Below are 72,089 nucleotides of genomic sequence, written 5' to 3' on the forward strand. Positions count from 1 at the left end.
TTTATCATGCAGATTGGAGGGCGCGAATCAGTCATCTCCCAGGGCAAAACCTCCTTAACACCTGTACTGTTGTGCAGAGAAAGGTTGGCAGTGGCTCCATTATGCTCTGGGGAATATTCACGTGGGCATCCATGGGTCCTCTGGAGCCTGTGCAAGGTACTATGATGGCCAAGACGTATCGTACACTGGTTGCAGACCATGTACACCCCTTTGTAACCATCATATTTCCCAATGGCAGTGGCATTTTTCAACAAGATAACCCTCAGCAACACAAGGCCAGGAGTGTGATGGAGTTGTTCGAAGAACACAGATGTGAGTTCTAATTGATGCACTGGTCCCCCAACTCGCCAGATTTGTACTCAATGGATCACATCTGGGATGTCATCAGAGCTTATCGTCCCCCTCCCTAGAATTTATGGGAATTAGCTTGCTTGTGTGTGCAGATGTGGTGCCAAGACCACCCAGCGACCTACCATTGCTCCTATTGCTGTTATTCATGCCAAATATGGACAAACTGGCTGTTAGATAGATGGTCATAATGCTCTAGCTGATCGTTGTAAGTTTACTTTAAGTGTATCTGACATTTGTAAAGAGGCAGAAACATAACTCAATAGGAATTCAAAATTGGTTTCCTGATTCGAAAGTGATTTTCGAAGGTGTTTTCGTTCTCTTCCGATAGCTCTTTTAACGTTGTGTTTAATCCCCACTAATGATTTCTATCAGGAATCTATTTCCGTGTCGAGTATTTTTTGTGGGAGAGGGGAAAGAGAAGTTCTGTCTTGTCTTCATTGACTTTAACGTACATTACATTAATACTTGTTTCATATATCCTGAATACAACATTTCGTAATGATGTGGAACCTGTCAGTTTAACATAAGTTTTCATTACACAATTATTTTTTCTTTTTTTTCACAGTTACTAGTTCACATCTAAAAATTCGTCTATTGAGCAGGCTCTCCAGCTATCAGTGGTGTCACTGTGCTAAGAGAACTTCCAGTTCCACGTATGGAACTCTTACTGGCCTCCGAAGCGTTTAGTGCGGTGGATGTATGTGCAAGTTTTCGTTGCCTATGGAAACCCAGCTTTTATCCAGCGAACTCTATTCTCGGATTGGAAAATCTTTGGCGTTGCGGAGTCGATTTTCATCTTTGATAGGTATTGGGGAAGTGGTAGGCGCTACTGTATGCGTATTTTATGATGTGATTTGGTTATGCGTGCTTTACGTGTAATAGTGTAGCATTGTGCTGCATTTCTTATTAAGTTGGAGAACTGAGACGAGCATTATAGTAATTTGGATGGAAGGCAAGTAGTACGTGTATGTACGTTTGTTTATTCAAATACACATCGATTTGCATCGTAGTGAGGACTGAAAAGAACCGATGCTCTCTCGTGTTTGTTTTTGACAGGGGATTATGAATATTGAAGGAAAATTCATACAATGTCATAGTGTTCTTGCTGTTTCAGTACAGTCCAATTCGGAGAGCTTATGTTGTTTTTCAGGGTTTCGCATATGTCGCCATTACCGGTTAATACTGAATTAATGTATTGAGCGCATTTCCAAGATTCTTTCCTCGTCTTTGTTTTTTTTTTATATGTAATTAGTTTTCGGGTCTTGGCTGCATGCCATATCTTTTTTTTTCTTATGTTTCTTATTTAAGGCCTACATAACCTGACAAACATATCACTGAAGATCATTCCTGAATAGCAGTGTCTCCGTATGGAATAAAACCGCCTAAGCAGAGCTTCCCCGCAACTCAAAGATTGTTTTTAAGAGACACTTTCATTTTCAACGTTGGCCGTGTTATCTCACGCTTTATGTGCGTAACTCATACATCATTGCTTATAAGGAAAGAGCCTTTGTCTAATACCTGTTGTGGTTTAGTCCCTGCGATAACTGGATAGTGAGAGATGTGGCGGTATATAGACTTGGGAAAGTTACGCGATGACTGTTTTATTAAAGTTGAATTTTTTCTGACAACATTCTGAGCTAATTAAAATTTTAATGTTGTGACAGTACAGCTTTTCCATTACTTTTCTACATAACTTGATGTAGGCCTTAGTAGTTATGCCCCCAAGGACGGACTTAGTAAATAAGTAACAGTCATGCTTGTGGGTACGTTTTGACGTTTGTTAGACTTATGTATGCCATAGCAACATAAAAATGTCAATGGAATGTGTCACTTCATAATTTATATATATTATACAGTATGTCATCAGGTTATTCCCTCAATGGATGTACTTATGCTGATAAGGTGATGTCTTTTGGTCTGTTCTGAAACAAAATATTCAGAGCCATTCGAAACAGTTTTTTTGCTGTATCCAAATTCAGCTCTGATATGTAGTTTGATTAAATGGAAAGTGTGAAGGAAGGAAATTGACATTTAATATCTCATCAGAGTATTGTCATTAAACTGTAGATTCGCATTTAACATTCATATTTTCACTATTTGAAATACTGTCATTCTGTTCAGGTATCAGTTATATTTTATGTAATGAGATTTTTGTGGGCAGCTTACACTGAAAGCCAGAAAGCGAGCTGATGTTCCCAGTTATAGGGCAATAACGAGGATTGATTTTCGTCTAATGCCTTTGTTTTCAGACGCTTGGGAAAGGAGGTGGGTCACCTTTCAACCTTTCCAGTGTATCACAGGAATCTCAAGTTCGGTATAGTGGCAATGTTCACAGTATAATAGGTGAGAATGACTTGCTCTCCATTACTGATTTATTAGGAACATTGCTATCCAAATTATTTGGTTCATGCTGTGCAAAGCTAAAGCTGATTTTTGTTTTGAGCACTGTATTTTTGTTGCAGTAATTAAGGGTCATTACATGTTCACACACACACACACACACACACACACAGTCTCAGGCAACTGAAACAACGCTGTGTGTGTGTGTGTGTGTGTGTGTGTGTGTTTTGGCAAAGGCCTTAATGGCCAAAAACTTTATTCATGACAGTCTTTTTGTTGTGCCTATCTGTGACTCAGCATCTCTGCTCTATGTTGAGTAACAACTTTCCTCTTCATGTAAGTTATAACAAGGAAATTGAGTTCATTTGAAGTGTTTTTAAACAGCTTTCATGTGATATAAAACATAATTAGATGAAATTATATATTCATTCAATAAATAAGAACATTATTATTCAATTTTCTGAAGTTACAAAAAACTGTATTTTTAAAATTATCAAATTCTGTTTTCCTGTACATATTCTGAAAGTTTGGACTTGGGATGAACATAGGATCACTATCAAAAGTGATTTTATGTTAAATATAAGCTGGTGCTGTAAAACACCTTCAAAGATTAACTTATTTAAAATGTTAGGCCACTTTGTATCAGCTATGTGTTATTGTAAAACTAATAGAGGACATCAAAATAAAATAGAAGAGGTAGTAAAAAAAATTGCCTAATCAGTGTTGAATTATGAAGTAAAAGTTGCAGGCATTGAAAAATATCAGTACAGCTGGAAATCGGAGATAAACCGAAACTCAGTTATTTATTAGTTCTTGTTGATTATTTAGATGTCATATTTGTCCAGTTCATCCCGCCACCAGTCAATTAGTTTGTTGCATGTCAGCATTGTTGCATAGCATAATGTATATGTTCGCCTTGTAACAGTCTGAGGGTTCAGGATTGCCATTAGTTCCCTGCTACTTACTTAAAAAGTGTCTGCATGACTAAGGAATGTGAAATATCTGAAGTTCCATGTGTATGCAAGAGGCTAACAGTTATTAATTTTTCCAACTACAGAGCCTAACCTCAAGTGTCCATTAAATTCACTAGTTGCAGTATATCCTCTGATGTCATCAGACAATATTGGATCACTTCCAAATACACTTTAGTTATTATTTTTCCATGCTTCCAGGAATAAAGCTGTTAAGCTTTTGTGTCCCCCCAATTGTGCAACATTTCTCAAATCTCCCTGTGAGTTTCAATTCTTCATTTTGATAATGTTCCATAGTAGTATACTTTGGCGAACACACAAAGTTATTCGTGTGTCATGATTTGATTGGTGTACAGGTGTTGCAGACTTTCTCGGGCAACCAGTCCTTGACTGTTCCCAACACCACCAGCTCCTTTACTATGAGAGGTGGTTGACAAATGCCATTGAGCTTAAATTTGGAAATCATCTTCATGATGGTAAAAGTTGAAGTTCTTTCTATTTTTGTACGAAGATGCCCCTCCATCAGAGAAGTAATATATTTTATAAGATATTTTATTAAATTTTTTGGTCAGAAAGTCAGTCAAGTAGAACTGGAACAGATACATATCAACAGTGGCATGTGTGAGGCATTATGATACAACAACAAAGGCTTGTGAGCTCAAGTTTATCTCCATCTTCTTTAAGCTCATTTTCACTCTTTCAAGGATTTAATTCGTCAAAGAAAACAACCAATCTTGTGTCTGTGTGGTTGGAAAACTGAGGGAAATGATTAAACCACAGTCAGTTTTTTACATCCACAAGCACCATTCACATCTTTCACATTCCCCAGTCATGGAGACATTCTTTCCATAAACAGAACGGGTCTGAAGACAATCTTGAATTCTCAAACTGCTACCAAGTGAACATATACACCGCATTGAATAGGACTGGTATGACTCGACTAAATACATAACAAAAACTAGTAACTGACTGACTTTAGGCTTACCTCTAGTATTCAGCTGCACTGTTACTTTAAAAAAAGATTAGCAACTTTTACTTCTAATTCAACGCTGATAAGGGAAATATTTTTTTCTGGCTATCTGTTCAAAGTCCAAAATCCATGTCCACATTTAGCTAGACAATAACATATAGCTGATGAGAAGTAGGCCCCATATTTAAAATAAATTAATTTAATTTTTGAAGATATGTTACAGCACCAGCTTAAACATAAAATTACGTTTGATAGTGATCTCATGCTCATCACAAGCTGAAGCTTTCAGAATATGCAGGGGAAATGAGTATCTTTCACATATATTTTTTTAAGAATTTTAAAAATAGTTTTTGAAAATTCAGAAAATTCAATGAGGATATTTTTATAAAAATGAGTATATAATTTCAGCTAATTATGTTTCATACCATATGAAATCCCTTTAATAAAGCTTCCAAATGAGCTCAGTTTCAGCTTAACTGGAATGCAAGTTGTGAACAGATCAACATTGTTCCACATGCTGAAAATTTGTGGTTTTTTTCCCACCCATTACTCAGTAACTTTTCATCAGAGAAATGTGAAAAAATGTTTTGTGTTACTAGTTACGAATATTACATGCATACTTAATTTCAAATAAATCCAAAAGGGTCAGGTTGTAGTATTTGTTGATTTGAAATCAATTAACCCTTAACATTTATTGAGACAAGCAAGTGTTATCATCCAATTAAAAGATTCTGCATATAAATATACTATAAACCACTTGGAACAGTCTCTAAAAGCGTTGCTTCAACCTTAATGGTTGTACATAGGGCAGTTTTCAGAAAACCCATTGGGGTATATTCCAAAACTGGTGATACTTACCCCAGTAAAAAAGTTCATTTAAAGAAAAATACATTACAGTATTGAACGAGAATTTCATGGTATGAATAAGTGGTTTTCTTTTAGATTTGAACAACATGATGTAACCCCAGTAAAAAAGTTCATTTAAAGAAAAATACATTACAGTATTGAACGAGAATTTCATGGTACGAATAAGTGGTTTTCTTTTAGATTTGAACAACATGATGTAAGCTTACAGAAGGAAGTATACTAAACTGGAATTGAGTGGAAATTTAAAGCAGAAAAGATGTGTCTTTAGAAGTGCTGAGGATCCAAATGAGTCTGTCAAATTCTTTATTTTACAGATTAAAAAAAATGGACTCCTCCAGTTGATCTGAGGCCGAGCTTTCATAATCCAAAACCATCATCGAAGTGTAGACCAATAATAGGCCTACAACCTTTGTGGTTATATTATCCAAAGTTCAAATATGAACTGTGGACTAACAAACCAGTATCCCAGCTTTCATATGAATTGCAGAACAGTGGGGCTAAAGCACACAAAGTAGTTGGGATGCAAAGAATGCAACTTTAATTGATGTGTCAAGGCTTTAATTAGACAGCACAAACAGCTCACATTTTGAAAACCTGGAAATACCAGCTCATCTAGAGTAGCAGTTTTTACTGCAGCAAAATTATAGATTCTCCCTGCACCTGCCCACCCCACAATGATGAGAGGTATTCATTCAGTTGATTTTTTAAAGCACCAACTTGGATGAGACCGTAGTCTCAGTCATACTTAAAACACTCAGTGTTTGCTAAGTTGCCTAAAGTTGTATAGATAGAACATGGTTCATTGAAGTGTGAATAATTGTCAGTGGTTTGTGACATGAGTCCCCCTCCCCAGTATTTGTATTTCTCAGGGTGACTTTCTGTGTTATTTAAGGCACCTGAATGTTGTTTCGTCTTATTCAACAATCCCAGAAGCACATGTATGACCGGCACCTTGTTTCAAAAGTAATAATACGTACATGCAGGCAGTGTTGACGAAAAGAGCAAAGTTAATTGTCTGAGGAACATTACACTCTTGATACAATACTGTGTCCAAGGGAAAATAGTAGATTGTTAATAATGTAGTCTGTCTTCATTCTAGTTGCAGCTCTGGGTATAGGACTATCAGGATTATTTTGGAGAGGTCTAAATGAACTTAGCCAACTCTGTTTGCAGTTTTTATCATCAGGTGCTGCATTTTTTACCTACCCATAATGGCATTATTGGGTATTAAATCAATAAAATACATTTGGGGGATGAAAAATGTTTAAAGGTATCCCATCTATGGTATTATATTTATAAAATACTTTTGGCCAATACAAAAAAAGAGTTTAAAAGTATCCCAACTACTGTTGAAAAGTGTCATCATAGAGGTAATATTTAGCAGTTGTATGTTTCAACTGAACTGTTAATTTTGTTCAGTACTTTATTCCTAGCAACAATTTGTATTCTGAAATTTGTTGAAATGTGCCTTCCTCTCTCTTATTGTTTGACATATGGTAAATTGTATTTTTAATATATTGTGTTAAGGAATCTAGTTTTAAATCTGTCAGTAAACTAGTCTTTAATTGGAGTGGGCAGAGTCTAAACAGTAATACTGAAGGTACAAATACCACTGATCTGCATTGAGCCATGTTCTCATCAAAATGATGGACATAAATCACTCCCCAAAATCCAGTATACATAAAATTTGCACCATAACAAGAATTATTAGTTCTTATCATGACACATATGTTGACTATCCCATTTCAAAACCACACCGTCACCTTTAGATCGTGACTAAACCTTGGACAATGTTGTAGCGCAGTCTGTTGCCTCAATCTGCATTTCTAAAATAATATGGACACAGAATAGATATTGTCAGTGTTCTGTTCATGCTTGTACGATATCACACTCTACAAGATCTATATCTCACAGGTCACGTGGTATCATTAGATTCATTTGATCCTCCAAAACATTACTCTAGCCCATTTTTGTCCCATAGTTTTTAATTTCGCAATGACTATTTACTTTTTTTTCGTTTATCTCATTAGGATCATTTTAGGTGGGTAGTTAGTAGTAGAGCTAATCTCTTATTAAATGGGTGCCAAAATATAATGTATACAAGTAGCTATGGTGTTGGAGAAAGCTTAACGGAGGACAAATTCACAAAAATTTGCTGATAATGTCAGTTGTTGCTCTGGAGCAATGAACTGCAATACAGGAGATCATTACAATTCTCAAAAGCATTTTATCTTCTGGGTGGAGGTCTGAGTGAAGATGAATCTTTTAGCAAAGAAAATAGTCAAAATATTTCTTGTGTATGCTCTTCTGCAGCCTCAAAAATGTGTGAAATGCATGTTATTGTAATAGTAATCTTCCAGGGCTCCTCTTTTTATATTTTATTTACCGCTACTGTAAGTAAAAAGTACACTCAGAACCACTAGCTGTAAATAAAATATGAAGAAAAGCAATCTTGGAAAATTCCTCACAAACTGGAAAGTTTTCAGTAAGATAGCTGAACAGTTGTATTACTTATTGAAAGCTTTAGAAAATAGGTCTTCGTAAATTACTTGTGGTATGAATTGTGGGGACCAGAATTTATGAGCCAGTCAAAGAGAAAACTGTAATTATGTTCTCCTTCTAAATACTGTTATTTCATACACATTTCTTACATCAACTTTCCTTATAATTCTAATTTATGTGTGATTAAGGTAAAGCATTTTGAAACTTGGGGTTTTAAGGGATTAACATGTTTGTCTATGAAATCTTGTTAAAGCTTCAAAGAAAATGCAGTTAAAACTCCTTTGTTACAGGTTACATGTGTGTTGGAAGCATTTAATAAGTATGGATTGCGCAATTAAACTTGAACAGTCATCTAGTAGTGAAAGCACTTCAGTGGTCCCAAAAAGTGATGAAATCTCACTGAGCAATGAGCCTAGCACATCCCTGAAAGAAACTGAAACAACTGATGACACAAATAATCTAAATGAAGGTCAACAGGCAACTGAAAAGAGTGAAACTGACACATGTGCACAAAATGCGAATGCCACAAATGAGAGTAGTACAGAGTCATGCACAAATAATTTGAATGGTGACCAGAATGAGAACAGTCTCACTGGAAAGCCTGTTAAGAGTGAAAGCTCATGTTCATCTAATGTCATCTGTAATGTAGAAGCTGATGTCCTCCCTGTTGTTGATTCCAAGGCTGATTACAGAAGCAAGTGCAGTTTATCAGAAGATTCTGAGGATGATTCGAGTAGTTGGGAAGATGAGGATTCAGACAGCAGCACAAGCAATAGTGATGATAGTGATAGTAGTAGCAGCAGCAGCTCAGTTTCAAGCTCTTCTTTGGCCTCTGGAGAAGATTCAGATTTTGACATGTAAGTGCATTTTCGCATGTGGCATAAATTTCTATATCTGAATTTTCTGTTCATAGATGTTGTACAGTAACACTTCTTTAACTACAAATATATCTTGTTACTAGCTTCAATACTGAGACAACCAGTAAAGGGCCACCAAGAACTAGAGGAGAATTGACATTAGATGATCTCCCACCAATACAGAATCTGCACATTACTGTGCCAAAGAATGAATGCTTGGAAATTGGAACAATAACAAGTATTGTAGAACAGCTAGGTAAGCACTACATAGAATACTTATATCCAACTATATTGAGGCATCCTTCTGGTTTACATGTGGGTGTTGTGTGTGCCAGCAGTAAAGTGCCAGTCTACAAATCCAATTGGCTTGAGTTCAATTCCTATTCAGTCATAGAAATTTTGTCACTTATCGCTTCTTTCAACTCTGAAAGTGAGGACTGGCCACTTAAGAATAATATGGTGCCAAAGAAACCAGCCATTTATGTAATTATATAAAGTGTCACTACCACATATGTAAGTGATGTATCTTCAAGAGTGATACACTCTAAAAAAAAAAGTCCAAGTTTCAAGATTTATTTTTCGTTTTTACTTTAGTTCTTCAGTAAATTACAAATTTTAAAATAATGACAGAAAGTATAATTATTCTTTAAAAAAATGAAGTATGAGATGAATTAGACAGATAGCAAGATGTCCATATATTGTTCTCATATGCAGTGAGTCCAGTTTTTGAGCAGCAGATGGCTTGCACGCAGAGAAAATTGCTGTCTTTTTTAACACAAAGTTGTGGCCTGAGCTGTGACCACAAAGTGTTAATGTTAGATGTAATTAAGTGGTTTAGAGTCCATCTCCTCTTGTATCTGGCTTGATGATAGTTTGTCAGTCAGAGAAAGATGAGGGCATACTGCCTCAAGTAAGAGGATCATGCCTAGTAAAGCATGATTCGAACTAACCTTCAAGTCGAGGACATTGTTGTCTTTTATGAATTTATAAAGGTAAGTTAATGCCAGTTGCTATAAAAGAAACACTAATATTGTCTTACAGTCATATAAATGTTACAACAAATGAATAATTTGACACATGGAGTAATGATGATGATAATGAAAATGCTTAAGCTATTTAATTTTGGGATACTAATAATGGAAGGAAACGAGGCAATGTTATTAGAGCCATGTCAGCATTTCCTTAGATTGGTTTGAGAACTGAATAAGATGTAAATAAAAGTGTCTGGGCCAGAAAATTTTCCTGAGTCCCTATAGTGAAAAATGTATATCTTACATTCCATTTATTTTAGTCAGAGGACACCACTTACGACTTGGTAATTTGCCAAGTGAAAAATTCTTCAGTGGAGGCTTGAAAATTGTGCTTATCAGTAATGGCTTTCAGCTCGTGTAACAGACCTGTTGAAATTGTGTGCTGCAGAATAAGTTTTCAGAGTGACATTGCGAGTGGTCTGTGGACTATAAAAGGGATGTGGAAAATAAAATTCTCGGATGCGTCCAGAGATATGAAAGGGCCTTTAGAAACAAATTTTTCAGTGTTTCTTAAAACCCGATGAAAAGGTTGTTGGGTGTAAAACTAAACTATACATGGCATTGAGTCCAAATAATACCTTTTTCTTCTTAGATTTCTCTTTCTCACAATAGGATCAACTTGATGCTTTCCACTTTCCTCTATTCTGTGCCTCGTCCTCAGTCTGCTGGCAATTTCATGAACTTTAATGTTGTTCAGCATTTTAAGTCATCTTCCTCTCTTTGTAGATCTTTCCTTCAATTCCTCTTGATTTGCAGAGAGGGTTTTTTTTTCGCAATACATGCATCAGGCAAGATGTTTTTCCTAATTATTATAATTTGCATATTCTTCCCTGTCCTATTCTTAGAAGTACTTCATTTGTTATTCAGTGATTCCGTTTCACTTTCAGCATTTTTTCCATCATAGCCACACTTCAAAACTGTCGAAGTATTCTTCTCTTTCTTTTTGGTCATCCGTTATTTGCTGTCATATAATACTACACTCGTGACAAAATGCTTGGCAAGCATTTCTTTTAATTTTATTGGAATTCTTTTTTTGTAAACAGACCATTCACCTTTTCTAAAGTTCTTTTGTCCATAGAGATTCTAATTCTTCTTTCTTGCACATTTTCTGTCATCAAACTTCCTGAGTACCTAAGATTTGTTGCAAGGTCTTTCATTCCAATGATTTTTTGTCATGTTTACTGATTCTTACCACTTTGGTCCCTCCTTCATTTACTCTCACTCCATAATCTTTTTCTGATCCTGTGCATAATAATTGTATTCTTCTAATTCTGTTAATGCCACTTTATCATCTGCATACTTAATTTTGTTTATGCCATCTCCTCCTCCTCCTGTTATATTTCTTGCTTTTTATTGAGCATAATCATTGTTTCATTTAGGGTTCCTTTATTAGGCTTCTATACTGCTAGTCCACACCAGCATTTTTAAAGGTCTTCCTTCATAAGGGGACTGTAGACAATTCTGTCAAATGACTTTCCCAGTCTGTAAAAGATGTACATATCCCTGTTAATTTTGGCTCTCACCACATCAAAAATCTTTGTTTCAGTGTTGTTTTCCTCACATTCCAGGTCTTGCTCCAATGTTCTAAATTCTTTTCTGAACACGCTGTTATTTACATCGACATGAATACTTTGCAATTCACAGATAAGTGCTTGACAGAGGGTTTATCTAACTACCTTCGTTATTATTTCTCAACTGCTCCTATCTCTCTCTCTGTCTGTCTGTCTGTCTGTCTGTCTGTCTCTGTGTGTGTGTGTGTGTGTGTGTGTGTGTGTGTGTGTGTGTGTGTGTAAAAAAGATCATGTATATCTTTCCATGCGAGATTTGATCTCTATTATTCTGTTCCATCATTTTTCCCTATGTAGGTTGTGTCGGCAAAATATTTTTACGTTTGGAGGAGAAAATTGGCGACTGAAATTTCATTAAAAGATCTTGTTGCAACGAAAAATGTCTTCAATGATTGCCACCCAACTCGCATATATGTGACTTTCTGTCCCCTTTTTTTGCAGCAATACAATATGAGCCCTCCTCCTTTGAACTTTTTCTATGTACTGTCAACCCTATTCAGGGGACAGGTGGATGAGCATAGTCTACGCAGTCTCTATAGTAGTTATATTGCATCTTGTGTGTGTTCCAACAATAACATCCAATCTTTGGTTCACCTATCTTTCCATTTTTATTGAAAACACTGTTTGCTAACATTTCTATGCTCTTTTGTTCAATTCCTAAATCTTCTTTACTTTTTCTAATTTGTATTGTTTTATTTTCAGTTAGATTTCCTCACACAATTTTTCGCTTGTTTCTCTCTAGCAGTATTAGTTATCTTCATTGTTCATAATTGTTTATATGGTTTTTTATCTGTAGATTGGCAATTCTTCCATTTCTACGCTACATTCATCCATTTTATGTTATATGATGTAATGCAGTCTTCCCTTCCCCCACCCCCATTCATTACTTCTCCAATTTCTGCTAAGACTTTCAGAATCGCATATTTAATCTTATACCAGTTTTCTAACGCCTTGGTACTTTTTATTGAATTGGCCAGTTTTTCTTGGGTGGTTTGAGAGGAGGCATTAATTTTCCAGGGTTCAACTTAACCACATCCTACATTGTTACTGGTTGCCTACTTTTCATAAGATTCAGATTATTTGTATTGCTGCCAGCAAGTTATAGTCTGCTTCAGCATCTACTGCAGAGGTTTTATTCCATAGTGTCATGGATTTGAATCTTTGGTTAGTTACAATAAAGTCTAGTTACTATCTTGCACAATCACAAGGTACTTCCCCTGTATACAAACTTTGATGACTGCTCTTAAAGCAAGTAAGAGGGGTAATCAAAAAGTAACAGGAATTTTTAATTTCTCAGGCTTTGTACGTCCGATTTTCATAATTCTTTTATCTTGTTGATACACATGTTCCTGAAGTTTGTTTGCATTTTCAGTTGGTTTGAGTATTTAGTTTATTGTTGGAAGTCTAATGGGGTGTGTGGGTGTGGGTGGGGGGGGGGGTGTTACAGTGCTCGATGAATTTTTACATTTGAAAAAGATAGATCAAAGAATTTGCATTAAATTTTCCATGAAAAATGGCATAAAGTACAGCACTGCATTCAAAATGTTAACTGTGTCTTCTGGAAAATTTACATTTAGAAAGACAAGACTTAACAAATGATATAAACATTTCAGAGATGATTGAGAACAGTGTGGAAGAAGCAAAGATAATGGTTTTGGAAAATTGCCAAACATCCATCAGAGAGGTTGCTGGTGCTATCTGCATATCTTTTGCCTTGTGCCAAGCAATTTTTTCAAATGTTTTGGGCATGACATGTTGCAGGAAAGTTTTCTCAGATATTACTGAATTTGGACCAAAAACACCACCACATAGACACTGCTCAGGAATTGCTGAATGACGTCAAGAATCCAGAACTTCTAAAGGAGGTTATAACAGGTGATGGAATGTGGGTATACAAATAAGATGCAGAAACAGAGGCCCAATAGTCCCAAATGGGAACTGCCTGAAGAACCAAGGCCGAAAAACATTAAACAAGTTTGAGCACATGTGAAGGTTCTTCTGTTTCCTTTGATTACAGTGGGATAGTGCATCATGATTTCCTGCCTTATGGTCATACTGCCCGTAAGGAATAGTACCTGGAAGTTATGTGCTGTGTGCGTGACCAATTGAAAGAAAACGATCAAAGTTGTGGCAAAACCAGTCATGGAAACTGCGTCGCGATAATGCTCCCAATCACACCTCAATGCTTATTCATGACTTTTTGACAAAAAAACAGAAGTTTTATGTTGCCTTAGCCACCATATTCGCCGGGCATTGTCTCCTGCGACTTCTTTCTATTCCCAAGGTTGAAGTGAACAATGAAAGGAGGTAGTTTTGTCACCATTGATAATATAAAAACAGATTCACTGAAAGAGCTGAACAGTATAACAAAAGGCGAGTTCCAGAAGTGCTTCCAAGGTTGGAAAAGGCGCTGGAACAAGTGTGTTATATCTGTGGGGGACTACTTTGAAGGGGACAAAGTTGATGTTAATGAATAAAGATTATTTAAGAAAAACAAAGATCCTTCTGGTTATTTTTGGTCCCATGACATGTTTGTGATCATTAGATTAGAGCAATCGCAGGAGGCTACTAGTTTTTTGTCCTTACCATTTATGTTGCCAAGTCCATATTCCCCAATGACATTCTTCTGTTTACCTTTCTCTGCTGTGCTATTCCAGTCTCCCATCAATGATCAAAATATGCACAGGGCCACTCAGCATTTGTATTGCTAACAATGGTGTAACTTTCATATTGTTATTATCATATTTCTCTTGCATATCAATCAAACTTTGTGTGCTTTTTCCTGTTTTCTTTTTTAATATTATTTTATAGTCTCCTACTTCAAATTATCTTCCTCCTCACTGCATTAGTGTTATTCTGCTGATTGATAGGATTCTTGCCCAAGCAATTTTATGTGCCATTTAAATTTCTGTTTCATTGGATTTGCAGTTCTTGTCCACTGCAACAGTTGTACTGCTGCCTCTCCTATGAGTTTCTTTCTATATACACCTAAATTCACCCCAAAAATCTCACTGCTGTTTGGATTCGGTTTAAACCAGCTATCTGTAGCCAGTATTATGTTATTTCCACTACATTTCACTCTAATCGTACCACAAGGTGTCTGCTGTCAGTGGCGAGTGACATAAGAGGAAAGTACCCTGTTCTCATGTGCAGCTAAAGTAGTGAAGTCCTAGCAGCAACATCAACTATGCCTAGGGGGTCAACATTGGCACTTCAGATTGTAGTGTTGACACCAGCTGACAACCACAAGGTATTGTGACCTTTCATGGTCCACGTGTAGTAAGAGAATGCTTTGGTGGTTGATCACTAGGATTTTGATGGTTTCTGTCAGTATTGTTGTTTTGGTCTTCAGTCCAGAGACTGGTTTGATGCAACCTTCCCTGCTACTCTATCCTCCGCAAGCTTCTTCATCTCCAAGTAACTATTGCAACCTACATCCTTCTGAATCTGCTTAGTTTATTCATATGTTGGTCTCCTTCTATGGTTTTCACCCTCCACACTGCTCTCCAATGCTAAATTGGTGATTCCTTGATGCCTCAGTCTTACACTAATACAATGGTAATTGTATGGACTGTATGGAGTCACCTAATCTAAAAAGAAACCTCATGTGCACCACACACTTAACAGCTATCTGGGTAGCAGCCTCTGATGTTTAGTACATCCCTAAACCATTTAGCATAATCACAGCTTATGCTCCAAGTCTGGGAAGTTGCAGCCTACCACATTACAGATTCTTCAGAGTCTTGGGTTCAAGATTTCAGCTAAGCTCAAAACCAGAAAAGCTACCATCAGTAATGAGGAGACACTACAAATTGTGAACTTCATTGAAATTGTGAGAGCGAGGTGGATCTTCTCGACCTCCTCCATGGAATGATCGAAGTATGGCAGCAGAGCCCAGATAGGCACCACAGATTGCAACATGATTCACAATCAGCAGTTGGTTGCAACCTATTCTCTCTGGTGGTTGGCACAGTTTCTTCAAAAAGTTAATTGTGGCCTCCCGGCATACACAATAAGTGCACAAGGGACTCTGTATCTGTTTATGCCATTTCCTTAAGGGGTACTGTTCACCATATGTCTGAACTGCTGACAATTAAGTTCCACTATCCCTTTCCCAGTATAAATCAGGTTTCCGAACAGATGAAGTTGGGTGCACTAACTCAGTTTCAGTGGGAGGCTATACTTCAAACTTCGAGTCTAGGGGATGGGGTGTAGTACCCAGAGTCTTCTCTGGCCCCTGCCTCCCACGCACATGGTTTCTTGGCCTAACATTGGCATGCTGCCCACATTAGAATTGACGAGTGGTGATAGGTCCTGTATTTCCTAGAGGGAGACAGTATTCACAGGAGAGTAATGTATGTGAGGTACATTTGGTGTATTTGCTATGTAGCTCCCAGTAACTCACACAATGCCACTCTTTCTCTCCTGTTTTGCATTTGCAGTCTCATTAGGGAGCAGATATAGAATATCACTGTAAGAATCCCCATTTTTCAAACTAGTTGTCTGTGAGTAACACCACATATCATCCAAATTGAATGTTTGGCAAAAATATGTGTATGGAGCATTTTGTTGCAAAGTATTATGTCCTATGAAATCAGGGAGTGAAGGTAAGCATAGTAACCTGCCAGAGTCTATTGTCGTTAACAGTGGAAAAATATTGTGAATGGTTAGGGTAGCTGTATTGAGCTTCTGTAAGTGACACAAATATGCATGTTTAGTTAGAGCTTCCCACCTATCCTCAGTTACAAAATTTTCCGCTTCCATTATGTTGCCCCCACTGTAATAGACTAGCATATTTATTTGCCGCATTCGTTTTAAGAATTAAATGTATTATTGTATTCTGGTTTTGAATTTGCCAGCTGTGAATGAGGGACTGATTCCTATCAGGCACATTATTTGCTTTATTAGTTAATTACTGATATGAATCTTAAGTTTTGTTTTTATCTTCTACAAATAATATTCTTGGGTCTCCTGACAAGTCAGTTCTAGTTTTACTTCAAATACTTAATTACTGATGTAATTTTCGGGTGCTGTGTGCAGTATTGTGTGTGCTTTCATGTGGAGTGCAACCAGACTGAGGTATTGCCGGTATCATGAACCTACTTATTGGAGATTTAAATGTCTAGCACCTGCCAATACATTTTTATATGTGTATCATTTTATCCCTCTGGTCCTTAGTTCTGTGAAATGTAGATCCACTCTGGTGTTTCCCATCTCTGACTGGTAATATTGATGCCAGGATCTTACTTAAGGTATCCAAACCTTAACTTAATTAAATTCTCCTTTTCTGTTTACTTTGTTTACCAACAAACTTATTTTGCAGGAATTTGGAGTCTGCATCGTAATTCTGGTCTTGTCATATTTCATGATTATATTCTAGGCTGTGCTCAGTGACTTCAGATTTGTGTGCATTTTAAGTTAGTGTTTAGGTGCTTCAAAAATTAGTGAAGTTTTATTAGTGTTGCCATGGCAGTAATGTACTCACAGTACACTTGTTGAAGAATTGGTTTTTTTTGTAGCGTACAGTGCTATCATCAAATAATTGCATCAGTAAATAACAACAGTTTGCCGTCATAAATTTCATCTACATATCATAGAAAAGATAGTGTAAAAACTGATAAATACAATACAGAATTTCAGCCAATTGTTATCTTCAGATGGCAAAATGTTTAGTGCTGCCAATCCACACACAAAGGTAAAAGTGATGACATTATCCTAGCTTTCAGAACTATTAGTTCCTTCCTTGGGGAGAAGAGGGGAATAGTGTGAAGGCAGGTCACTCTGACCCCAGGATAAGAAGACTCTAAGGGGGCTACTTGTAAGCAAGTGTGGTTTTCCATATGCTTTCATGTGGTTTCTCGCAAATGCCAAATTTTTTCTGCATCGCATGTGTTGCGTAAGACTTCGTGGCAACTGTCGTTGTAGGAAAGCTCGATAGGAGAAGAAATAATGAGTGGACAAGTTAGCACAACAAACAGAAGATTAATTTAATTTGTATTTCTCCAAACATATGAAGACTCAATACAAATAGTGCAGCAAGAAACAGAATCCAGCTATTACAACAGCAACAGTGAAGTGGCAGAGCAGCGTCTGCGTGGCATTCCATAGAGAAGTGGTTCTGAGCATAAGTGGTACAAGTTGCTGCTGCCGGCTGTCCTATATTGTGGCAGCAGAGGCTCCTCTAAGTATGGAGGTGTGGCTCGGTAGGCATGCACAATTGGGTCCACCAGGTCCTGCACAAGTATGGAATCTTGCAATTTCATTGTTATGATGTCCACGGGGTGATATCGATATGCCCGTGGGGTGGTGATCAACAACAAGATTCATGTATTACATAAGAGCTTGGTGTAAAAACAACTCATCCAAGCTGCCTGTCATAAAATTAAGGGTAATTAGGAATGTGCGATCAAGACATGAAATAATATTATGCTATACAAGATGACGAAAGTCCTATCAAATAAATATTCAACAGATCTGATGACACAGAGTAAACATGGTGGCTACAAAGATATTTGTTAACCATAAAGACAGTGGGTTAGGCATACTGCGTGATTTTTGATTTCGATAATTTTAGTATAGCTGAAAATAATCAGGATGTAAAAAAATTAAAATGAGAAAACTGGCATTAACTAGAACATTTGCTCTTCAGTAGTGCATTTTTTTTTTACATTCTGAATCTGATGTTGTTGTGTGGAAACATTGTTTTATCATATTTGCAAATACATATTCATTTTTCATCATGCAGGTATGACTGTTTCAATATTGATGAGATGTGTGCTGTAACTTTTTCCTACTGGTATCTGCCTATTTTATATACCTTCATTAGGTAGTATTGTATTGGTAGCAGTACGAAGACTGTGGTCTGCTATCATCAGTATTGTAGCACAGTAGCAGCAAATGTACAGCTGTTATGCTGTGTGTTGTTTATTGTACTGCAGTTAGGAATATTCTTTTGTGGCGAGGACTAATGAAGCTCAATGGAGGCATCATATCAGTGGTTGGCAATGAAAACCTTGTAACTCCATTTTGTGAAATTTTGCAGGTGAATCAAAATCAGTTTCTTAAAAAATAATGCAAAGTGATACAGAAAGTTACTACGTGTGTAACTGAGTAGTAGAAGCCTAGTTATAGATAGATAAGGGAAATGCATGCACATGCAAATCTCTTTGATTATAGAGTTAATGGTTACAGTAATTGAGAGTTTTCAGACAGATGGGAGTTAAGAGGTTTTTCATTGCCTACTATCGATATGTTGTTAAAAATACTACATGAGCAACTTGATGACGTAAAACTTTTTTTGCTTCTCAGTTCTTCTTGAGGATACATGGGCTTACTTGCTGCTCCGCACGTCTCTAGAAATGACACAATTTTAACAGTATCTAATGTTAATTTTTATGCTTTGATTGTCAAGTAGTTTTTCATCAGTTGATATACTAGTTTATTTTGTCATATATCTGTTGGCACACACCGTTCTTGTATTGCTTTACCTTCTACATTGTATATGGCATTAGAGATTTACATGACATACATAATTTATTTATTTAAAAATATTGCTGCATTTTATTGATTTTGCTTTTTTAATAGTTGTTATACAGGCATACAAGGACACCCCTGCCCTAGATCTGGACAGTGTGCTATTTCTGAAGGAAGGAGACCTGATGTTGGGCCACATTTTTGATGTCTTTGGCCCAGTGAAGGAACCATGTTACTGTGTGAGATTCAATTCTCCACAGCACATTATAGATCATGGTGTGAAAGTTGGCATGAAAGTGTATTGTGCCCCAAGTAGGCAAGAACACTCCCGCTTTGTATTCCTCACTGAACTGTTGCGGTATGTAGAATGTTTATTAAGAATCTATCAATTAGTCACAGCTTGGTAGCTCATTTCATTAACTTTGATTGGTAATCTCGAATTCTATCATCATTTCGTTCTTTGATTTATGTATCCTTGTGGTGCACGATAGGAGCGGGGATCATCATAACATAATTTGTATACGGTACTCATGCAAGTAGTCTGCGGAACGTGTGGTGTAATTGAATTTTTACTGCGATGATTGTATGTATAGAATACAGTGATAAAATGGAAGTGTGTGTAAATTAAAATGGTGAGTGGTTATCCACTGAAAGTAATTCATTGCCAGTATTAAAATGATGATGTGTATGGGGCAATCACTGTCTGGTGAGAAAGTACAAGCACAGTTGTGAACAAAAACAAAAATTTACAAAAGTGTAAGGAAGCAACATTGTGAACAACGTCCAGTTCACCCACAGAAGCATAACTGTGTGATGCAATAGAGAAGGTACAGATCTCTAAGAGAACATATCATTATTTCATCAAGAGTAGCAACAAATCATCCTCTACATCCACATACGAGGGTTGGAACTTAAATAGTGGCAACTGTTTATTCAGAGCTGATACAAAAGAGTCACATGTTTGCATCTGTTACTGTCGTTTAAAGTAGTCACCAGCATTGTGTAGAATCCATTGCCAGCGATGTGGAAGGTGTAGTATACTGTTAGCAGAGCCTGTTCTGCTGATGGTCCGAATGGAGCGGTCTAAAGTTATGGCGATTCTCTTGTACGACTGTGATGGTGTTATCCTAATGCATTATGTTCCTCCACAGCAGACCGTCAGTGTACAGTATTACTGTTCATTTTTGGAGCATCACCTGTGACCAGCTTTGCGAAAGAAGCAGCGACACTTTCTGTGCAACCCACCCATCATTTTGCACAGCAGTGAGCGGCCGCATACAGCGCAAGCTGTGGCTGCTCTGTTCAGTCAATGGGACTGGAACCTCCACCATACTACCCAGACTTAAGTCCTTGTGACTTCGATTTGATTCCGAAGATGAAGGCACCATTTTGTGGCATTCGCTTCAGAATTGTTCCAGAGATACGATAGGCAGTAGACCACCATCAACAGAACAGGCTCTGCTGACGGTATGCTACACCTTCCACATTGCTAGCAATGAGTTCTACACAGTGGTGATGACTACTTTGAAGGACAGTAACAGGTGCAAACATGTAACTCTTTTGTATCTGTTGTGAGTAAATAGTTGCCACTATTTAAGTTCGAACCCTCATACATATTCCAAAAGTGCTGTAGGATGCATACAACTTCACATGATTGAGTGTTAGAGATGGCCAACACAATAGGGACCAAAGAATTTACAGCTTCTCATAGTTGGATCAGTCACTTCCAAGGATCACATAAAATTGTGACAAGAAAAGTAACAAAATTTGTAACGAGAAACGGATCAGAGGCTGAAATGATTCAAACTGAAATGATAGCTTTTATTACGAATACAAAGCATAAGATAATTACTTTTAGTGAATCTTACATTTGCAGTGCAAACAAGTCCAGTTTTCAAGAAGCAATACATGCTAAAAGAACACCATCATTCAAAGGGGGGACAAAATGTAGAGGCAACTGCACAGTCCACAACTACACTCACACATTCATACACTATAATGCCCATAATTAGTTTGGATGGTTCATTGCTGCCTAAATTATATGTATGTCTTCAAGAATCAAAAGGGCATTTTGGACCGCATGTCAAAAGAACAATGTTCTATGCGAACAATTTTGTGTTAGACCCATTGAAGTTGGGAAAAGTGGGAAATCAAAATATTACAGTTGTCGTGCAACATCATTTTCTTTTGTTCTGTGGGAACAACTCTCTTCTAGGGTTGTGATCAGGTCATGCAAGTTCTGAGTCTTTAAAAGCTGTATTTTGAGCTCTCACCCTGACAAAGAAGTAGAGATAATTCAAATTCTAACCTAGACAACGAATGTAATTCAACCATTAGAGAGAGGATTTCTGTCAGTGGAAGGCATTTTACAGGAAACTAAAAGAGAAAATTGTGTGCAGATCACTACAGTTTCCAATCTACCACAGTGATGATATTCTCAAGTTGCAATTAGTTGTAAATTAGCAGTTTTTCCCACCACGGTTTCAAAATTTGATTAAATAAGTGTGTGACTTCTCAAAATATACTGATGTTAGGCCTGATTCATTTCTAACACTGGCCCAGTTTTGTCCAATGACATCTAACAATGTCTATGACTCACAGGGCTATTATATGTCATCTTTGCACGTTCTTCGTGCATAAAAAAATGTATGTTGGGAATATTGCATCAATATCTGACATTTTTGCGGTAGTTACAAGGAATGAAATTAATGTTGACATGTTCTGAACCATGTATTTTTTACTCCATAGCAATTTGGAAGTACTGTTGTAGACAACATATCAGTTGTACTTGTTAATGAATGTTTAATTATTGTGCAATTGCTTTCACCGGGCGAATCATCTATCACATTGCTGTGGCAAAAGAGCAGCACATAGTTAACTCCACCGTGACCCTAGACGTCATTGGCATAACAAAGCAAGGGAGGTCATGACTGTACAGTATGCAGTTAAAAGCATGGAAAACATGCAACAAATGTCTTACTTCATAAAGGTGGTTTTTTTTTTTACTTCCAGGTTATGTCTACAGCTAAAATATTGTGTACTTATTTTTTTTTCAACATTAACTCAGTGGTTTAAAAAAAGCGACACAGATTTCAGCATGGCAAGTCTGACCATTCCTGGGAAGTCATCTTGTCTCCTCCCACAGTCACTGGATGATGACTCTCTCCCTGATGCCCCAGCATCCTTGGCAAACAACTGCAGATTGCTGCCCTCCCCACCCACCGGATCGTCTGCGTTTATAGGAAACAATAATTGTTCCATCAAACTTCCTTGGGGCACACTTGATGATACCCTTGTCTCTGGTGAACACTTGTCATTGAGGACAACATGCTGTGTTGTATTACTTAAGAAGTCCTCGAGCCACTCGTATACCTGGGAACATATTCCATATGCGTGTACCTATGTTAATGGTCTGCAGTGGAGCTCCATATCAAATGGTTTTTGAAAATCTAGGCACAAAGAATCTGCCTGTTGCCCTCCATCCATAGTTGGCAGAGTATCACATGAGAAAAGGGCAAGAGCCAAGTTTTGCACAAGCAGTGCTTTCTACAACAGTGCTTATTGGGGGTCAGAAGCTTTTGGATCTCAAAGAAATTTATGATATTTGAACTCAGAATATAGTCAAGAATTAATATTGATGAATTGCCTTTGTGTGTGTGTGTGTGTGTGTGTGTGTGTGTGTGTGTGTGTGTGTCTGTTTTCATTAACAGAATGGCAACTTGCACAGTGTAGTAATTACAGCAACAGGACAGTTATATAATGAAAATTGTCAGTGTGAAAGTGTCCCAGGCTGACTTCAGTATGCTGTGGGCGAGCCGTTTCACAGTAAGGAAGATAAAATTAAACCATGTACCTGCTGTATTTACTACTCCATAATATTTCTTTTGCATGGTGGATAGCAGTGTATTTGTTCCATGTCAATCACATAGCAACATGCACTCTTAATTTAAAGCCATCTTGTATGGTATAGCGCATAGTTCTATTTCATTTTTTTCATTTCTGAAAGGTATAAATGATCTTCCACATGTGTTGTCAGAAGATGTGAATTTTGTTGTTATTGCAGAGAAGAGTATGTGGATACAAAACAATATCTATGGATGCAAAATAATACTGGTCTTTTTTACTGAATAGATGGCTATTGAAAAATTAGAAAACATCAACAGATGATTTATAGACTAATGTATTATTAATAAATTTTGGTAAGAATTAGTACATACAATTCTGTACCTCATACAAATTCCAAATGTACTACAAACAGTTTATTTGTACTATGAACTACTAGTAGCAGTGGTTAGATTTTGGGATTATAGGTAGCCAAAACCCTTTATTCGTTTAGCCCAGAAGTAATGAAGTATCTGTGTTCATACCACATCTAAATGATTTCAGGCAGAGGACAATGCTTTGGCTGGTTGGTGCCGAGTTTCAGCTTTAGCTAACCTTTGTTCAGTTACATTAACAGTATGCTTGTTTAAGGTTAATAGATGAAGATAAATAAAGAAAATTAGTTGTTCTGTCTTTATCCAGTGCCTGATGAGTTAGTCATATATGAAGAGATAAGGCTTACAGGGATAATATATTTAGAATACATGTTACAAGAATTACGCATGGCATTACTTCTAGGACAACCACTTCAAGAAATTTCAGAGTTTGATAACTGTTGCATGATAGCGGTATTTGTTAATGTCCTTTGTCATTAGCTGTATTTCTCTTTCTTCAAAAAGTAATGAAAACCATGAATATAATATGAGGACCAAAACGTTTGCCAAGACTTCGTGGGTTTAACATTGAAACAGAATGTAACCTAATGCACAAGTCCACATATACACTGTATGACAAAAAAGTAAAGCACCCAGACAAAAAAAGTGAACAACCCAGAAGGGGAAGAAGAAGTGAAATTAAACTTCACTGGTTAAAAGGGTAGGTGATGGTATTTCAGTGATTATAGAATAGCAAAATTTACAACGAACTTGGCAGTACCGGCCTACTTGTCAGTATAATGTTGCACGCTCTCTGATCTGTACACATGCACTGGCCCGGTTGGGAAGGACGTCATATAGTTATTGTATCCTCTCCTGCTGAAAACTGGCCCACAACTCTTGTAACTGGTTCATGATATCCTGTGTACTGGCACTGAAACAGAGTTGACATCCGAGGTGGTCCCACATTTGTTCTTTTGGGGACGGATGTGGGGATCTTGCTGGCCATGGGAATAGCCATCTCTCTGGCACTTCACAAAGAAGTGTTGTGTGTGAATGAGTATTGTCCTGTTGAAAAACAGCACCATAATACTGCCACTTGAGAGGTAACACATGAGGACGCAGAATGTTAGTGGTATACAGTTGTGCCATTATTTTCCTCAATTACAGCTGACCTGAACTTTTACCCAATGGCTCCCCGTACCATGACGCCCAGGAGTAACACTGCTGTGCCTCTCTAAAACATCGGGAGAATGGGACATCTCCCAGTTCACTGCTGTACTCAATGACAGTGGTCATCTGGGGTTCTGAGAAACAGCAATTAGGCACTGAACACAGGGGTGCCATTTATCAGCAGTTTGAGCTTCCTGCTCATGGCCCCACTCCAAATGGAGCTGTTTGTGTTGTTGTGTTAAAGGCAGCCTACACATGGGACGGTAGCTGCTGATAGTCTCCAAAAAATGGTGCAGGAAGACACATAATGTTGCAGGGATCCATTATTTATTCTCGGATTACAGGAGTAGGTGTGAAATAATTGATATCCTTGGTGCCCCATACAATGATCCTCCCTTGCAGGGGAGCAAACGTGTTCAACTGGAACCTCAACGATTAGTATGTTTGCCCTCACATTTTCCCGTGCAGTTAAGTGTAATGCCACTCTCATGTCCGAATGCCCCACAAATCTGGATATTGCACAATTCGATGAGCTGTTTAACGTAGACTGCCAGGTGCTAGTAATCCTGTCCTTCAAGAGCATGCAGCATCTTCATATATCTCAGTGATCACTCAGCATCTGATGCTTTTCCTGCATCTTACATACCATACCAGGTCTATTAACACTAAACACAGACAACGATAATACAATCTGGTGACCATTATGTCACAGAATATTGCAACTCGAATCATGTTCATGCCTACCAATGTATATGAAGTTATGTAGGCACCAGACTGTCTTCTGGGTGCTTCACCTTTTTGTCAGGCAATGTACTGGGTGTTCCATTTATCTGATAACCACTGTGCAGTGCAGTAGATGTGAGCAGCGAGCTCTCCTTTGCCCAGCAATCAGATGCCTTGTCACCCGTCTGCTGCTGCAGTACGACATGACTACATTTAAAATATAACCAAATAAATTCTGTACTCACCCATGTCACACAAGGAGATGCTGGAACTGCCTGCCATTATTTTTCATGCATTTCTGAATCTTCTCAAGAAATTATCAATTACATGATGTAATTCTCTCTGAGATATTGGATTAATTGATTCGTGGATATTGTCCTTGAGTTCCTCTACCATGTGAAGATTTGTTGTGTACACTTTGTCCTTCAGTGCTTTCCACAAGTAAAAATTGTCTGGACTTAAATCAGGACCTCAAGGGTCCAGATATTGTTACAAACCTTTCATCAAACACACCATGAATTCTCTGTGAAGAAACATTGACCACGTGAGTCCTTGTCAAATCCTGTTGAAAGAATGTGAAGCTTCATTCTCTGTCACTCAGTTCATTAAAAATGGTTGCAAAGTGTTTGGCATGCATCTTTCACTAGTAACTGTCATTAAAAATAAAATGGGCCTATTCTGTCACCACTAACTGCACACCACACCCCTATTTTCTGATTGTGAAGGCATTCTTCATAAAACACAACAGGTCTATCTGTGCTCCAGTGTTGGCCGTTTTGGGAATTAACATACCCGTGTGAATGAAACCAAGCTTTGTTTGAAAACAGAATGAGATAAGGATCCATTTCACCATGTTCTTGCTTTAAACCAATTTGCAAAACTTAACTGTGTGTGCAGGATCACCAGGTCAAAGTTATTGTATTAATGGTACTTCATAGGGCCTTAGCCCAAGCAGCTTAGCATCTCTCTGTATAGAGGTGCACAGTATTTGTTTGCTGCGAAAAATGTCTAAGAGACTTCATAGGGGAATTTTCCAGGCAGTATGCAATTTCATCAAGACGAGATTCTGTGAGCACTGTATGTCGTCATTTATGCTTCTTGTCTTGAACACTTCCCGTTCCACACAATTTATTCACTAGTTTATGAACTGCCTCATGACTCGTAACTTCAACACCTGGAAACTTCTGTTTAAACAATCTCCGGACAGTACGAGCGGACTCAGTATGCACATACGAATCATAAATGAGCACTCGTTGTGGAGTTGAATAATTTGCTCGTGCCATTATTGTGTTCGCAAATTTCACTGTTACTTTTTTGATGCCTGTTTCACCGGTTGAATGACACTGGCCGACAAGGCGCATATGCCTGTATGGCCTTCAGGCTAAAAGCCACGAAAAGAAGGGCACAGTGTGGTCCCATGGGACCCATTCGACTGGCAGGTGCGGCTTCCATGGCTGGCCTGCAATACCCAGGTAGGGGTCATCAGATAAAAGGAACACCCTGTATATCAGTACCCTGCTAAAACGTACTAAGTGTCCTGTAGGTAATATGGTTTGCCAGAATGAAAGAACTCCCTTTTGGTTAACTACTCCTATTCTGTTGAAGAGTATCTTCACAGAAAATCTTAAAATTACTGGTTTTATTATTACAGTGCTAATAGTTATAACAATTTAAACACTTACAAAATAGTTACTTCATTATATTTCACAGCAATAAAAGGCACACCATAGAATGTGGGTATGTAATTCAACGACATAAACACTAAGTTTTCTTACTAATTTTAGCTGAGAAGTTACTTTACTTGAAACAACAAATGGAAAGACTTCTTAATTTAGTTATCAGTGAATTAACAAGTATTTCAGGAAATATGCACAGAAGACCATATTCCCTAACTTTTCATATGCTGTAATCAGAATTGTCAAATTATGAACTTTGCTTTCATACCTGTTAAAGTAACACTGGCCTACTACCTGATTTGTAGCCTAAAACTTACGTTTTGGTGTAGTTTCCCTTGCAGGCTGTTGAGGTAGCACGGTTGAAGTTGCACAGTGTGACACCATTTCTCAAATTTAGACTCCAGATGTTTTATGTATGTAATTTTTGCCAAGTACATTGTCATATCTACAACTGCTTCAAGTGGTAATTAGATCAAAAGAAATAAAATGACATACAGATTTACAAGGCAGGTCTGTATTGACACCATCAGTTATACAACTTTGGATTTTTTTGGTTAATGTTTGTTAGACAACATGAAAGCTTTGCATTTTTATGCATAAGTTGCATAATTTGTAAAAATTGAGGACATGCAAGCACTTGTCTGCAGGTGAATGATGAGTGGCACACACAGGTAAGTGGTTGCTTACCTTCAATTACTGTTTACATGTTCAAATTTCTATTTTCACAATTACATAGTTCTTGTAGTGAAGTAACAGTGAACATAAAATTTACAGGCAAAAGGGTTGTGACGCTTCATGGGAACATAACAATGAACCACCTCCAAATGTTATGGAGTATTCAGATGATGAAGAGGAAAGGAAGGCTAGAAGAATGGCAAAAGAGCAAAGGAACCAGGTACGTAAAAAAAGTAGATTGTTGCAAAGTTGGAAATATTTGTGTGGTGAACTTTGCTCTGAAGTGGAAAATACTTTTTTCTATATATTAGGATAACAAGGTAATTGATTGCAAATTGAAATAGCGATAGTCATAATAAGCAGCAGAGGTACAAATTATGATTTTGCTTCATGAAGTTCCACACACTAAATCTAAGAGTGTTTGCTACATTAGCAGTATCCATAATTAAGTGCTGAATTTCCAGTTTGTTGAACAGTGTATATTGTCTTATGAAAAATAAATGTTAGAGGTAAAAGATAAAAATTTCAAGAAGTGATAAAGGAAAAGTTTGTAAAAATAGTTACCAGGTAAGGTAAAACATAGTAACGCACGAGTCATACATGTTCAGGAATTTAGTAACTCATGATTACAGGAAAAAAGCACAAGAAAAAGATTGGATTTACAGAAAAGAATGAGTCAAAGCAAGTCAAGGAACTTAGAATTATGTAAATAATATAATAAGAAACCTTAAAAGAAAGGAAGAAACCAAGAACAAACACGATAGTTGCAAAGAATTAAAAATGAGAGTTGTAATACGTGACCCGGTTGGAAATTAATTCTTGAATCAGGCTGAAAGCAGCTTGGCAGTGTTCCTAAAATACGAAATGGCAGCTGCCCACTAGGTTACTGCTGACAGACATTAAATAACAGAACAAGACACTAAGAAAGACACATATGCTACACATCAAGCAACAAACCTACTGTAAGGCATAATGATTGTAGGCATGGTGCACTTTACAGAAGATTTAAGCATAAAAATTAAATGCAAGTGGCTACTAGATGGACACATCACACAAATAAGCATCAGATGTCGCATAAATCATGATAGCTGATCATTTGGTGTGCTTAACCGGACATTTAATTTCTTGCACAGCCACACTGACTTGCTGTGTGTGGTTCCAACAGGTATAGCAGAAAAATATTTAACAGCTTAAGCAGCTCCACATATGGCCTGATAGCGCAAGGCACACATTACAAAGAAGCTAGAAAGCAAGACACTTTGGGGAATTGGCAGAAATCTTCAGATAATGCCAAACTCGATGCTCCTAGGTAACATTTGCACTGCTTTGAGAAAATAATTCTATGCTGTGGTTAGTGCCGCAAAAATGTAAGGTGCTGACTGCAACAAACACGAGGCAGGCCGATCACTTCCTTCGCACTCAGCTGTGCACAGCCAAGGAAAAACCACTGCGGCTAACATGACTCACCAGCAGTACTGAGTGGCCTCTAGTCTCACAGTTCAATTGCCTGCCCAAACCAGTGAGTGCACAGCCTTAAATCACAGCGTGACCATTTACCAGCCTGCCACCTCGTGGATAGTGTGGTCTCGTTCCTAGGCAATGGCCAAAGATATGCAAAGCAGTGCTGCAGCTATCAATATTTGATGTGCATGACAAAAAAGTGGCATGTGCATGACTGATTTGTGACCTGTAGAATATTGAATTAAGATTTTTTCAGTTGTAATTTTTTTGGGTGAAGTTGTGATACCTAAGGGTCAACTGAAGGAAATCATGCTAAGGTTCCCTTTAAAGGCTGGTAAATGCTATTGCCTAGTCTGGTTTTTGAAGGAGTGTTTGTTTTAGTATAGTTCAGACATGTTTGGTAACAACATTGTTGATGTAATAGCTAATTGCAGAATGTATTATTCGGAAGAAAAGATGGGGCTAGCTTTTATTGAAACTATAATTTCTGTGGAACTGTACATTTGACTTGAATGTTTGTTAGTTGTACTTTTGAATTATCTCAAGACATTGCTGTTTTGAGATAGTGTGTTCCAAGGAACTATTTGGTATGTCAGATGGAATTTGACATTTTGCTTTGCCCAGGAATGTGTCTGAATGCAGTTTGTTCTCTATGGCCATCCAATCAATGGTATTGGAGAATGGTGTTGTTAATGTTACCTAGTGATCAGTACGAGTCAGGTGTCAGTGTCCAATCATATCTAGAACACATTAGTTGGAGGACATGGGTGCAGCATATATTTCTCTCTCTCTCTCTCTCTCTCTCTCTCTCTCTCTCTCTCTCTCTCTCTCTCTCTCTCCCTCTCCCCTCTCAGAAACAGAGGACCTCTTAGTATGAGGACATGTTGATTAAAGGGGTGCCATAATGCACAATAGTGACTGAAACTATAATTATGTGATAAAATTCGAACCTGTGTCTGGCCGTCCTGATTTAGGTTTTCCGTGATTTCCCTAAATCGCATCAGGCAAATGTCGGGATAGTTCCTTTGCCAGGCCACAGCAGACTTCCTTCCCCGTCCTTCTCTAATCCAATGAGACTGATGACCTTGCTGTTTGGATCCCTTCCCTGAATCAACCAACCAAATTTGTGGTATCATTTGGACATATTGAAGGCAATTTCAATGAACTGTGTTTAACGAAATTTGGTTGTATTACTTACAACCTGAGAGCAAGAACAATCAGAACAGACAATTTCTCATTGTGAACATCTACCTGAGAAAGGGGATACTGTTCCATCAGCTGGAGTCAGTTTTTGATTGATTTTTTGATTGATTTTATGTGATATTTAGACTACCTAGAAGTGCAGGAATATTATTGTAGATCAGAATTGTTTCTTTTTAATTGCATTAATTTTATAGTAAATTATTAAAAAGTTACTGTTAAAGATATTTTTTCAACAGGACAGTACCTCTGTTTAGCCCTTCAAGTTTCTTTTTGTGTAGTTTCATAGTGGTAAGACACCAAACCTGGATTTAGACAATGGCTATCCACATTGTTTTCTGTGGTTTCCCTAACAATTTAAAGGCAAATGCTTGGATGATTACCTTGAAAAGGACAAGTGTGATGTCTTTCTCCATCTAGTTCTTGTGCTGTTATATACTCTTCAACAATTGTTTAATTGCATTGAATTTTGCACTGCTACCCCACGCACTTCTGCACCAACATGGTGAATTAGGTCAATTCAGTGGAAGACATTGTGATAAAAGTTCATATTTTTCAGTACTCAGTACACATCTTTTGCAGAAGGCTTAAAGATTCAAGAAAAGTTGTGGTCAAAAAAGTTACTGGTGTTATTGCCACCTTGAAATGAAGGTGATATTGAGACAGTGAGTGGAATAAGCAGCAACAAAACTGGAGAGTGTAGAGGATGCTGCTGCTGATTGTAATTATAATAATGTTGAATGCCAGAGCACTGGCTCTAGGAGGCACATTGCACCTCGTTCCAGGAAAGGAAAAAAATCCCAAACAGTACCAGGAGTGGAATCCAGTCCTCCGCACAGCAGCCAGACACACTGACTACAAAAGGACCATCACCTTACAGTGCTCTTCCAATGCTGTAACAAGATGCTTCTGAAATAATTGGTGCTATAAAGTTTTCTATAGAACAGAGTGCAATTGCCATGTTGGGCTTGGTGATGGTCATTTGATAGTGATATTTCGACCAGGAGAACGCAAAATAAAAGATCACATCAAGCTGTGGTATGCAAGACTGACTCTGGGAATAATGCTGTGGGGCTAACATGATTTTATATTTATTGTGTTTAGGGTGTACCAAACAGTGCAGAATTAATCTGGGCAATCATCTGGCCCATTATGTTGCTTTTCATAAGAGATGGAAATGTGCTCTGTCAATAGGACAGTGCCCATACACAAACTTCTCTGAATCTCTTAAGATTTTGGGCAATTTAATGTGTTTTTGAAAACTTTATTGAAGTTGTCAGCAATACCATTATAATCTTCAAAAATAATAACAGCAGTCTAGATCACAAACACACTTATTCAGAGTGACCAATTTCATTCGTTACATGATAATCTTCAGACCTAGCCATTTTGATGGACAATGACTGTGCGTGTAGCAGGAACCTCAGAATGATGGTAATCAACTGCTACCCCGTCATTCTGAGGTTCCTGCTCCATACACAACTATTGTCCATCAAAATGGCTAGGTCTGAAGATGATCGTGTAACGATCTAAACCGGTCACCTTTGAATTAATGTGTTTACTACCTAGACTGTTATAATTATTTCCATTTGCAGATGATATCTGTCATCATTATGATGTGTAATTGCATGACTGCTGTGTAGCGTGAAGAGGCTGTGTAGTATACTGAAATAGTTGCTAAGATCTCTCACTGTGAGTGCATGGCAAGGTTGTTAAGGTGGAGTCCTCTTGAACTCACTTTCTGAGAACTGTCAGAAGTTTCCAAAAACGAAGATGGTAGTTGATGTAATTTCTTATGTAGCTGTGTAATCTGCAGTATAATCGGATATAATATGAAACGTAAGGAAGTGAGTGATAACTGAGTATCAGACGAAAAAATGTTTTCTGTTCGTTAAGGAAACAACCTTGTCATAGACTTTTCATAAAGACTGGAAGGTGTGTGTGTTTGTCAAACATGGATGATTAAGGTAGCTTTAGATACTTAAATTTTGAGTGCTTTTACAAAGTAATTTCCATATGTGTAAGCACTAAAGATCTGTAGTATAATGATGCGAACAAGTGAAACTTGTCTGTGCGAGGTAGCCGAGCGGTCTGAAGTGTCTTGTCACGGTCCGCATGGCTTCCCCCATCAGAGGTTCGAATTCTCCCTCGGGCATGGGTGTGTGTGTTGACCTTAGTGTAAGTTAACTTAAGTTAGCTTAAGTAATTTGTAAGCTTAGGGACTGATAGCCTCAGAAGTTTGGTCCCATATTGTTAGTTGTGTAGATGCCAGTGCTCATTTAGAGGCTTAGCATGTATGGACATGTGAAAATCAGTCTCTGCATAAATGAATAGACTGATTGTAGGTTATGGCCAGCAAGAAAACTGAATGCCTAATGTGTACTTTGTCTGAATAATGCAAATAAGATGACCTAAAGAGATTCTTGAATCCATGGTTGACTTCCCGAGGCTGTGTTTTGATATGGTTGTATTTGGACTGAGTTAGTTATTTTTCTGTTATTGTGTGAAGATCACTGTTTGCCAGAATTAAGAGGTGTTTTTTAATCCCTTTTTTTCTTAATGTGTTTATGAAAAGGGAAATTGAAACCAGCAATAATCTTAATATTTCAAAGTACATTACTTGCAGTAGTTCATCTTTCTTTTTTCATTCCTGCCTTGATATTTTTAAAGCAGATTTTAGTGTTTGATAACTCTATTTATATTTTTGAAACATTTTTTGTAACCACTATTTTGGCAGAAGTGTTTTTCACCTGTGTGATGGCTGGAATTAATTATATGTGATGACTAAGAACATTTTAAAAGAAAGTGTTACAAGAAAACGAGGAAATGCAGTGTTAGGCATAGAAAAGCATTGAGCTACTTGTTTTAAATTTTCTACAGAAAGCAGTGGAGAAATATGTTGATATGGCAATGGTCTGATGGCTACAAAAGGGAGTTGGGATATCAGTTTGAGCATGTGAGTGAAAGTTAGCAGAGGTTTCTAATTGGAGAGATGTTTGGCAATTAAATCTGTTTAAAGTGATGTCTTCTAAACGGCTGTAAAGGAAGCTAGTGAGCTACATATAATAGCTATCGCCCATCCGCCAGGCTGCAAATTATGTAATTGATACACATTTTATACAGATAATTTGCACCCAAATATTTACTGTAGATTAGTGCACCATGTATTATAAAAGTCTTTCTGACTTTACCTTATAGTTTTAATTATTCATAACAGAGTGCCTTAAGTATGGGGCAAACATAAACCTTGGACTGTGCTACACGTCAGTCTTTTATGATAACATTTATTTTGCATTCATATTCTTGACTTCACCAAATCACACCCATATTGTCACATTCCAGTCAGGGGTAACATCACAATTCAGGAAGCAGCTCCTGGGTCACATAAGTTTAGTTCATAATTTAAGAATCAGAAAGGAGATCACCATTTCATAAGTCCCCTTATAGAGGAAAAAAATTGATATTTGTAACAAGTAAAAAAGTAAAGTTGTATACATGGATACAGTGATTTCCTGTGTATGTTGTTAGTGTTAGTTCAGCAAAAAATGTTGATCTGCCATTAATGAAGAGCATTAGTTTCCTACATGTGCTTTAATGGCTGTAAATAAACATATTGATTGGCAGAAGAACCTGTATGTTTCTGTTTTCCAAATTATATTAATTCAGGTGTTCTCAGTTACAGGCTTAATACAGGTACACTTATACTGTGTTAATAATACATTTTTTACACAGGAGAAAGGTGAACCAGATGAGAAACTTAATAGGAAACATCAAACATATGAACAAAGAATGAATGCTCGTAATCTAAGGATGTCTGAGAAGCATTGGAATCGTCCCTTCAAGACACAACAACCTACAACAGCTTCCATTTCACAAGCTTCAGCAGCACATCATCAAATACAGAGGCCTGGAAAGTTCCAAGGATCAGTGGATGGGGTTCGTCCAGGATTTCAAAATAACTTTAGGCCATGGGGGCCAGGTCCTGGTCAGGTGAAGCCCCAGTGCAAGACCTGGGGCAATGCACATCATCATGCTCCTATGCAATCTCCAAATATTCACCTGCATCTGCAGTCGCCAAATATCCAACCACATCCATCTAGTTTTGTTAGGCCACCAACCTTTAGCATGCCAAAGTACATGCAAAGTCCTCCACCACCTTTCGTTCCATTCCCAACAACCCTTATCCAGAATTCCCAGAACCAACAGCCCATTTTTGATAGTAGCATGCCACCACCACCAGTTCCACAGTCCCCTTGTAATGTCGATACTGGTATTCGTTTCTTTCCTGAGCCCAGTCATATGGCTCAGTCTAATCTCGGTCGTTGTGGATCTGTTCCACAAGGTTTGCACTTAACAGCTGCAAGTAGTGTCCATCAGGGTAGCACTCACACACCTCCTACACCTCCACCTCTGAACAGAAGCGAATCAATGCCCTCGGTTTTTCCTACATTGCAACCACAAAATGCTTTTGTAAGACCAGACACAACAAAACCACCACCCCCTGTGAACAGCCCCCTGTCATACCAGTTTGGCAGCACGACATTCGGAAATCCAGTTGCATTCTCAAATACACAAGCTTGCCCTACAAGGCCTATGTACCAAACACCCCCTCCAGTACTTTCCCCTTGGCTGCTGCCACCACCACCCCCACCACCACCAGCAGCAGCAGCAGAAGCTGTTTCTCAGTACCCTCCTCAACAGATACAACAAAACCAAACTAATTACAGTTATGGAATGTAGTTTCCTATTATTAATTATTGGTTTATTTCCACACAAAGTGCCAAGTAACAAGGTATTTTTATTTTGAATTTAGTTTATATTGTGTAGAGATTTTTGTTGTGCTCTGTTATCTGCATAATTGTGTGCATTTTCAGCTTATCAGTAAGCTGAAGTATTTGGAGTCTTTATTCCAGACTTTTTTATCTGTTAGTCTTGCATGTTTTTTTGTTGTTGTGAAGATGTCAATTTAACTGTTTATCTGATGAAATATTATGCACCATGTTCATTAATATTAACAGATAAATTTATACAAGATATCAGAAGTGTAATTTGTCTGTTTCGTTCGAACCAGAAGTAGTTTAATGAAGAACCACATCTGCAATTTGGTAGTCAGTTTGCTGTCTCTCATTCATAATATACTGTGGCATTCTAACTGGTTCTGCAGTCTTTGTTTTGTGTAACAGAAAATAAGGGAAATATTATAAATAGCAGAATTCATTTCATGAGATTGAAACAGTCATTATTTTCTCATGTATTGTACACTGTTAATTCTAAGTACCTGTTAAGATAGCCAAATGTATTTGTTCCTAATTTAAAAAATCACATTAAATTATCAAAATTTAGATTGTAACTTTGCGGTCATATATTTTTCAGGCTCTATTTAAAACAAATGTACTTTAATTGTACAGATAGTACAAACTAACTATTGTGTGTCAGTAAAATGAGCTTTTATCTTCCTGGCTGCTGATGAAAGACTGAAAAATTAATCATGTTGATTTCTTGTAAATGTTGAAGGCACTGGTCTTACCCATGCAGTTACATTTCATGTTATCATTATAAGGTTCATGGATTGTATCAAAAATATGTAACTGTGGACATATTTGGTTGTAAATATGTATGTAATATGCAGAAGCTTTATTAAAGAGGATTACTTGCAACTCAATTTACAGTGTTTAAAAACTGAGTCCTTTCCTCTATCCAGTACTAGAGTATCATTGTCTCACTGGATTTTCCATAGTTTGATTCTCACACTAGTTAAATATATAAGTTAGGCCATGAAATAAAAGGATAAATTTACAAAGAAGTTTAAATTTAAACAATAGTTACTTTCCCATAATATCCTTTCTAGGAACTTTCCAGGCACTTTCACCAAGTAAAGTCGATCCCTGGAATTACTCGGTCGAGGCTGTTTTTCTTGCAGCACAGTCTTTAGCTTCCATTATTTACAGTAATAAAAATGTGTCTTAATTGATAGATATTACATTGGACATTTATTAATGGAAGACAGCTCTGACTGCATTTCGTAGAGTAAAACTTGTATATTGTATCAGGTTGTTGTGGCAGCAAGAAAAATTGGTGTTGAAGTGAACGATTGTCAGTACTATTCATCAACATCTGCATTGTGGATATCTATCTGCTTGAAGAAATTGAACCGATAGCTTGAACTTTACAAACTAGCTTCTGTTCAGTAACAGGCTGCACAGGGCTTGGAGAGATAAATTTGTCTTAAGATTCATTGTCACCCACTTCAGATTCCCTATGTTATTTGTGACTTCATTTCATACCGTTGTATATTTCAAATGTGATACAAGCCAGTGAAACTCGACCTAGCACATAAAAAAGATGTGCTCTTTCTCTGATAGTAATTGACCTGCCTTGTTTCATTGACCTGCCCATCTGTTTTCAGTCCAGTATAGACAGTTGACAAGCTTCCTTCATTTCCAAAACCTCTTTTGAAGCCAGTGAAGAGGATATTGAAGGAGTGGTTCAAGATGTTATTGACCCAATTATGAATGGTGCAGAAGGAATAGGGTGTTGCTTTACCCTAACCCCCCCCCCCCCCTGGTGTGCCAGAAACCTGTGCCATGGTGATTTCAAAAAATATCTGCAGCTGTCAGAGCGCATAGAAGGGCACTTCAATGGCACAATACCCTCCTTCAATGGAACATTTAATAGCATTGAAGAGACGTAAGGGAAGGCACAGCTTTTAATAAAAAGGAGAAATCAGGAGTGTTGGAAATAATATGGATCGTCTATTAGAGCTTTCCTCCATCGTCTCAAGTATGGACTTGACTCTGCTGCATATACAGCCACCAACTATACACAGTAGCTCCTGGCTTCTCCCTCAACGGGTAACATTGCTCTGATCCCATCATCTTCATTGAATGTTTCGCAGCACATTTCACTGAAATATCTGCATGCAAGCAGCTACCATCCTAATTTGGTGGAAGAGTATTATTATTATCTTCTTTCCTTTCACAGACCTTAGGTCTGGTTAAAAAAGGAAAGTGACGCGGACCTTGATCAAGCGTAACTTAATTTTAACTGTACGGTATATGTTACGTTGCATTTAGGAACTTTCGGGTAATTGAACGTGTATCAATAATTACAGATTTCTGTAGATGTATATATACGTTTGGATGTAGCTGTATTTCGTTGATGTACTGGTGGATATTGTGTGGTATGACTCCTGTAGTTGATAGTATAATTGGTATAATGTCAACTTTATCCTGATGCCACATGCCGTTGACTTCCTCAGCCAGTTGGATGTATTTTTCAATTTTTTCTCCTGTTTTCTTTTGTATATTTGTTGTATTGGGTATGGATATTTCGATTAGTTGTGTTGATTTCTTCTTTTTATTGGTGAGTATGATGTCAGGTTTGTTATGTGGTGTTGTTTTATCTGTTATAATGGTTGTATTCATCATTCTCCAGTACATTTTGTGGTGCATACTTGTATGTGGGAACATGTTGTTTTATTAGTTTATGTTGTATGGCAAGTTGTTGATGTATTATTTTTGCTACATTGTCATGTCTTTTGGGATATTCTGTATTTGCTAGTATTGTACATCCGCTTGTTATGTGATCTACTGTTTCTATTTGTTGTTTGCAAAGTCTGCATTTATCTGTTGTGGTATTGGGATCTTTAATAATATGCTTGCTGTAATATCTGGTGTTTATAGTTTGATCCTGTATTGCAATCATGAATCCTTCAGTCTCACTGTATATATTGCCTTTTGTTAGCCATGTGTTGGATGCGTCTTGATCGATGTGTGGCTGTGTTAGATGATACGGGTGCTTGCCATGTAGTGTTTTCTTTTTCCAATTTACTTTCTTCGTATCTGTTGATGTTATGTGATCTAAAGGGTTGTAGAAGTGGTTATGAAATTGCAGTGGTGTAGCCGATGTATTTATATGAGTGATTGCTTTGTGTATTTTGCTAGTTTCTGCTCGTTCTAGAAAGAATTTTCTTAAATTGTCTACCTGTCCATAATGTAGGTTTTTTTGTCGATAAATCCCCTTCCTCCTTCCTTTCTGCTTAATGTGAATCTTTCAGTTGCTGAATGTATGTGATGTATTCTATATTTGTGGCATTGTGATCGTGTAAGTGTATTGAATGTTCCTAGGTCTGTGTTACTCCATTTCACTACTCCAAATGAGTAGGTCAATATTGGTATAGCATAAGTATTTATAGCTTTTGTCTTGTTTCTTGCTGTCAATTCTGTTTTCAGTATTTTTGTTAGTCTTTGTCTATATTTTTCTTTTAGTTCTTCTTTAATATTTGTATTATCTATTCCTATTTTTTGTATGTATCCTAGATATTTGTAGGCATCTGTTTTTTCCATCGCTTCTATGCAGTCGCTGTGGTTATCCAATATGTAATCTTCTTGTTTAGTGTGTTTTCCCTTGACTATGCTATTTTTCTTACATTTGTCTGTTCCAAAAGCCATATTTATATCATTGCTGAATGCTTCTGTTATCTTTAGTAATTGGTTGATTTGTTGCTGCCAGTAGTTTTAGATCATCCATGTATAGCAGATGTGTGATTTTGTGTAGGTATGTTCCAGTAATATTGTATCCATAATTTGTATTATTTAGCATGTTGGATAGTGGGTTCAGAGCAAGGCAGAACCAGAAAGGACTTAATGAGGCTCCTTGGTATATTCCACGCTTAATCTGTATTGGCTGTGATGTGATATTATTTGAATTTGTTTGGATATTAAGTGTGGTTTTCCAATTTTTCATTACTATGTTTAGGAACTGTATCAATTTAGGATCTACTTTGTATATTTCCAATATTTGTAGTAACCATGAGTGGGGTACACTATCAAAAGCTTTTTGGTAATCAATGTATGCGTAGTGTAGCGACCTTTGTTTAGTTTTAGCTTGATATGTCACCTCAGCATCTATTATCAGTTGCTCTTTACATCCTCGTGCTCCTTTGCAACAGCCTTTTTGTTCTTCATTTATAATTTTGTTCTGTGTTGTATGTGTCATTAATTTCTGTGTAATGACTGAAGTTAATATTTTGATTATTGTTGGTAGGCATGTTATGGGGCGATATTTAGCTGGGTTTGCTGCGTCTGCTTGATCTTTAGGTTTCAGATAAGTTATTCCTTGTGTAAGTGTATCAGGGAATGTGTATGGGTCTGCAATGTAACTGTTAAATAATTTAGTTAGATGTGAATGTGTTGAGGTGAATTTCTTTAGCCAGAAATTTGCTATTTTATCTTTTCCAGGGGCTTTCCAATTTTGAGTAGAATTAATTGCTTGGGTGACTTCATGTTGCAAAATTATCACTTCAGGCATTTGTGGTATCATCTTGTACGTATCTGTTTCTGCTTGTATCCACCGTGCATGCCTGTTATGTTGTACCGTGTTTGACCATATGTTGCTCCAGAAGTGTTCCATGTCTGTTATGTTTGGTGGATTGTCTATTTTAATGTGTGTGTTATCTGTTTTGTAAAATTTCTTTTGGTTTGTGTTGAATGTTTGGTTTTGTTTCCTTCTATTTTCACTTTTTTTGTATCTTCTAAGTCGTTTGGCCAATGCTTGTAATTTCTGCTTCTTTTCATCTAATTGCTCTATCACTTCTTGTTGTGAGATTTTACCTAACCTTTTTCGTTTTTTTTCTGACATTTCATTTCTTATAAATTGTGTTAGCTGTCAGATGTCTTTTCTCAGTTTTTCTATTCTGATCTGTAGCCTGTGTTGCCATGCTGGTTTTGTGGGTTTCTTCTGTGTGTTGGTTGGTTCTGATCTCTGCCTAGTGTGTATATTTAGTGTAGTGAGTGCTCCTTTATAAACCAGTAGTTGTAACTCTTCCATAGTTGTGTTTTCATTTATTTTGTTGTGTATGATTGTGTTGATAGTTTTTATTGTTGTTTCGACTTGTGGGTTATTTGGCGGTCTATGCAAGAATGGTCTAATGTCTGTATTTGTGTCTTTGTATTCTATATATGTCAGCTGAAATTTTTCTTCTATATCTAACATGTGTGTCACTTCGTGTTCTATTTGTGCTTGTTCTGGTGGCTGTCTTAAGATTTCGTTTTCCTCTGACTGTTTAATTGATGCGTGTTGTTCTTTGTTTGTTTGCTATGGGATGTTTTAGTCCATTACTGTATTTTCTTCTTCTTCTGATTGCACATTATTTTGTTCCAGTATTTGTTGAACTTGTTGTTTGATGTTTTCTAATTCTGACTGGGGCATCTTGTTATTTTTTATTATTACACGGATCTGATCAGCTAGTCGTTGTTCTGTTAAAAATTTTAATTCTGGGTATCTGGTGATAAATGTTGTGTATACTTGTGATCTGTATCCAGTGGTGTTGGTTCCTAGATTTGTTGGTTGGTAATAACAGACCATGAGGTGTCGATTAACTTCATCTGACCATCTCATCCTCTTTGTTTTCCTTCTAGGGTGGTTGCAGGAAGCATATCCTGCAAAACACCTCTATTTGGATTTAAATCATTTTCCAGTTGGCTAGCAGTGTCGTTACCATTGTGGGCGGGCATAGGGTTCAAGCGTCGTCCCTGACCATGACGGCGCTTGTCCGAGGCTTCTTTAGTTCTGTCCTGAACCAACTAATCACACTAAAAGGGGGGTTAGCCCTATTAGTGGTTTGTTCTTTTTGTCGCCTTTTACGTCTGGCAGAACATACCGGAGGCCTATTCTTTTCCCATTATTCCTATCCCAAAACCAGGAAAAACACAAACAAATTTTGGGTAATTATCAACTAATCCCTCTAACAAATGGGTTGAATAAACTGAGAGAGTGATCAACCAACTACTGTTTTGGTGCCTGGATGCCAGAGGACATTTATCGCAATTTCAAAATTGCTTCCAGGCACTCTGGTCCACCACAGACCAATTGATACTTCTGGAATCTGCAGTGCACAATGTTTTTATGCATTACCAATGCAATGCAGTATCACCAATGATACTGTGAACACAGCAAGTCCCACGGTCTCATAATCACTGCCTGTGGACAAACTTTGCATGTATTACAGTTCTACATCATTGTGCACTATAGAGCACTATCTTCAGGGTATCATACATAAAGTACAAAACTGGGCCCTAAATAATGGATATCAGTTTCCTCGTGTAAAAATTCGTCATCCATTTTATCAACTGAGAACTGTGCATCCTCACCCAGAACTTTACTTTGGTAACCAGTTACTTGAAGCAGTTGAAAATTCCTAATTTTTAGGTTTTTTATTTGACAGTAAGTTAACCATGTTATCACATAGCCATCAGCTAAAGGCAAATAGTCCTCTAATTTAATAATAAGCTAACATTGTCATCACATGTACACAAGCTAAAGGCAAATTCCATGAAGAAAATTTCTCAGCAGAATGTCTGGAGGTGCAGACCACACAGTTCTGCAATTCTTCAAAGCTCTGATTTTATCCTGCCTAGACTATGGATGTGTTGTCTACAGGTTGACAGCACCATCAGTACTGGGCTTGTTAGATCAATTGCTGTTGGCAACTGGAGCCTTCCATACAAGTCCCATAGATAGCCTCATGGTGAAAGTTGGTATCCAATCACCAAACATCAAACACCAGCACCTCCTAGCAAACTATGCAGTCACCATCTGTCAGATGCCTACCCATCCTTGTTACTTGACTCCATTTCACAGCTAATAGTTCAGACAGTACAAAACACCAAATTATGTAGACTAGCTCAGGTATGATTGAAGGCTTCATGCCAGCACCACCAACAGCCCCCTCTAGTCTCAGTACCTAGATTTCCCTCTCGGCACCCTTTTGGTGTGTACCCAGTCCTCAAGTTTGGATAGATCTCTTCTGCGGCTCTAAGGAAAATACAGATTCCACCATTCTCTGAAGCCTATTCCATTCAGTTCTCCGTGACTACCCCAAATCAAAATCCATCTGCATAGGTGGATCGTAAGTCAGTAACAGGCTTAGTTATGCTTTTGCACACCCAGGGGGGCATGAGAAGCATTCTCTGCCAAGTGCTTGCAGTATATAAACTGTAGATTTGGTAGCCATATCACAGGCTCTGCAATACACTGAGATGACAAAAGTCATGGGATACTTCCCAATATTGTGTCGGAGCTCCTTTTGCCCAGCGTAGTGCTGCAACTGGATGTGGCATGGACTCATCAAAGTCATTAGAAGCCCCCTGCAGCAATACTGAGCAATGCCGCCCACCTCTATAGCGGTCCATAATTCTGAAAGTGTTGCTGGTGCAGAATTTTGTGCACAAACTGACCTCTTGATTATGTCCCATAAATGTTCGATGAGATTTATGTCTGATGATCTGGGTGGCCAAATAATTTGCTCGAGTTGTCCAGAATGTTCTTCAAACCAATTGCAAACAATTGTGGCTCAGTGACAGGGCACATTATCATCCCTTAAAAATTCCATTCTTGTTTGGGAAAATGAACACTGAATGGCTGCAAATGGTCTCAATTTAGCTGAAAGTAACCATTTTTCAGTCAATGATCAGTTCAGAGGACCACCAGCTTGCACAGTGCCTTGTTGACAGCTTGGTCCATGGCTTCACAGTGTCTGCGCCACACCCAGGCCCTGCCATCAGCTCTTACCAACTGAAATCGGGTCTCATCTGACCAGGCCACAGTTTTACATTCATCTGGGGTCCAACAGATATGTTCACAAACCCAGGAAAGGCACTGCAGGCGATTTCATGCTCTCAGCAAAAGCACTTGCGTCAGTCATCTGCTGCCACAGCCTATTAGCGTCAAATTTTGCTACACTGTCGTAACAGATATGTTTGTCATATGTGCCACACTGATTTCTGTGGTTATTTCACGCATTGTTGCTTGTTTGGTAACTCTGACAATTCTATGCAAACCTCGATGCTCATATTCATTAAGTGGAGGTGGTCGGCCACTGCATTGTTTGTGGTGAGAGGTAAGGCCTGAAATTTGGTATTTTCAGCACGTTCTTGACACTGTGGATCTCGGAACATTGAATTCCCTAACAGTTTCTGAAATGGAATGTCCTATGCACCTGACTCAAACTATCATACTGTGTTCAAAGTCTGTTAATTCACGTTGTGTGGCCATAATCACGTTGGAAACCTTTTCATCTGATAACAAACGAAGCTCTACCAATGCATTGCTCTTTTATACCTTACGTACACATACTACTGCCATATTTTCAGTGTGTGCACTGCTGGCCGATCTGAGATGAGCAGTCAACCTGTCTAGCTTCCTAATCCAGATAATTTCAGCTAATGAAATAACAGTTTACAAAGTCATACATTTCCTGAGCGAAAGTGGATATTATAACAAAATGTAATGCACCATTGTCTTGTAATGACATGGGGGGGCAGCATTTCTCACTGCAGCATGTGCCCTCTTCCTCCCTCCGCACTGTCATGAATTTTAAAATTTTTATGTACATATTTTATCTAATTATTTAAGCTAATTAGCTCTTTAGTCTGTACATTCTTCATTTTCTTGCCCCATTGTAGTTGTACTGAATATGATATCCCTTCTTGTATCTTTCAGTAGTGTTTTTATGGAACAGGAGTGGGGGCACCCTTTCCACCAGAGGTATCTTGTGTAGGGAGCTCCAGCTGTGGTCACTTCCACACCAACATCTGTTTCCCATGACTGGCTGCAGTTTCTAGGTGCTTAACCGTATGATTTAAGCTACTGTCACATGGGTTTCTAACTGTGACAAAAAGGTCACAGACCCTGAAGCTGACCAATTTCATTTCATATCAGTGAAAAGAGGGGCCGATAACCAAGATGTTTAGTCCCTTTAAACCTATAGCCACCATTGTGCCCCAGCATGTTGCAAAAAACAACTTTTTTTCATTCTTGGGCAGCATCTAATACTTCTTTGTTTTTTAAAAAAGAGGAATACAGCAAGTAGGTTCAAATGGCTGGAGGTTGCAGTAGTTATTCAGAGATGAAGAGGCTTGCTCAGGATGCAGTAGCGTAGAGAGCTGCAGCGAACCATTCTTTGGACTGAAGACCACAATAACAACAACAAAAACAGTAGTTTCTTAAAGCAAATCTTCCATTTTATTGGTCCTGTGGCCCAGTTACTGGCACAACACTATAGTAATCTTCCTTTCATTGTGCTGAAAGCCTTAAGGTCCCTATGTAGGATCCATTTTGGAAAAGTTGAAAATATTTGAAATATAAAAATAATTATATTTTATGGAAATATGTCCAAGCCACACCAAATAGTTCCCAAGAAATGAAAGAATTAGTGGCTTTATGAGAATTAATGGTAACACATTCAGCCATGTGTGTAAATCTCTTTATGCAAATGTGACTGGTTTCAGGGACACACTGCACCATCATCAGGGCCTTCTTTTAGTAAAAATTGGAACTGTGACTAACTTTCCATACTACCATAACAGGGGGTAAAAATCAAACTTAACATTTGCCGACCTACTCATGCATAAAGTGCACGCTACACACATCAGACAGTTAATTGTTTGAGTTCTCATATAATGACCAGATATTGTTTGACTCTCCAAAAGAAACAAAGATGGATATAGGAAACTTAGTGATCTTAATCTGTCTGCAGATATAATTCATGGAGAAAAGTTTTGCAAAGGAACTGTAGTTCCTTTTTTTTCTTTCTTCTTCTTTTTGCCCTCCTCCCCAAGCCCACCCCCTTCTAAAAGTCGTGCTTTTCTCATTAAATGGGCATTTCCAATTTCCCCTCTACAATACAGTGAGAGGTCATTTACATTGTCAATAAAAGTTTAGGTACATATCAAAGTTACAATTTAGACAAAATCCAAGAGAAATTACCATTAAAAGAATGTTATATTACACTTTTTTTAAGATAGTGAAGTTGTTTTATTGTCCATCCACTGAACTTTGGTCTAGAAGTGACTGTCACCTGCTCATGAAAACTACCAGGTAACACTCTGCTGGGTTCCTTCCAAAATGGAAGATACATTTAGAGCCAACCACTGGAGGCTGAAATACTACATAGCTTCTGCACCATCCTCAGTATATGACGGAATGTAGCTGACAGTAGCAGCCTGATTTTATTTTATGTGTAGGGACCAAAATATGCTAAAGGGTAATACGTGGGGGTAAAGTTACACTGTCACTATTTATTGACATGTAACACAAAAATGAAATCACTACTTCCTTTAACCTTCCATCGGGCGCAGCTGTTCAAATTGATACACCTCGAAGTTTACTGTAAATTGTTTGTCAACGAGTGGCAACACTGACGCCTACTCGCTAGTAGCTAGCCTTTTCCGAATGCTTGTCATTTTTGTGTGCTTCAGTGTCGATACGACTGCTTTGTTGTCGATATATGTGCTGACTGATCAGTTTGATACACTGCGCCGTTCGTGTTGCATTTCAACAACTCATTTCTTTGGCTATCAACATAACTTAGTAAGTAGTACAATGTTAATATACAATGTGTAATGCACTTATTTTCTTTTTGGACCGTTTAATCGGCAGTTAAGAATGTTTGAGTATCAGGTATCAAATTGATACACTTCACCTGACTGCGTTATTTTATAGGAATTTTATCACTTTAGGTGTGAGACACTTGATCGTGGCAGGCTACAGTAAGACGTACAACCTCCTTGACCCAAATCATGTTACAGAAGTACAAAAAAATTTTGTTCGAAGAGGACAATGATGAAGTTCAAGAGGATTTTGAAGATGAAGTAGACACAGATTGTGATGACACAGTTGAAGTTCGGCAGGAAGATTCAGAAACAGAGGAAAATGACGAGGAAGTACTTGAAGAAAGCCAGCATTATTATACTGGAAGGGACAAAGAGACAAAATGGAATAAAGTTCCACCATCGCAGAGAGTACGTTTCAGGGCTCACAATATTATTCGAAAGTTACCTGGTTCTATAGGTGAGGCGAAAGCATTGAGAACGCCTTTGGAATGTTTGAATTGCCTCATAGATGACGACATTTTGTCGATTATAGTTCTGTATACCAGTCAGGATATTGAGAGCATCAAAGCTTCTTTTCAGAGAGAGAGAGAGAGACGTAAAACCTATAGATATTATTGAATTAAAAGCTTTCATTGGTCTTCTGTTTTTGGCTGGTGTTAACAAAAGTAACAGACAAAGCTTAGAAGATCTGTGGGGAAGTGATGGGGATGGAATTGAAAAATTTTGTGTCGTTATGAACATAAAAAGTTTCAAATTCATCATGCTGTGTCTTAGATTTGACAATCATGTAACTCGCGATGAAAGGAGAAAATTAGACAAGATAACAGCGATTTGGGAAATATTTTCTCTGTTTGGACAGAATTGCCAGAAATCCTACACCCTAGGAGAAAACGTTACAGTAGATGAGAAACTTGAAGGATTCCGTGGAAAGTGCAGTTTTTGCCAATACATACCTAGCAAACCAAAGAAATATGGAATTAAGATATATGCTCTTGTGGATTCCCGAGTATTTTATCCCTCTAATCTGGAAATATACGCTGGGCTGCAGCCAGAAGGATTGTACCACGTTAGCAATAAACCTTCAGATGATGTTCTGCAACTAATGTATCAGTCAGGTCGAAATGTGACAGCAGACAATTGGTTTACTAGTATTGGTTTGATAGAAGAGCTAAGAAGAAAAAAATCTTTCTTTTGTTGGGACGATGAAGAAAAACAAGCGTGAGATTCCTCTGCAGTTTGCTACCAGTAAAGGCAGGGCTGTCCATAGTTCACTTTTTGGCTTCAAGAAAGGCTGTACTCTAGTTTCCTACGTTCCTAAAAAGGGGAAGTTTGTTACCTTGGCATCAAGTTTGCATGAAGGTAATTCAGTAGATGCTGACACTGGAGATAAACAGAGGCCATCCATTGTAACATTTTACAATGGCACCAAAGGTGGAGTCGACACTACAGATAAGTTGACTGCTTCATACAATGTAGCAAGAAATGTGTGCCGTTGGCCCATGGTCATATTTTTTGCAATGATCAATATGAGTGGAATCAATTAACAAGTAATTTACTATGGCAACAACGAGAATTTTATCCGAAGAAAAGGATTCCTGAAGCAACTCTCGCATGCGTTAGTTCTACCTCACTTGGTTCGTAGATGCTTGTACACCTCAGGAATTCACAGAGATTTTCAACTGCGGCTACAACAATATAGGCCAATGTGTGAAGAAGAAGCGGAAGAGACAAGCAGAAACGAAGAAGGGACTGGGATCAAGAGGAAAAGGTGTAATACCTGCACAGAAAAAAAGACTGACAAAATATTGTTGCAAAATGTGTCTGAAGCCTATCTGTTTGATACACATTGAACCTTTTTGCTCTGAATGCGGAAAAATTCCGCATTTGTTACCACAGTGAAAAAGTGACGATGAAACAAATGAATGAGTTGTAATACTATTGTTGTTCTGCTCCAGTGTCATAATAGCATTTCTGTAAAGGTAATTGTCATTTGTAATGTGTTTTATTAGTGAAATATAATAGAGAAGCAAATGAAAAAGCGACGTTTTTATCATTTGTTACTAAAGCCCAACATTGACGATAAGACATCTGAATGATTATTTCTACAGCAGTTGTGCTCGTATGTCATCTTTGTCTTTCTTTAAATATATTTGGCACTTATATGTTTTGTGAACAGAATTTAATAAAAGATCACGTGAATAAACGGTGTGATCAATTTGATACACCACCCCCGATCTCGCTGCGACAAACACTGCACCTGACAGAAGGTTAAAAAGCCTATGCCCCAAAGTGACAAATCACAGAGCTTAATCAGTAGTGATTTCGTCTACATACATAAGTTCAATTGCATCCAACAGAGCCCTGGTACAAAGTACATTACAAGATGCTGCTGCTGCTTTTTTTTTAAAAAAAAATCCATTAAAACAGTGCTAACAATGTACAATTGTTTCACTATGAGCAATTATTAAATAACTGTACTCTTTGGAAATTACAGTTCTTGCCAACAGACATTCCTGCCAACAAGAGGTAAGAGTTAAGTGATTGCTGCTCCTCCTCTGTGCCCCCTACCCTGCCATCCTTCCCTACTCCTATTCTTCTTCTCCGTCCTCCTCTTCTCTCATTCCACTTGTCAATGAGCCTGCAGGACAACTGATGTCAGAGATAGTCTTTGTTCAATGGACAGTATTACTTTTACTCCTTGTCTCATGGTGCTGCACCAGCCAAGACACAAACTGTGTATCACAGGACGGCAAAAATATTTCTGAAACATATGAGAAAAGCAGAACAAACAGTAGCTAGTGTTGGGACCTTCATCTATGATATTTACACAAATATTGGTTTCATAGACCTAAAGGTATAATTACAAAAAAGGTGATGAGTGGTTGAGTCATAACAGTATTATTATTTGAATTTTCTAAATCTGACACTCCATAAGCTCCTTGAGGTTTTTGTTATGAAAAATATAAGAAAATTCATAAAGTACTTAAAAAATTTCAAAGAAAAGGTAAATTAGTTTTTCTTTCTGTTGCAGTATTCTTTACATCCAAATATTAATTGCATTCTCCATTCGTGTTTGGAAGAACAAACAGTGAAATACAATCTTGATCTTGTGGAGCATTTTTACTAACTCACTAAATGTTTTTTGGCTCCTTAGGCCAGTGCTAGGTGTCAAATGACTTTTTAATTGCAGGTAAAGTAAAACTGGATAGGCAGGTGTTATGTGATAAATAAATCAAGAGATTTAAAATTTTTGTAAAATTAATCTTAAATGTAGGTGCAATACATGCAGAAATTGTAAAGTTTTAACTGATTTTACTGTTTTAATTATGTATTTCTCTCATATATGCATAAATTAAACTTAATTTGGGGTAAATGAAACTATTTATACGTTTTAATCTAAGCTAACATTTTATGTCACCAATGCAGGAAAAGCTAGATTGTACTTAGCATAAAGAAGACACATTAAGTTGCAGACAGGCACAATTGAAAGACACTTACATAAAGCTTTCAGCCACAGCCTTCATCAGCAAAAGAGAAACACACACCATTCATACACACAAGAGCACACCTCATGCACACATGACTGCCAACTCCAGCATCTTAAACTGGAATGCAAGCAGCAGTCTGGAGAGGGTGGGGAAGGGGAAGGGATAGAACTGTACAGGTGGGAGAGAGACAAATGCTGTCTGGCAGTGTGTGCATGGACTAGAATGCTGAGAAGTGCATTGTCAGGCTGTTGTGCGGCAGGGAGGTGAGGAAAAAAGGAGATGAACAGGGAAAGATGGCAGGTGCAGTGGCAGAGACGGCACCCTCTTTGTTTGCACATGTACATGCCGTGTGTGGGGTATGCCGCAAAGATGGCGATTTGGCAACAGTTTATGACAGTGGGTGAGCCACAGGGTGGTCATTGGAGGCCCCAGTATTTTCTGTGTACTAGGAGATGGTGTCCAACGTCCCACAAGTGTCGGCCCAGCATACTCTACTGCCACTGGTAGTGGATGGGCAACCAATTGAGTGTCAGGTAAACATGGGAGCGACGATCATCCTCATTAACTTAGATATGTACCAGCTCTTATGCTGCCCTACGATGCAGTGGCCACTTGTCTCATTGAGACTTATGTTAAATAGTATATTCCTTTGAATGGACAATCTCCATTTGTGCATATTATAAGAATGTGGTATGGTGGACTTATTGTTAGTGATTAATTCACCTTAAGCACAAAATATTTTTAGGTTAGACACCTTTTTTGTTTTTGGCTTGCAGACTGTGGACAAGATACATTCATTGTCTCAGTCCCCTTCCAATATGAAGGTTAAAGGTTCCATACAACTAATTGTTTAGAATATGTCTCAATGCACACATCTCCCTTAAGCATTGTGCAATACTTAAATTTTGTTGCCCCTGCCCTATTCCATTCGCCATATGTGACAAGTTCAAGACTGAGCTGCAACACTGGCAGAGCCTCAATGGTGTTTCTCCTATTTTGTAGAGTCAGTGGGTCACCATGTTGGTGGTGGTGCAAAAGCCTTTGTGATGATTTTAAGCAGATAGTCAGTGTACAATGTGTTGCGGCTTCATATCCAATTCCAGGGCTGGAAGCGTTAATGAAGCCATAGGGGGCCAGTATTTCTTACACTCTGTACGACACATACCTGCAGTTGCTGTTGGGCGTTTCTTGGAATTTGTTAGAGCACAACAGCCCCTTTGGGCTTCATCAGTTTAATCACATTTGGAATCTTTTATACCTGGAATTTATCAACAGTATTTGGAGCAGTTGATTCAGAACATTCCTTGTTGCACAAACTACGTCACTGACATCTGGGTCAGGGCTCCATGTGAAAGGACTAACTACGGACTCTGCAAGTGATGTTCCAGCATATTCTGAAGAATGGCCTTCATTGAAAATTGAAAAAAAAAGCTCTTTTTCCAAAAGTTTTTTTAGCTCATGGTCAGCATAGATAGTTTCTGTTGAGCATGTCAAATCTATCATCAACTTGCTGCGGCCCATGAACCTGAGGGAACTCCAGTTTCAGGCAGAATTTTGTATTATGCTAAGTTCATTCTGCAGGCTGCACACATCTGCTATCCTCTTAACCGGCTTTGTCAAAAGGGCATCAGATTTGTTTGGTCTGTGGATTGTCAGTGGTGTTTTCAGTCCCTCAAACAATGTTTATGATCCAGTCCTTGTGTGGCTTCTTTTACGCCAGGTAAACCTTTAACCTTCACCCTAATATGGCATTGGTGCAGTCCTTGTCACATTGGAACCCAGATGGTTCTGAGCAGCCCATTTCTTACACATCAAAGATGCTTTCCATTGCACAATGTAATTATTCACAGGTGAAAAAGAAGGCAATGGCTATCCTTTTCAGAATTAAAAAGTACCTCATTTTCTTGTAATGGGACAAAGTTCCTACTCATCACAACCACAAGCTGCAGGTTTCCTTATTTGGCCCTACTCCAAGCTGGCTGACAGGACTGTCCACCAATTATTGCAGAGGGGGGCACTCTTCCTCAGTAATTTCAATTATGACATTTGATGCCAGCCCGCCAACCAGCATGGAAATGCGGACACAGTATCGCAATTGCCAGAGGAACCAGATCCAGGGTTCGACTGACCGGAAGCTCTCATTTTCACCTTGGATGATTCCTTGCAGCAGACTTCACTGGATTTTTCTTTGACATCACAGAAGGTTGTGGCTGTTGTGTACGACTTCAATACACTATGGTAAGGAGAGGTGGTCTACAGAGTGGTGTGGCAACTGTCACTGCAGGAAAGCTGGACAGGAGCAGAAATGCTTAGCGAATAGGATAACACGACAAACTGTAGATTTACTTTACCTATAAATATTGCAGCAAGAAATAGAATCCAGCTTTCAGTGTCATTAAGGAAGAGGCTCATGGCTCTAAGCATAGACGATGGTGTCATAGCAAAGAGGCTCCAAGTGCAAGTGGGCTGTGAGGCTGCCACCGGCCATCCTATATTAAGACAGCAGAGGGAGCTCAAGGCATGGCTCAGTGGGCATGCACCATTGGGTCTGCCAGATCCTGCACGACCACTATTAGCATCTGATGGAAACTAGCAATGCTGTTGTCAACTTCGTGATGCCCATCAGTGTTATCGATGAGTGGTACCACAGTGGTCACCACATCTGCTCACCCACTCTTCTGGAAAATCATTTCAGCTGTTCAGGTGGGGCAGTCAGATCACACTCTTTCAGGAGCATACATTGTTTGTCATAATGTTCAATTTGGTGTTGTCCAGAGTGTCCTCATGCTTCCCAAAGAGGAGCGGAGCTGTCAAGTGGTCATCCCTCCAGCATTGCATCCATGCATACCTCCAGCTGCATTATGCATTGCACTGGGATATGACACGTATGAAGACTTTGGCAGGCCATTTCGTCCATTGGCAAATGATTGACTGCAGTATTCAACATCTAGTATGTGCTCGCACAGCCTGTGCACAAAACCAGGCTGCAATGCTACTTCAGTTTTCCCATTGGCCAGTCCCAAAGCACTCTAGGGAAAGAGTCCATATTGACTTTTTATTGATAGAAACTGTTATGTAGGCATGCTATTCCTATTTTGTGCTAAAGGTTTTCCTGTCAACTCCATTGTTATTTATGTACTGTTCAGTTTTTACCATTTCATTGCAAAAACGTTACTCACTGTATGTTTCTACTTCACTCTAGATGTGTTACTTCTCTTCCAATGTTGTCTGCTAACATTTAACTTCTTTGGTGATAATACTCAGTAAATGTCTGAAGATGGCCTTGTAAGCCGAAAACCGGTTACTTAAAAGAAAAAAGCAATAAAAATAATATTGTAGAACAAAAGCAAACTGAGGCTTTTCATTTATTATTATAATGTTGTTCTACCAAGAACCGATGGAAGATTCTGTTAATACCATATTGACTTCTTGGCGGGCCCTTTTTTTGGAAGTAAGTCATTGTTGGTGGTCGGCGCATTGTCAAATTTCCTGCACATTACCAATTTGTCCTCCAAGACTTCGATGGCAACTGTTGGTCTATGAAATATTGTGATCTAGGGCTCCCCCCAGATCCAATAATGGTTGGCAATTTTTGTCGTAGGAATTTGAAGATTTTTACATTCACAGTGGTATCCAGCATCTGCCTACCACCCCATCTCAACTGGCACCTGACTTGAAAGTGAATCAAAACCCAGATGAACGACTCACGCCCCGTCCTCACAGCTTTACTTCTGCCAGTACCTCGTTTCCTACCTTCCAAACTTTACAGAAGCTCTTCCTGGCAGAAGTAAAGCTGTGAGGACGAGGCGTGAGTCGTGCTTGGGTAGCTCAGTTGGTAGAGCACTTGCCCGCCAAAGTTTTAATCTGCCAGGAAGTTTCATATCAGCGCACACTCCGCTGCAGAGTGAAAATCTCATTCTGAGATGATGAACTTTTGATTTGTATGGCTATGTCTTGGGTGATGTAAATTAATGGGTGTAGCCTGGCATGATGTTTGCTTGACCACCAGCTGTGGGGACTTTTGGATTTGTTGCATCCCAGTCACATTCCCTGGACTGTCACAGCTTCAGGGATCTGCCATTTGGGCCTAGCCTTTCAGTCGGCAGCAACTGTGTCTGCCAGGTGTAGTGGTGGACCACAAAGGTCAGCATTTGGATGATGGTCAGGAGCAGCTGATCCATGATTCCAGTCAGTTGTGGCCATGTCCTGTTGGACTTACAGCACTGCCGTCTCCAAAACAGCAGAGCAGCAGGGTCGGTTCCAGTGTTTGGAAGGGAGTGTAGTTTAATATGGGGTATTCAAGAGAATGACATACGTTTCACTGAAGAGGCTCATGCTGGTGAAAGATGGTTGTGCCTTTTATGAAAATTTATGCACTGGGAAAAATCCATTATGTGTATCTTGATCTCTGATCTGTGCAGATGGTACCTGTGCAGTGGCATAACACAGCAGGGGCAAGGCGCGTCGTGGTGAACACAGTAGCACTCGCTGGATGTGGACATTTGTGCCTTGGTGCTACCCCTTGAAGGTGTCATGAACACTGCAGGGACAACAGATATACTACAATGCAAATGTCAAAACAAGTAAAGATTGTGAATCGTAGATCTTTAAGTTGAGCTCAGCATGGTCAGACATACTGAAGATGTATTAAAAGTTATAAGTTATTGATAATTAGATATGTCTTCACAATTAAAGTAAATTGTTGAAACAATACAGCAGATTATCATCAAAGCTGTGTTGATCATTCAGTAGCTGAAAGTAGCAAGACACACTCTTGCAGCATTATCCTGCCTGGAGGCTATGCTGAGAAGTATAAGTCTGCACATGGCCGTGGTACGGAGTAGCTGGACCATGAGAACAAAACAAAAATGTGACCGTATATGAAGAACAACATTAAAAGGTGTTCCCTACTCATGATGTTACAGACAAATTGCCATACACACACATGAATGGGAAACACTGCAAGGTCTCTCAATGACAGCATGGTCACCCGTAGCCGACCCCACTGCACCCTCCACCATTCTACCTCCAACTGCAGACTAGGGTGACAATGGAGCTGGCCCCTGCACATACCACTGTGGAGCCACCAGAATTTGGATCTATGCCCTCTTTTTTTCCTGCTTGCCAGTGGCAGAGTCATCACCTCTGCCCAGGCCAGTGCCAGCTGTCACGGGACCAATCACCTAGTAGTTTGGTCCCTCTCCCCCCCCCCCTTCTTTTAAACTAACCAACCAACCATTAACCCAGTCTCCACACTCTTCTACCCCTTCAGTGGAAGTAGCATCTGTGCTGTCTCCTTTGGTGGTCAGTCCAGTAACTGAGACATCTCATGCACTTTTCAGTTTTGTGATGTAGGTCACAACACAAATTGGGCTACCTTTGGCTCTACATGGCCTTTTCAATAAGGAGGGATTTCTTTCGTCACCAGTGGATATCAAGGTAGATGCAGAGGGTGTGGTAGTCACAGTGAAGTAGTACAGAATGATGTCACAGAAGACATGAGTGAAGCATGGCATGGGCAGGGCCACTGACCAATGTGTTTAACTGCCAGCAGCAGCAGGCCTTGCATGTCAGTTCTAATGCTGATTTCAATGCCCACAAATCAAACATTTGTTTTGTGCTGTGCTCTGTTTCTATGTGTTGGGTTGTCAGTCACTCATAGTTACATGTTGTGCTTTCCTCTGTGGTCAGTCTCTATGTGGTGTTCAGATTCTATGCTTCCCCATGGATTGACTCTCACATTGAGTTTTGTTCCCCCTACCAAGGTTCAGCTCATGATTTCTTGTCAAACCACCATCAGCTCAAACAATTTACATTTATGCCAACAGTGAAGGTTACTAGCATTGTGACAGCCTATGGAGGTCAGAGGAAGAGCATGTAATTTAAATTTTCCACTGGATAAAAAATATTATATGTCTTTTAGTTGTGAAAGTGACAATTAGGCACAGTCTTCTGCATATACACTACGTGATCAAAAGTATCTGGACACCTGGGTAAAAGCGACTTACAAGTTCATGGCGCCCTCCATCGGTAATCCTAGAAATCAATATGGTGTTGGCCCACCCTTAGCTGTGATGACAGCTTCCACTCTCGCAGGCAAACATTCAATCAGGTGCTGTAAGGTTTCTTGGGTAATTTTCAGCCCAATATTCATGGAGTGCTGCACTGAGGAGAGGTATCAATGTTGGTCGGTGAGGCCTGGCATGAAGTCGGCATTCCAAAATATCCCAAAGGTGTTCTGTAGGATTCAGGTCAGGACTCCGTGCAGGTCAGTACATTACAGGGACATTATTATCATGTAACCATTCTGCCTCAGTCCTTGTATTATGAACAAGTGCTTGATCATGTTGAAAGATACAATCACCATCCCCGAATTGCTCTTCAGCAGTGGGAAGCAAGAAGGTGCTTAAAACATCAATGTAGGCCTGAGCTGTGATAGTATCACACAAAACAATAAGGGGTGCAAACCTCCTCCATGAAAAACATGACCACACCATAACACCACCACCTCTGAGTTTTACTGTTGGCAGATAACCTTCACCGGGCATTTGCCATACCCACACCATGTCATCAGATCACCACATTTTGTACCATGATTCGTCACTCCACACAATGTTTTTCCACTGTACAATCATCCAATGTTTATGCTCCTTACACCAAGCCGAGGTGTCGTTTGGCATTTACCGGCGGGATGTGTGGCTTATGAGCAGCCGCTCGACCATGAAATCCAGGTTTTCTCACCTCCCGCCTAATTGTCATAGTACTTGCAGTGGATCCTGATGCAGTTTGTAATTCATGTGTGATGGTCTGGATACATGTCTGCCTATTACACATTACAACCCTCTTCAACTGTCGGCAGTCTCTTGTCAGTCAACAGACGAGGTTGGCCTGTACGCTTTTATGCTGTATGTGTTCCTTCATGTTTCCACTTCACTATCACATCAGAAACAGTGGACCTATGGATGTTTAGGAGTGTGGAAATCTTGCACACAGAGGTATGACACGTGTGACACCCAATCACCTGACCACGTTCGAAGTCCGTGAGTTCTGCAGAGCGCCCCATTCTGCTCTCTCTCAATATCTGATGACTACTGAGGTTGCTGATATGGAGTACCAGGCAGTAGGTGGCAGCACAATGCACCTAATATGAAAAATATATGTTTTTGGGGGTGTCCGGATACTTTTGATCACATACTGCAGTGTCGTTCGTGTCATCTTATTTTCTGGCTTGTGTCACACTACAAAAGGGTTGTGGTTTATTGCATTCCATAAGGTTATGCAGTGTGCATACAGTAATGGAGCAATTCAGCTACTTTTAATAGTAAAGCCGTTACACCATTTGAAACAAGTGCCACAGACACTTGGCTGTCAGTGTTGTATTTTCATACAACAATGCTCAGCCACAGTCTACCTGGCAAACACAAGTATTCTTGTCTCAGTTCCAGTTTGACGTTACTGAACATCCGCCTTACAGCTCAGACCTGGCTCCAAGTAGTTTCCATCTGGTATGTATGTACCAGGTGAATATGAGTAGAGAAGTAATACAAAGGTGTAGTTTTGAGATTTTTCTAATAACTTTTCTGTAACTGTTCCAGTAGTTCATTTTGAGCCTAATGGAGATTACTTTCCGGATAGCCCTAGTAATTCTTCAATTGTCCTCATGTTGCTGAGCTGATGCAATACCAGCCTTCCCACATCTGGAAAATGCTTAGCTGTCCCAGTGCTCAGATGAGCTAAGATAAACATTTCTGTAAACATTTCTGTAAACATTTCAGGCCTCATTAAACAAGTGGAACTATTGCAAATAGTAATAATGTCTCCTCTACCCCCATCCATCCACCAAACAAATAATATTTCCTCTACCCTCATCCCTCCCTCCACCCCACCCACCCCCACCTCTCTTACCACCCCTCCTCCCTCTCTCTCTCTCTCTCTCTCTCTCAGACACACACACACACACACACACACACACACACACACACACACACACACACACACCAACGTAGTCACCTACCTGAAATTCCATATACTGTGATCTTATGGCAATGTAATGTATTGTTAATCCATTGTAATGGTCGCCTAGTCATAGATATTGCTAATTGCTATAATCGCACTATTTCACTCCAATTTACGGAGCTTGTTAGCACTTGATGTTAGGTTGGCGCCATTAAAATGCATTGTAGTAATCGCTGCTGCTTGCTGGATCACTGCTGTGTCTCGATGCTGATGCTGGCTCTAAATCTGGTTGTCTAGGGTAAAAACATGAGGTCCCGTGTTTTTTTTTATGTGCTTTTGATGATAAAGAACGAGCGAAACCAACAAATATGTAAACATCAAATATTTATTACTCTGGTGGCCATCTTAATTCCACTGTCCACCAAAGACCATGACGCAACACAAAGTAGTACTTCCTTTACATGTTCTTTGCATTGTTTATCCACCTCAAACAATAACACAGAAACACACTTTACCAAAGTGACATTCCGACTGCACCCTCGACCCTTCTTGCTGCTTGTATTTATAACATTGTCAAAGAACTACTAAAAAGAGAGATAGTTCATAAGTCACATGTACATCTGTTATCATAATTTGTGCAGATAAGTTATTAATTTGCATCGAGTGACATAATTTAACATGTTATTAAAATGACAGACAGATTTGTTGACTTGACAGAATAATTCTTTGTTACAAAAAGGCCGTTTTTTAGAAGTTTGTCAATTGACTTCTCTAATTTGCATAAATAATTAAGTAACATGAATTATTAAGAATTACATTGGTTTTCGTCTAAAATAGGATTGATTACGTGAATACTGAGTGAAAACGCTCCTAGTGAACAAATAGGTTTCACTGGGTGATTTTTATTTAAGGAGATCCAAAATACCTAAGTTGGCCACCATTTTTCGTACTTCATATTAATTATTTAAGATAAACTTAGTGTTTTGTACATGATGACATTTGCTGTATCAGTGATCAAGTGATATTAACTTTTGTGTGGGTCAGTTATTCAGTATAATTTAATGGATTGACTGTTTATGGAGACATGTTGTGCAATCATTGTTAACATACACAATAACTTTTCTATAATCATAAATACTCGTTAAACTGGTTGAATTTGGAGGGTATCGCATACTTCGGTAAAGTAAAGCCTTTAATATGTTCCGTTACACCATGCACAGCCATTTAAACTCAGCTGAACAATTTACTATATGCTGTGTCATCATTAATAATTAACCTGATGCAAAAGTCATTGAAAGATTGAGCTAGGTAGGCCAGTTGTTAGTACCCTGGACTCACATTTGAGAAGAGATGGTTGCTCCTTGAGAAAGGCCACAACGGATTTCATTCCCAACCTTGTGTAATCCAAGTTTGTAAATATCTAGGTAATCAAGTAAATATTAATCTACCAATAGAAGATAAACAGCTGTTACTAAATGTGACTGAGGAGGTAGCTTCCTTTTTCAAAGTATGGACTTTTTTCTGATTTACTATATTAACTGGTGTAAATGCAAACCATACTACAGCAATAGTTTCTTGTTAATGTAGTTTACAGTTTAAGTTTTCATGATTTTATAGTATTTTGTTAATCTTTACCTTGACTCATACCACATCTCTGAAGGTTCTCCTCCTTTAAAAGGACGTATGGAACATGATAAATGAATGGATGCCAAGAACCTGATAGTGGCTGCTGACCCAATTTTGTGTTGATCAGCACTTTGAGGTTTGTGCATGTGAACTTCAGCTAGATAATGTAGTACTGATATTAGCAACAGTGTACAGGTCCCCATTAGGAGACTGGGAGCTATTCATAAAAAAGTATGACTCCATATTATTCTGTCTGTCAGACAAAAAGAAGGAGCTATTAATCTGTGGTGATTTCAGTGTAAACTTTCAAAGTAATTCTGATAGGAAAAGTGAACTAGAAGTATTAAAAACATATAAATTAGAATCAGTGGTCAATTTCCCTACACATATAGCTCAAGACAGTAGCACTCTAATAGATAACGTATTTGTACAGAAAGAGTATGTAAAACAAACATATGCTTTCCCTGTGGTAAATGGATTGTCAGACCATGATGCACAACTAATTAACTTACAAAACGTAACAGGGTGTACAGTTCAGAAACCATTAAGTAAAAGTGTGAAGTTGCTCAACCCGGTATCTATAAAGCACTTCAGAGAAAGTTTAAGAAATGTTAATTGGGGAGATACATATAATGAGCCAAATGCTAATGATAAATGCAACATACTTCTTGATAAATTTATATCCCTTTTTGACCATTGTTTCCCAAAGAAGATTACTAAATGTAACACCACACACTTTTCAAAGAAACCTTGGATTACTACAGGTATTAAAGTGTCTTCAGAAAGAAAACAAAAACTGTATGAGACAGCAAGAACTAGTAAAGATCCAGAAGAACTTTAAAAATTATTGTAACACATTGAGAAAGTTGTAGGGAAATCAAGAAATATGTATGTTAGGGAATAAATTAACAACTCTAGCAATAAAATCAAATCAATATGGAATGTTGTTAGAAGGGAGACACGAAAAGTAACCACTGGGGTAGGTAGTGTTACTATTACAGAGAACAAGACAATCCTAACCAACAGTACACAAGTATCTAATGTATTTAGTGGTTAGACACTGGACTCGAATTCGGGAGGACGACGGTTCAATCCCGCGTCCGGCCATCCTGATTTAAGTTTTCTGTGATTTCCCAAAATCGCTCCAGGCAAATGCCGGGATGGTTCCTTTGAAAGGGCACGGCTGACTTCCTTCCCTAATCTGATGAGACCGATGACCTCGCTGTCTGGTCTCCTTCCCCAAACAACCCAACCCCTCTAATGTATTTAACAACCATTTCGTAAGTGTAGGAGAAACAGTTGGTGAGAATAGTTCAAAATAGTTCTTGTGAAATAAGTAAAATTATTAAATCTTTGAAAAATAAATGTTCTGTTGGAGTAGATGACATCCCTAACAAGATATTAAAACAATGTGGAGCAATTACAGCTGATGTTCTGAGTCTCATATGTAATGCATCACTAACTCGAGGTATTTTCCCAGACAAGTTAAAACATGCCATTGTCAGGCCTCTCTACAAAAAGCGGGACACCACAAATGTCAATAATTACTGGCCAACATCCTTGCTTACAGCATTTTCAAATATCTCTAGAAAATAATGTACTCAAGAGTGGTTAACCAACTTAACAGTAATGGGATACTTGGTAAATCACAGTTCGGATTTCAAAAATGCTGTTCCACTGAGACACCAATATACAATTTCACTGTCCACATAATATAGTCTTTAAATAGTAAAATGTCACCAACAGGAATTTTCTGTGACTTTTCCAAAGTGTTTGATTGTGTGAACCATGACATTATGTTACAGAAATTACAATTCTATGGTATAAATGGAATAGCATATGAGTGGTTTAAGACATACCTACAGAACAGGAAACAAAAAGTTTCTTTATGTGGGTCAAGTGATTTATTTAAATCACTACTTCATCTAACTGGGGCGAAATTACATTCCACAGGGTTCAATCACGGGTCCCCTTCTGTTCTTGATATATGTGAACGGCCTCCCTTCTTATCCGAAACAAGAAGCTGAACTGACACTGTTTGCTGATGATACAAGCATCATTATTAATCCAGTAAAAGAAACTCCAATTGAAAATGATACAAATAAGGTCTTTGGAAAAGTCATTAATTGGTTTTCTGCAAATGGGCTTGCTCTAAACTTTGAAAATATGCAGTACATCCAATTTTCTGCTGCAAAAGGTACAGTTCCTTCAATAAATATAATACATCAACAGAAGTCAGTAGACAGGGTAGAGCATACTAAGCTTTTGAGTGTACATATAGATGAGAATCTTAATTGGAAATTTTCTATTTTGGATCTTCTAAAACAACTAGGTTCAGAAACTTTTGCAATCAGAATAACTGACAGTTTTGACGATATAGAAATTAGTAAGCTAACATACTTTGCATGTTTTCACACTCTGATGTCATGTGGAATAATATTTTGGGGTAACTCAACACTTAGACAAAAAGTATTCACTGCTCAAAAGAAAGTGGTTGGAATAATGTGTAGGGTTCATAGTCACACATCTTGTAGGCATCTTTTTAAAAGATTAGGAATTCTTGCAACAACCACGCACTACATTACGAAATTTGTTCTCAACAACATGGACCAGTATAAAAACAACAGTGACATTCATGATTATAATACCAGAAAAAAGAAAGACTTACAGTATCCTTTACTCAACCTATCTTTGGCACAGACAGGGATAAAATATGCTGTTATAAAATTTTTTGACAAATTATTAGATGAAATGAAATGTGTGACAGACAGCAGTATTAGCTACAAAAATAAATTGAAATTATATCTCCTTGACAATTCCTTCTATACCATAGATGTATTCTTGAATAGGAATAAATAAATCTATAAATATAGTTTATGCATTTTGTGCCATTTAAGGGAATGGGGTAAATAATAGAAATATTAATCTTTAACACAATGAATGGAAAAACTAGTAGAAGCCGACCTCGGGGAAGATCAGTTTGGATTCCGTAGAAATATTGGAACACGTGAGGCAATACTCACCGTACAACTTATCTTGGAAGCTAGATTAAGGAAAGGCAAACCTATGTTTTTAGCATTTGTAGACTTAGTGAAAGCTTTTGACAATGTTGACTGGAATACTCTCTTTCTGATTCTGAAGGTGGCAGGGGTAACATAGAGAGAGTGAAAGGCTATTTACAATTTGTACAGAAACCAAATGGCAGTTGTAAGAGTAGAGGGGCATGAAAGGGAAGCAGTGGTTCGGAAGGGAGTGAGACAGGGTTGTAGCCTCTCCCCGATGTTATTCAATCTGTATATTAAGCAAGCAGTGAAGGAAACAAAAGAAAAATTTGGAGTAGGTATTAAAATCCATGGAGAAGAAATAAAAACCTTTAGGTTCGCCGATGACATTGTAATTCTGTCAGAGACAGCAAAGGACTTGGAAGAGCAGTTGAACGGAATGGATAGTGTCTTGAAAGGAGGATATAACATGAACATCAACAAATGCAAAATGAGGATAATGGAATGTAGTCAAACTAAGTCGGGAGATGCTGAGGGTATTAGATTAGGAAATGAGACACTTAAAATAGTAAAGGAGTTTTGCTATTTGGGGAGCAAAATAACTGATGATGGTCGAAGTAGAGAGGATATAAAATGTAGACTGGCAATAGCATGGAAAGCGTTTCTGAAGAAGAGAAATTTGTTAACATCGAGTATAGATTTAAGTGTCAGGAAGTCATTTCTGAAAGTATTTGTATGGAGTGTAGCCATGTATGGAAGTGAAACATGGACGATAAATAGTTTGGACAAGAAGAGAATAGAAGCTTTCGAAATGTGGTGCTACAGAAGAATGCTGATTAGATGGGTAGATCACATAACTAATGAGGAGGTATTGAATAGAATTGAGGAGAAGAGGAGCTTGTGGCACAACTTGACTAGAAGAAGGGATCGATTGGTAGGACATGTTCTGAGGTGTCAAGGGATCACCAATTTAGCATTGGGGGGCAGTGTGGGGTGTAAAAATCATAGAGGGAGACCAAGAGATGAATACACCAAGCAGATTCAGAAGGATGTAGGTTGCAGGAGGTACTGGGAGATGAAGAAGCTTGCACAGGATAGAGTAGCATGGAGAGCTGCATCAAACCAGTCTCAGGACTGAAGACCACAACAACAAACAACACTGTACTATATATATTTAAAAATCTTGTTTCATATGTGTATTTCTTGTGCACTTGACATGTTTCATATCATAACGGCTTCAGTATCATGCGATTAATCAATGGATCATGCAACTAACTAACTAATCTGATGAATTGCTTATGTACACTGAATACACAAGCAGTTCCATTATGCTTCTATGAGACACATTTAGTGTTACTTTTTTCTGTTGGACATCTAGGGAGCCAATGCTATTTTTGTACAAACGGCGTTCAAAAAGTTTTGCACAGTCATCTCTAATTTTTTTATATTTAGCAGGAGGTGAATGAAATTTTTTGTGAACACACTTGGAACATTTAGCTATAAATCGAGCCTACTCAGTGTATCCTCCATCAGCTGTGACACATCTGGCCCAACGTTCTTTCCATGATGTAAATGCACTTTGGTAATATTCTGGAGATTGACTTTTACACCATCCCTTGACGCAGGAAATAAGGTCTTTCTCACTAGCAAATGTTTTAACATGCAGGTGGGCCTTCAGACAACCAAAGAGGAAAAAAATCAGATGTAGTCAATTCCGGAACAATTTTCCAACCCATTTTCCTGATTTTCTCCTCCGTTATAAGGGCTGTGTGGGGTTTGGCATTGTCATGGTGTAATCTGATGAGCTGACCCTGAATCTGTGGTCTGCGAGTCTTGATGGCACACCACAGCTTGTCCAATGACAAACAGTAATGATCCCAGTTAATTGTGGAACCAGGTTCCAAAAAGTCAATGAAAGTGACACCACACTGATCCCAGAAGAAGGAGGCCATCACCTTTTGGCCTGCTGTTCATGAAAGTCTTGGTTTCTTCTTCCAAGGGGAACCCAGATGACACCACTCCATGGATTGGATTTTGCTCTCAGGTTCAGACAAAAACAACCATTTTTCATCCTGGGTAATGACGCCGCCAAAACACTGTTCCACTCTTCAGTAAAGATCCATGGGACCCTTGCAGACATTCTTCCTCACCATTTTCATTTCTCTTGTCAATAATCTAGGCACCGAACGTGCACAGATTTTTCTGTACCCTAGTGACTGCACCAGTGATACCACACTACCCAGTAACAAATGAGTCATTTCAGCAAGCTGTTGTGTTGCCACACATCTGTCATTTTGGACAATTTGATCAATGGTTTCCTTATTCACATCACTCACTGCCGTCGATGGTGTACCACATCGTGGGTTGTCCAGTACAGAGAAATCACCATATTTAAACCTCTACAACCACCACTGGATACTGCTGTGATCCACTGCGTCCTCCCCATAAACAAGAAGCAACTTCCTGTGAATCGATGTGGCATGGTCGTCGCTGGGCTTGAAGAGGAACTCCATCAACGACCATTGTCACAACCTGACATGTGCTTCACAGTCCATTATGGCTCACCTGTAAATAAAAGGAAATACTTTTATACAGGGTGAGTCACCTAACATTACCGCTGGATATATTTCGTAAACCACATCAAATATTGACGAATCGATTCCACAGACCGAACGTGAGGAGAGGGGCTAGTGTAATTGGTTAATACAAATCATAAAAAAATGCACGGAAGTATGTTTTTTTAACACAAACCTACGTTTTTTTAAATGGAACCCCGTTAGTTTTGTTAGCACATCTGAACATATAAACAAATACGTAATCAGTGCCATTTGTTGCGTTGTAAAATGTTAATTACATCCGGAGATATTGTAACCTAAAGTTGACGCTTGAGTACTACTCCTCCACTGTTCGATCGTGTGTATCGGAGAGCACCGAATTACGTAGGGATCCAAAGGGAACGGTGATGGACCTTAGGTACAGAAGAGACTGGAACAGCACATTACGTCCACATGCTACCACCTTTTTATTGGTCTTTTTCACTGACGCACATGTACATTACCATGAGGGGTGAGGTACACGTACACACGTGGTTTCCGTTTTCAATTACGGAGTGGAATAGAGAGCGTCCCGACATGTAAGGCCAATAGATGTTCAACGTGGTGGCCATCATTTGCTGCACACAATTGCAATCTCTGGCGTAATGAATGTCGTACACGCCGAAGTACATCTGGTGTAATGTCACCGCAGAATGCCACAATACGTTGTTTCATATCCTCTGGGGTTGAACGCACATCACGGTACACATTCTCCTTTAACGTACCCCACAGAAAGAAGTCCAGAGGTGTAAGATCAGGAGAACAGGCTGGCCAATTTATGCGTCCTCCACGTCCTATGAAACGCCTGTCGAACATCCTGTCAAGGGTCAGCCTAGTGTTAATTGCGGAATGTGCAGGTGCACCATCATGCTGATACCACATACGTCAACGCGTTTCCAGTGGGACATTTTCAAGCAACGTTGGCAGATCGTTTTGTAGAAACGCGATGTATGTTGCAGCTGTTTGGGCCCCTGCAATGAACTGAGGACCAATGAGGTGGTCGCCAATGATTCTGCACCATACATTTACAGTCCACGGTCGCTGTCGCTCTACCTGTCTGAGCCAGCGAGGATTGTCCACGGACCAGTAATGCATGTTCCGTAGATTCACTGCCCCGTGGTTTGTGAAACCCGCTTCATCGGTAAACAGGTAGAACTGCAACGCATTTTGTTAATGCCCATTGACAGAATTGCACTCGATGATTCATCACCATGTAATTGCTGATGTAGCGACACATGAAACGGGTGAAAGCAGTGACGATGCAGTATGTGCATGACACTACTTTGACTCAGTCCTCCGGCTCTCACAATGTCCCGTGTACTCATGTGTGGGTTCATGGCAACAGCAGCTAATACACCAACTGCACCCGCTTCTCCTGTGGCGGGCCTGTTACGGACCCGTTTGCGTGCTACGACCATACCTGTTGCATACAGTTGGCGGTAGATGTTTTGCAATGTGCGGCACGTTGGATGCTCTCTGTCCGGGTACCGTTCTGCATACACCCTGCAGGCTTCAACTGCATTTCGTCGGCACTCGCCATAGATGAGTATTATCTCCACCTTTTCAGAGTTCGAATACACCATGGTCACAGTTCCTACAACACTACACTATCACAGACGTCTGGTAACATGGTGTACTACAGTTGGTCTGCGTGCAGAGAGGAATGCAGAATAACAATAGCAGCAAGCGCTACATGCGGACACTGCGACAGCTAGACCAAACCACAACAGTACACTACAGCCACACTCGTAAACACGGTTGTCATCGTAAACATGTCCCTGCAGATGCTGCTCGCTGACCGTGGCCCGTGTTTGTTACAACATGCAACTGAACGTCGGAGGTTTCAAGCGTCAACTTTAGGTTACAATATCTCCGGATGTAATTAACATTTTACAATGCAACAAACGGCACTGATTACGTATTTGTTTATATGTTCAGATGTGCTAACAAAACTAACATGGTTCCATTTAAAAAAACGTAGGTTTGTGTTAAAATACATACTTCCATGCATTTTTGTATGGTTTGTATTAAACAATTACACTAGCCCCTCTCCTCACGTTCGGTCTGTGGAATCAGTATGTCAGTATTTGATGTGGTTTACGAAATATATCCAGCGGTAACGTTAGGTGACTCACCCTGTATAACAACTTATAGCTAAATGCTCGAAGTAAGTTCTCAAAAAATTTCATTCTCATCTAGCAAAAAATAAAAAAAATAGAGACTGTGCAAAACTTTTTGAATGCCCTTTGTATGATCAAATTTTGGTTATCAGTCAGTAATGTATGTGTTGTTTCTCCTATTTGAAAGGTGAGATTAATTATCTGTCTACTCCCATATTGTTTTATTTCCACTACAAAGTAATAAGGCTATGCAGATGTGAAGAGAAATGTTGCTGAACGACAGAATTATGTTATAAGTAGGGGATTAACCTTGTATCAATTGCTTTGAAAACTGTTACACTGGGTTGGTGCATAAGTTCATAGCATTTTCCCATAAGTTTCATAATCACAACAGGTACATATAACAGAAGCTTTAGTCATCAACAATATATAGCTGTTCACTATTTACAACAGTCTGTGAATGCTGGTGGAACTTTTTGATTTTGTGATTGTAAAAATCGTGTGATTTTGAGGCAAATAACTCTTCGAGCCATGTTTGGGCACATTTTCATTCAGAAAGGAAGTTTGTTGTTGGTTGTTCAATAGAGAGCAGAAAAGGTGAAAATCTGAGGGCTCGAGATCAAGTGATCTCCTATATAGTGCTTTTTGTCAGTTTAGCAGAATGCAGGCAAGTGTTATTTTGGAGTAGCATCACTTCGAGCATTGTACCATTTGTTGTTCTTGAACTGCATCTACAAGACATCTCAGTTGTTGGCAATAAATGTTGGCAGTGATGGTTACACCTTGAGGAAACAATTCGTATTACAGCACATCATCACTGTTCCACCAGATGCATAACATAATCTTTTGCAGATGCACTCAGGTCTTTGTACAAGGAGTTACCGTTTTGTTTGGGCTCAACTATTCGTTTCTTTTCCTTATGTTAACATAAAGACACTATATCTTATCACCAGTAATGATACAGGATAGGAATAGTTGATGTTGTTCACAATCTAGTTGATGAGAAGCAAGTAGAGATGAACATATGGCCACCCGCTGATTTTTTTACTTTGGCATAGAGCATTTGGTACCCATACACAGGATTTTTGAACCTTCCCCACGGCATACAAACGTCACACAATAGTGGAATGATCACAGTTCATCACATTTACCAGGTCTCAAGTACATTGACATGGATAATTGTGAATTAATGCATTTGAACAATCTTCATCAAACCCCAAAGGTCTTCCTGAACATGAAGAGTCATCAATGTCAAAATGATCCTCCTTCAAATGAGAAAACCATTTTCTTACCATGCTCTGGCCAATGGGCATTATCCCCATACATGGTGCAAATGTTTCTGGCTGCCTTTGCTGCTGTCACCGCTCTGTCGAACTCAAACAGAAGAATTTGACGGAAATGCTCCAATTTCTCCACTTGGTAGTCTATTTTCTAGTGTTCACAGTTCCACTCACTATCTCCAAATGACAAAATGTAAACTCAAATAGCAATAATGAATTACAGATATAAAATGACAAGCAATAAATAAACCCATAGCAATTGAATACCAACATGCAAAACAAACCCATTATGAACTTATGCACCAGCCTAATAGTAAGAATAAAATGCCACCATACAATAATCTGAAATGCTTGGGGAAGAAATATCTGACCTTATCAGTCTGTGTGGTGACAGCCAGATAAATTCATTCAAGTAAATTAGATAGAAAGTTGCTACTTTAAGCATTCTAAGAATTATCTAGTCCAAGTCAGGCAAAACTTCCAACAGGGGTCCCATACACAGGATTTGTGAACCTTCCCCACTGCATACAAACGTCGCACAATGGTGGAATGACCACAGTTCATCATATTTACCAGGTCTCAAGTACACTGACATGGATAATTGTGAATTAATGCATTTGAACAATCATCATCAAACCCCAAAGGTCTGAACATGCAGAGTCATTAATGTTCTCCACTTGGACACGTTACTCGAATATCTCCATGTTACTGATGAGAACAATGAATCGTGGTAAAACATATTTCACCCACACTGTGAAACATTTCCTTGTACACATAATGCATCTCATTCAATTAATTTAAGCAATAAATTCAACAAAGAATCTAATCTGGCAGAACATAAAACAGTTACATTAGTCATGAATATAATATAAGGAAACATTCCACGTGGGAAAAATATATCTAAAAACAAAGATGATGTGACTTACCAAACGAAAGTGCTGGCAGGTCGATAGACACATAAACAAACACAAACATACACACAAAATTCAAGCTTTCGCAACAAACGGTTGCTTCATCAGGAAAGAGGGAAAGACGAAAGGATGTGGGTTTTAAGGGAGAGGGTAAGGAGTCATTCCAATCCCGGGAGCGGAAAGACTTACCTTAGGGGGAAAAAAGGACAGGTATACACTCGCGCACACACACATATCCTTCCGTACATACACAGACACAAGCAGAAATTTGTAAAGGCAAAGAGTTTGGGCAGAGATGTCAGTTGAGGTGGAAGTACAGAGGCAAAGATGTTGTTGAAAGACAGGTGAGGTATGAGTGGCGGCAAATTGAAATTAGCGGAGACTGAGGCCTGGTGAATAACGAGAAGAGAGGATACACTGAAGGGCAAGTTCCCATCTCCAGAGTTCCGACAGGTTGGTGTTAGTGGGAAGTATCCAGATAACCCGGACGGTGTAACACTGTGCCAAGATGCGCTGGCCGTGCACCAAGGCATGTTTAGCCACAGGGTGATCCTCATTACCAACAAACACTGTCTGCCTGTGTCCATTCATGCAAATGGACAGTTTGTTGCTGGTCATTCCCACATAGAAAGCTTCACAGTGTAGGCAGGTCAGTTGGTAAATCACGTGGGTACTTTCACATGTGGCTCTGCCTTTGATCGTGTACACCTTCCGGGTTACAGGACTGGAGTAGGTGGTGGTGGGAGGGTGCATGGGACAGGTTTTACACCGGGGGCAGTTACAAGGGTAGGAGCCAGAGGGTAGGGAAGGTGGTTTGGGGATTTCATAGGGATGAACTAAGAGGTTACGAAGGTTAGGTGGACGGCAGAAAGACACTCTTGGTGGAGTGGGGAGGATTTCATGAAGGATGGATCTCATTTCAGGGCAGGGTTTGAGGAAGTCATATCCCTGCTGGAGAGTCACATTCAGAGTCTGATCCAGTCCCGGAAAGTATCCTGTCACAAGTGGGGCACTTTTGGGGTTCTACTGTGGGAGGTTCTGGGTTTGAGGAGATGAGGAAGTGGCTCTGGTTATTTGCTTCTGTACCAAGTCGGGAGGGTAGTTGCGGGATGCGAAAGCTGTTTTCAGGTTGTTGGTGTAATGGTTCAGGGATTCCGGACTGGAGCAGGGCTGTAGGGAAGGGACCGTTTGATGTGGAATGGGTGGCAACTGTCATAATGGAGGTACTGTTGCTTGTTGGTGGGTTTGATGTGGACGGACGTGTGAAGCTGGCCATTGGACAGGTGGAGGTCAACGTCAAGGAAAGTGGCATGGGATTTGGAGTAGGACCAGGTGAATCTGATGGAACCAAAGGAGTTGAGGTTGGAGAGGAAATTCTGGAGTTCTTCTTCACTGTGAGTCCAGATCATGAAGATGTCATCAATAAATCTGCACCAAACTTTGGGTTGGCAGGCCTGGGTAACCAAGAAGGCTTCCTCTAAGCGACCCATGAATAGGTTGGCGTACGAGGGGGCCATCCTGGTACCCATGGCTATTCCCTTTAATTGTTGGTATGTCTGGCCTTCGAAAGTGAAGAAGTTGTGGGTCACGATGAAGCTGGCTAAGGTAATGAGGAAAGAGGTTTTAGGTAGGGTGGCAGGTGATCGGCGTGAAAGGAAGTGCTCCATCGCAGCGAGGCCCTGGACGTGCGGAATATTTGTGTATAAGGAAGTGGCATCAATGGTTACAAGGATAGTTTCGGGGGGTAACAGACTGGGTAAGGATTCCAGGCGTTCGAGAAAGTGGTTGGTGTCTTTGATGAAGGATGGGAGACTGCATGTAATGGGTTGAAGGTGTTGATCTACGTAAGCAGAGATACGTTCTGTGGGGGCTTGGTAACCAGCTCCTTAGCCTTGTTACATAGTGTAGAAAATAGAGTGGACTACTACATGTGGTCCAATGTCAAATAACTTTTGACAAGCTAGGAATATGGAATTTGCATGCCCATTTACTTCCACTATATAACAAGATGCAGAATTAATCTTGCACTTTGCAACAGAGTATGCACTTTTTTTAAACTTCCTGGCAGATTAAAACTGTGTACTGGAGTGTGACTCAAACCCAGAACCTTGCGTTTCACATGCAGTGCTCTCAACAAATGAGCTATCCAGGCATGACTCACAACTCACCCCACAACCCCATACATTGTGGCTAAGCTATTTGTTTGCAAAATCCTTCCTTCTAGTTCAATAAAATACACAAGATATTTCATAAAGTTTAGAAGGTAGGAGAGAGGTACTGGCTAAAGCAAAGATGTGGTATTGGGTCATGAGTAATGTCTGGCTAGAACATTGTCTGCAAAGGTGAGACTCTTGAGTTTGAGTCAAAATCTGGCCATTTAGAAGATATTGTGTGTGAATGAAACAAATTGTGTTTCACACAGATAGTTTTCCCAGATTCATTCTGATCCTTTGGGATAAGTTTTTCTTTTCTGTTCACCCCTTAGCTGAGTGGTCAGTGCATCTGACTGCTATGCAGCAGGCCCCGGGTCCTATTCCTGGCTGGGTCGGAGATTTTCTCCTCTCAGGATCTGGGTGTTGTGTTCTCATCATCACCATCAACACAAAAGTCACCTAATGTGGCGGAAATTGAAAAGACTTGCAACTCGGCAGCCGAACTTCTCCAGATTGGAACTAACAACCATCAATGTCAAACAATCATTTCATTTTATTTCAGCTTCATTTCTTCCATAAAATTCAAAATACTGGATCTTAAAATACACTGCCAGCCATCAAATTTGCAGCATCAGGATGCATGGCAATTAACAAAAATTTACTTATTGTACGTATACAGTACAGTGGGAAGAATTCATGATTAAATTTGTAGGTGATTTGCAGGATCATAAGGTGCATAATTTAGTAAATTTGGTACAAAGAGTGGATACCACTGGCAGCAACAATGCCTCTAACCCGTTGGGCACTGAGTAGAACTAGACTTGGATGACCAACACTGACTGAACTCTGTGCCACAGTTCATCAGTCATAGTAGCTGGCAAGTGGTGGCATGCAGCGTCTTGGCAACACATGACCAGATGGTTTCAAAGGGTGAGAGAACACCTTTCACATCCCCCTGTGGGTCCGGGGGTTAGAATAGGCCTGAGATATTCCTGCCTGTCGTAAGAGGCGACTAAAAGGAGTCTCACATGTTTCGGCCTTTATGTGATGGTCCCCTGTAGGGTTTGACCTCCATCCTTCTAAATTTTCCTGAAGAGCAGGCCAATGTGGGAAGGGTGCCTTACATGGTGCATCATGTCCATCATGTGCTAAGAGCTCTCGCATCCTTCGTCAATGTGGATCTGCACTTCCGCTCATTCTCTAGCTGTTGGGCAAGGTCACTCTCCTGGGAGCATTTTCCTCCCTCCACAATGTAGTTTTGTTTTCTGTGCTGATGACGATAATGGACTTCTTAGCTTGCTTGCACCTGATATCCAGCACAGTAGCCAGTCTGTTCTGGTGGGGCTGCCATGTACCCTGCTGGTTGTAGCCCCCTGACCACACAGATGCCTGTGCCGTTCACTCCCCACATATGCCAAGGAGTAGATGCCCGCCCCCTGGGGCATCGGGACTCCTGGCAATGGCCATCCTGCCAGGTGGTCTTTGCTGCGACTGTGTGGCACCCATGGGGAGGCCTCCTGGTCAGTGTGAGTG

General features: G+C 39.0%; 1 protein-coding gene across 5 annotated transcripts; it reads left to right on the plus strand.

Annotated features, from left to right (window-relative positions):
* The first annotated feature begins 1,146 nt into the window (after positions 1-1,146).
* LOC126237317 (H/ACA ribonucleoprotein complex non-core subunit NAF1) lies at positions 1,147-35,696 on the plus strand. Of its 5 annotated transcripts, none has more exons than XM_049947283.1 (7): positions 1,147-1,316; positions 2,601-2,694; positions 8,292-8,858; positions 8,963-9,114; positions 19,042-19,288; positions 27,473-27,593; positions 33,767-35,696. In XM_049947283.1, the coding sequence occupies exons 3-7, from the start codon at positions 8,323-8,325 to the stop codon at positions 34,772-34,774; spliced, it is 2,064 nt and encodes a 687-aa protein (XP_049803240.1). In that variant the 5' UTR covers positions 1,147-1,316; positions 2,601-2,694; positions 8,292-8,322; the 3' UTR covers positions 34,775-35,696. The 5 variants fall into 5 exon arrangements, with proteins under 5 accessions (XP_049803240.1, XP_049803241.1, XP_049803242.1 ...); XM_049947284.1 differs by having other exon boundaries at positions 1,147-1,310; XM_049947285.1 differs by lacking the exon at positions 2,601-2,694.
* Positions 35,697-72,089: the final 36,393 nt, after the last annotated feature.

The sequence above is a fragment of the Schistocerca nitens genome, chromosome 2 (genome assembly GCF_023898315.1).
Source record: "Schistocerca nitens isolate TAMUIC-IGC-003100 chromosome 2, iqSchNite1.1, whole genome shotgun sequence".
Classification (NCBI taxonomy): Eukaryota; Metazoa; Arthropoda; class Insecta; order Orthoptera; family Acrididae; genus Schistocerca; species Schistocerca nitens.

Coding starts and splice junctions, on each gene's coding strand:
- LOC126237317 (XM_049947283.1), top strand. CDS start 8,323: ATGGATTGCGCAATTAAACTTGAACAGTCATCTAGTAGTGAAAGCACT. Junction 8,859..8,962: donor GAAGATTCAGATTTTGACAT/GTAAGTGCATTT, acceptor TCTTGTTACTAG/CTTCAATACTGAGACAACCA. Junction 9,115..19,041: donor AAGTATTGTAGAACAGCTAG/GTAAGCACTACA, acceptor CTTTTTTAATAG/TTGTTATACAGGCATACAAG.